A 60948-nucleotide genomic window follows, 5' to 3' on the forward strand; every position below is an offset into this window, starting at 1 on the left:
GTCCATTTATACTCCGTATTGAAGACAAAAACAGTAGCATAGCAGTACCAACGTGCTCTAACTTTGAGATATGCTTCGCAACATTATACGGTTCGCACCTGAGTAAAGTCACTATCACATATACCTCCAGAAGTTGGTGAAAAACTATTCCTATATGATAAAACAAAACTATTATACATTCTTACTACTATTTATATACTATTTCTACAAAACCAGCCTACAAATCACAAATATTTACATATCAATATATAGTGCAATTTGTAAATCGTTTAAAAGCTGATGTTGCCAAGTCATCAAAATTGTAACTAAAAACACAAATAATCTCAGAAAAAGCTCATGTAGTCTATCTAATTACACTTTCATAATAAAATAGCCACCTAGCAAAAACTGATTATGCGAACAAAATCATCAGCACTGACTTCAGAAAAGACACAATCATCCTATATTGTCTTAGACTTAGAATAATGTTGTTTTATCGGTTACCTGAAGCATGTTCATAAAGGCGCAAATGCCATTTCTAACTGTTATGCAACATTTGCCGTAAAATTATCACCAAATCCAAAACATAACATTATCATAAAACATTTAATAAACAAGAAATTACAAGGAAATTTAACACAACATGTAATCACATGACACATTTAACTTTACATGTTTAACCAGAATAGCCTACCGGTAGTTATTTCAGTGGTAGCAAATCCAAAATAGCTGGGTTTATTTGTCCGGAGGCAACCTCAGTTTGCGAGTTGAACGTGCTTCGATATAGCAGAGGATGCCTCAAGACATGCACGTTTGGATAAATTTTCATATTCAGATTTCAATCAGTCTCGTGTGTTTGTGATAGACCAAGCAATTGGAATTTCTATTTTCCTAAACTTCAAGTTACAGCATATTTTTGTTGGCGTTTATACTGCATGCTATCTGGAAAGGTCAAGCATTCTTATTCTACAGTAGTTATAATATAGAGCTTGCAAGGAATCATCAATTAGCATTTATTTTTAACACTCAATTAATTATCCAATGTTCTACATTTTCCAGTACAAAAAGTGATTTTTCACAAGGCAACATGTCGAAAATTGAACATACTGAAGTATTTGGATTATTTTGTAATAACCTTGAAGGTTGTAACATAATTAGATTGTTTTAATGAATTCAGGGCAATAGAGGAAAAGTAATTCCAATAAATATTTTTATTGGGAAATTTGTATGGTTCGCTGAACGAACTTATGTTGCGCAACAGTGCTTAAACTTTCGAAAATAAGCCCTAGTTGTATATATTTTTTTAAAGTTAATTCGGTATTTGCGTAGTCGGAAAAATGTAGATATATTTTTTATTATTACAAGGAATTTTTAAATTAATTATTTCTGTTAAACTGGGAGCTATTTTATAACATAAACAAATGCAAACATGATAAACCACAAAGACGCAATATAAACAACAAACAGTTTCTTACTCGTACTTGTAACGTAGACATGTATATATTAATGCATCAATATGCGTATAAAAAGAGTCAAATTATTTTTGATGTAAGAAAATAATTTCCAAGATACAGCAAAAATAAACTGAACGAACATTTTCTACAGTAAGTAAGTTGTAGAAATTTTATCCAACATGAGAAAAACGCATGAAACCATAATGAAGGTTTTTAAACTTTTCATTTAAGACAGTTGTCCATTAAAATGTTTCTGAAACATCCTAATATTTTTTGGTTTCTAAAAAGTGACAAGTCAAAAAATTTATAAAAATTGCAGTGTTTAGTAATGCATTTCTTTTTCTATTTTGATTTAGAAATGTAACATCGCTTTAAATTATGTATAGTTCCATATTTCCTTCTTGCTTTCCAAAAATTGTAATCAACATATTTTTCACAGATACCAGCTAAAGTGAACCTTAATATTTATAAAGCAAAGAAATTTCTGGTAATATACAAGTAAAAGTAAACTTTAGTCGTAATTTATTCTTTCTCTATTTCCACAGAATGGTCATTATCGGGGACGGAAGATGTAAGAGAATGCTACGCATAAGATGAACATAACCCCGATCCAGATTATTCCCATAGTTATCTTCAAGAGAACATTTTTTTCATTTCCAATCTTTCCAGTTGTTGTTTTGCTGTCCCCTGTAACATACAGTAAAGCTGCTTCTAAATGCCACAGACTTGCGTATTTTGCAAAACTATATTAGGGAAAAGGTCTTTAACCTAATTTTATATACTTTTTGACATTTTTGTGGAAATAAACTGTTCTTTTTTATATAAATAACAATATTTTAAAAAGCTTAAATACTGGTTACACCTAACCTTACATGCAGCAATGGTAAAATCAGTTGTTGTCGTAACATCAGTTGTGCACCAGATCAAATAACTAATGCTTTTAATAAACAAAACTTCACAAAAATTCATTTTGAAACAACAATTGCTGTAAATAAGAAACGTGTTGCTGCTGATCGGAAAACTTCACCTTTACCTTTACATTTATGCCCTCCTGTTCACAATTATCCTATTAAATGTGGCAGCAAAATGACTGAACCCTACAACTCAGCTTACAAGTAGAATGACACGCGAAATATACAGATGGTCAATTTATAGGTTTAGTCTTACGAGCGGCGTTTTATGCCTGGGGTAAGAATTGTGCCAAAAATGCAAGCAACAACGTGTACAGTTCGTACAAGCACAAATTGGAGTAAATTCTTGAAGATTGAAAACTTTGAACCCAGTGACTGTTGGGAATGTTTGTGTGATAAACACTAACAAAAGTAGGCTATACAGTATCTTTAACGGAGACGTATAAGCTTGCATAAATTAGTAAGCTACATATGCAAAAGCATCAATGACACAAATTACAATATTGGTGTGAAGTAGTGCTTCTCAATCTTTTTAATTCGCGGCTCACTGTTACAGAAAATACGCCTTTTGAGGCCCTTTATTCTGGATGACAACTTTTTACTGACAATATTTATAATAAGGTGATACGAATGAATCGAATCAAAACTAACCTTTTCAAAAAAGGTGCTCACAATAACTTCTGGATTCACAGAAGCCAAACTTCCTATTCACTTTTTGCAGGTTGTAATATTTTTTCATTTTTTGCGGCCGGCCTGAAATATTTTCACCGACCTACAGTGGACGCAGCTGATCCGTAAGATACCAGCTGATCGCTGGTAGAACGACACTCGCCGAGGGATTCCGTGACAAAATTGTTTCTTTATACACAAACTTTATTCTGAAATTGGGATTGCCATTTGCTTGTGAGCGTAATAGTTCCTTGTAAAGTAGTTAACTTTCTTTTGAAAAGCAATCTTTTAACATGGTTAATTGTGTTTCAAAAGGTTAATACCGCGAACCTTTTGAATTTATAAAAAAGTTGAAGCTGCAAGGTAGTTGTGCTATTGCTGTGAGGACAATGGCTATAGAGGGAAACTGGTGTGTCACTGGGAAATTGGCATGGTTGGCTAACCGATCTTATGTTTCACAACATCTGCACGGTTTAGAAAATAAACACCGGTTGTCATCTTAATTGTGTATTTGGGCAATTGGAAAAATATTGCTCTACTGATTCTTCTTTTTGTAGTGTTATAATGTATTTCTTAAATATTTCTATTAAAATTGAACTGTTCAATAATCCGACCAAATGCAAAAGATGCATGATAAACAACAAATATATTACATGTAACGCAAACATGTATAGAAATGCATCAACACATACATAAAAAGACCAGTTATTATTGATGTAAGAATAATAATTTCCACGATGAGGAAAAAACAAACTGGAAATAAACAAACATTTCAAAATCAAAACAAGTTGTATTGATAAATCTATAAGATCGCAGTATTTAGTATAACATTTTTTAACTATCTTGGGATACAAATTTAAAATGTTTTTATATACTGTATAGTTCTATTTTTCTTGTTGATTTTCCAACGGTGTATTCAACTTGTTTTTAACAGACACCAGCTACAGTAAGCCTTTATCTTCAAAAAGAAAGCAATCCAAATTTATCGGCAGTATATACAAAAAAAGTAGAGTTCATTCCTACAAGTTAATTCGTTGTTTCTCTACGTCTGCAAAATGGCCTGCAGCGGGGGCAGAAAACGATAGAAAATATCAACGACACCACGACTGCAGCCACAACCCAGACTACAATAGCAAACATCTTCCGGTTAAAGGTTGTTTCATTTCCATTGTATGTGGTTGTTTCGTCGTAACCTGTAATATATAGTTTAAAGCTGCTTCTAAATGTTTCTTACTTTCGTACTTGACAAAAGTTTGTTTCGTGAAAGGTCAAAAGGGATTCTCTACGTTTGATAATGTCTTAAGAGTTAAACCTTACCTGCAGCAGTTACTGTAGCATCAGTTGTTGCTGTAACATCAATTGTGCACCAGATCAAATAACTTATGCTTTTAATGAGCAGAACTTTACAAAAATCCATTTTGAAACAACAATTGCTGTAGATAAGAAACGATATATTTACTACAAAGCACTATTGTAACTAATTCATGGTGTTAGGCTAATCCAAGTCACAGTGAAAGTGTAAGTGGTAAATTTTCACAGAACTTTTACTAGTAGTTCCTTTCAAATTAAGCGGGTTGACGTGAGAGCATATTACTACAATAGAAGCAATTGCAGCTCCACATGCTTTATCGGTATGACAATTTGTCATACTGTGTAAATTCGACAACAAGTTTTTGTTGCCTGGCGGCACGATTATCGTCCATGGTACCATGAAAACATGCAAAGTATTTATGGCAAACCGGTAATGTACAAAAAATTCAATCCTATATTTCCATTAAATCTTCACACATTCAGTTGCAATGCAAGTTTTCCTTATCACAAATTTATTACTTTTGTCAACGCTTCAAATTGAGAAAGTTTAACTGTAGCTTGCTGTCTGGATTGTTCCAGTATATAAAACCGTTTTCAGTTTGAACTAAATTAACATGATTTTTCCAAACAAACTATCTTTCTTTCTTTCTTTCTTTCTTTTTATTTATCAGTCTTAGAAATCATTTATGCTGCCCACCTGTTCACAATCAGCTTACAATACGTTACAGCAAAATAACTAAACCTTGCAGCTCCGATCAATAGTAGAATGACATGTGAAAACTGAAAGCGGGCCAATATATAGGTTTAATCCTGCGAGCGGCATTTTATGCCTGGGGTAGGAATTGTGCCAAAAATGCAAGCAACAACGTGTACGGTTCGCACAAGGACAAATTGGAGTAAATTCTTGAAGATTGCAAACTTTGAACCCAGTAACAGTTGGGAATGTTTGTGTGATGAACGACAACAAAAGTAGGCTATACAGTATCTTTAACGGAGACGTATAAACTTGCATTAATTAGTAAGCTGCATACTGTATACAAAAAAACACTAATGGCACAAATTGCAATGTTGGTGTGAAGTAGTGCTTCTTTACCTTTTTTAACTTTCGATTCAATGTTTGAAAATACAGTTTTTGAGACCCCTTAATTTTGATTAGAAATTTTTACTGACAATATCTATAGTAAAATAATACGAATGAAACGAATCAAAACCAATTGTTTTGAAAATATGTGTTTACAATGACTTCTAGATTGTTGTTTTAGACTGTTTTTTCAAGTTGACCTTTTTCCGTTCCAGAAGTTGATTTCTAAAATATGACAAGCGCACCCAACTTTGTGGAGACGCAAATTTCCCCATAAAACATTTTCACTGAGAATCGAAACGGTCGTGTTTCTTCTATGTAATCCTACGTGTTTTGATCCAAACTAAATCAAACGTTGTCAAAATGTAGATATCAATATTATATCCAAATGGGTATAACACTAAAGTTCCTCAAGTCGGGACGATGTGTCCCATCTTAAAAGCGTCGTTACACTGCCATTAAACCGTTTGTGAATGAAAAACCATTACGTCAGCCAATTTTAAATGTATGGCGAATTAACCTGTGTCTTTTGAGTGTTAGCAACTTAAAACAAAAAGGAAATCCACTGCAATTACAAACTAACACCTCTAGCCATAGAGCAGCAAATTTCTGGTATAACTTCGTGAAATTTTCTTTCGATTAAAATAACTCCAAACACAAAGTAAACTAGTCTTTAGCTAATATGTCAAAAGAAAATGGGCATAATGGACTTAAAACCAGTCAATTTAGTGAGGATGGAAAAATTATATAGCCATCTCATTTTGGGCAATGTCTCAATATGGATGACTTTCCCCTATATGTTTGCTCAACGCCTAATGTACTTTTCCTTTTTACGTGTTAAAGATCATTCTTACGGTTTTGCATAGTATCCGTTTTAAACGCTAATGTACACCAGTTCAATGAAATGTAGTAAAAAAGTAAATGTGAATATTTTTCAAGCAATTATCAACAAATAATCTAACTTTTTATTAATTAAGCTAACCGAACAAACTTTACTCAGCATACAACAAACAGGAAGCACATAATAGTAATAAAGTTGTTTTAAAGTTTTTATTAAAAGACCGACGAATGCAATGTTCTTGTATAACTTTCTCATTTTCTTCTTTTTTAACATGTCATAAATCAAACAATTTAACATTGTATAGTATTTAATAAAGAATTATTCTTTTTCCACATTGCTCTCGGAAGATTTCACCTTAAGGTTAGAATTTCTATATTTTCTTGTTTCTTGTGGATTTTCTGAAAAAAAAGTAACCATCATATTTAAAAGAGATGCATGTTAAAATAAGCCTTGGTCGTGATAAAGAAACGCGTGCGAGTTTCCAGAAAAAAGTATAATTAGGCTTTAGCGGTAAAAATTAATCACCTTCTCTTCTTTAACTACATTTCCAGATTCCGGGGCAGAAAACGCAAGTTAAAATCACCAGAATTATTACCACAATCACAGCAAAGGTGGTTGCACGAACTTCCGAAAACAGAGAAAGTTCTGGCTTACTTTCTAAATGACTTGACGTTGTTTCTTTATCATCTGTATGATACGACGATAAAAATTCACAACTCAAACAACAATACAACACAATTCAAAAATTCAAGAAATATGTGTATTTTGCTTAAAAAGTCAGTTACAGTATTGCATACAATCTTCAACAGTGTGTTAGAAATTGTTCAGTTTACATGCCAGCAACTATTTAAAAAAAAACTTGTAGAATGTTTGTGAATTCATGGTATTTGAATTTGAACCCACCTGCAATTGTTGTTGTAACGTAACTGCCGCACCATAAAAAACAGCATAGGCTTTTCATGAACAAAAATTTGCAAAAACGCCTTTTGAAACACATGTTAATGTGGAGAACTATTTCTGCTGCTTATTTAAAAAAAATACGTGCATAAAATTGAACCTGGTGAAGAGAAACTCAATAAAAAGTATAAACATAAACGTATCATTTTAAGCCATTAAGTAAGCTTACCAACAATCAAGAAAGTCTTAATAGAAAACCCTGCTTAAAACTACTTCCAGTTTTCGGTATTCACAACGTCTTGTTCAAAGTGTATGAAGCCATTTCCTGCTCGATATGTTAACTTTAAGCTTATTACAAGATGACGAAGAAGAAGCAAGAAATCAATCTTGTCACTTACTGCTCCCACTGGTTACTTTGTTTTGCTGCTTGACATGGCAACACATAACCGGAAACAGTTCTAATCTAATAGAATAGAAAAGAATCTAATAGAAAGCATTTAACAACAACCGCTTGGAGCATCATCTTGCTGTACGGTTCGTCAATTGTACCACCAAAACACGCACAGAAGTATCAACCAATTATCGTTAGTATTGCGATTACAAAATTACAATGAACATTGTCAAACAGAGTTGCAGAAGCTATTTTGCATCTGTCGTTCTTAACAAACGCACTGCTTCCACAGTAATTCAAATTTAACACTTTTTCTACCTTGCTCTCTCAAGTTGTATTTGACGACATTTTTACCTTGAACCAACTGTGTACGCTTAATCTAAACAACCTTCTTTGTTAAAACTTCACTTTCATTTCACTTTCTGAACCACAGAAATAATGCAACATGTGTTTTTATATCATTTAATGACAGTCAAACCGATAAAGAAAGTACACTTGCACTAATAACTTTTGTTCATATTAACTTAGTCAATCGTATGGAACCGCTTTTACACATTATATGACCCTTCCCTACTAATTTTCACTTTTTATGTTTGTATTCCTGTCGGTTTTGTCATCTCAAATGTAATTAGAACCCACTGAATCCCTTGACTGTAGACTAGAGTTAAATTAACTTTTCTTTAAAAGGGTCACTCTTGTCTAAGGTTAGTTTAAAACAAGGTACATAAAACAAATGTTGCTTACAGTACAATCTTAAAATCAGATGGAATACCAAACGCTTTAACTCGACAATCTATAGCTTTAATTTTGCGAGTGGCGCACCACCAGTGGTAGGTAAGGTGCCAAGGGATAAACACTGTTTTATTGTAATTTTTAAGCTCCCAGTTAAGTTGTCGAGCGCTGGATTCCACTTCGCATGTGTGTTTGTGTGAACTGCACGCATTATTAGACTCATCTTTTGCATCGTTTCCCGGGCTAGGCACACTCTTCCTCGCAGCATCAAACCTTAATAGACGAGTTGCGTCAAGTGCTGAGTGTAATTTATTTTTGAGACTGAGCTTTAAAAAGGGGTAATTTTGTTGTACTATTTTATATGCTAGATTTCAGACAGATCAAAGGTGTCAATGTGTTTTGTTCACGATGTTGAGACAAGTTACATTGTTATTGACATTAAGTCGACCTGTCGTAAATGCTGTAAACATGTTTGATAAATGTTTGTCTGATAATTATTAGAACAACATCAGTATGCACTGTATGTATCGAGTCTTCTAGTTTTTAAGGACTTTCAATTTCTGTCATATAGGAGCTATTTCGTATAGATACGCAACTGAAAAGTATACCTAAGTAAAGAAAACAAAGACGGTTAATTGCGTTTTTAAAGGCTCTATTAATGAAAAGAACTATTTCGCAATTAGTGCCTTATCACGTACCATTCTTTAAACAGCGGGATCACACGCAATATTTCTTTCAATTTTAAACAAGGTGATGACAACTTTGTTTTTATTAGTAAAGAAGTTCTCTGCGAGTTGGACAAAGTGAGTTTATTGTAAACGGTTTTTCTGCAAAAGGCTATATAGACTTCATGTATAAACGTCATAATTATCCTAAATTTATGCATGTCTTTTAAACGGTATTTTCTTTATCTGTTCATGAATAGGGCGGTAACATATCTGTATGCTTAAAATTGTTATTTCAAAATGTATTTTGGTAAAGATTTTTGCGGTTTTATTTTGATGTGGTGTGGAAATCTTGTTACAGTAGGAACTTCAGGTAATATTAATTTTACTGTAGCTTACATAAGTGTGGGTTTTAAATGGCATAGTATGAAACGATAAAGTAGACTATAAAAATGCAAAACAGCTTTACACGCTGACTGTAAATTATACGTCACAGATGACAAAGATATTTCAACGACTGAAACCGGAACTTCTTATAAGAAACCATCAACTAACCGGGTTCACTTTACCACATCTGAAATGATTTGTTTGGCTTTTGGATACCTACTCCTTTTTTCATTTATACTTGTATTAGGCTTCAACTTGCCTAGACGAAACAGAAGGAAGAAGATAATATTTATAGAAAGAAGTGCGGACCATTTACTTTTACAATTAAGCATTCTTTTTGCTTAAATTTGAAATTTAAGTCTTTTGCATGGTTAAGATCCAAATCCGCTTTGTAGCATGATTTTTGATATTTATTTATAAAAACGTTTTTGATATTTATTTCAGGAGGCCAAGACGTAAATGTTGAATTTCGCCTTTCAAATGGACATCTTGTAATCAGGCATTAGAAGATGGAATCTCTTTAAATGTAACAGTCTTTGAATGCCAATTATCATTTTTTTTAAATGAATAAAAATGTAAGGAAGTTAAAATAATGTCATAACAAATCAATTTTAAAATACAAGTTTGGAAAATCTGTTTCATAATCTTTGCTTGTTTGTTTAGCTTTAAATATGTTTCAGTTTGTTTAATAATTGTTTTCTCTGTATATTGTGTTTATTTTGCTGCGTTATCACAACCCGATTGGATTATTAAAATGTTCATCACTTCAATGCTTAAGACAAGGCCATATGCCTGGAAGCCTGAAATAATGAATTTTCAGGGATGTATAGACAAGGCTGTAATACTACGTTCATAAACTTGAACGTGTTAAACTCGCTTTAAGTTAACATGATTTGAAGTTGATTCGGTTAGATGAGAAAAAACTTTAACTTAAAATAAAATTGTAAATCGACATGACAAATGTACCTTGGACAGTTGTACATTTGCAAACACCAAGATTGGAAAATTATATTGCTCTTTCTGTTCATATCCTGCGCTAGTAATTACAAAGGTAAATCACAAACCCCTTACAAATGTCGTCATTCCGTTTTTTTGTGTTATTTGATATTCTGATGGAATCAGACATTTTAGAAAATTGACCCAATATTGACGGTAAGTTTTCAGACCCTGCAGGCCAGAAGCAAGAAGAAAGAAATATAGGGATTACAGTCATTGAAGTAGTTTTTGAAAATTTTCCGGGAGTATAGAAAAGGCAGGAGATTTTAAGTTTCGTAAAATTTCGGAAACAAATTTTTTTTATAACAAACAACATTAAGAATTATTGTGGAAAACATAAAATAGATTTTTTCAAAAATATTTTGATTTTAATGTTAAATAACTTAAAAACACATTCTACACAAGACACAACAAGTTGAAAGCAATACCTTTCTTAAAATAATATTTAAGTGTTCACTTAAGCCTTCACATTAAGTGTTATGTCACTTTACGGTCACTAATTGCTATAACCAGATATACCTTTGAAATATTTAGTGTTGTATAATGTTTTAGTTACTGTAAAATGACTGCAACAAGCAGACACGAAAGCAAGGGGTTTAGGCTTAAACGTTGGCGTGTTTTTGTTTTCTTTTTGTCTATATAAGAAATCTAATTAATATTTGGTCGCATAAATTAATTTTGGAATAATTAATTTGCAATAAACACATTAATATTTGGTCGTTTTTCATTTCTGATCGTGATGAAATGGCTTTTGCGGCCAACCTGCTTTTAAAAGATTGTTTCAAGTAATAACACAAGTATTAACTTATTTAACTGTAAAAGTAAAATTTACTTGACTTTTAATAAATAAAAAATTTACTTTGTGGTTACTTATTATCTTACCTGCACTAAGTGTTCTAACTTTTTTGCACTTTCCTGTGTATCACCGTTGAAATACGTCCTTAACCGTTTTGCGTACCAATCAGTAAACAGGCAGCAAGTAATTGATGGCATCTTCCAGCACCACCGTATAAAAAACATAAAGAATGAAGTTACCAATTTCATTTATAAAAACGAGTTAAGAAAATTAATCATATAAACTACTTTATTCTTTTACTAATTGATTGATCACATACGGAATCTAAAAAAATAAAAAAATAAATTCGTTGTTTTAACATAAACCGCTGACTAATTTTGTGACAGTAAAAGCCTTGTGATGATTGTAAAATAAGTGTAATTGTTTTTAAAGCCCTTAACTTTTTAACTGACTTAAAAATCTGGATGACAATGGAAAGCACACCTTACAACTTATATAATATTGACTTTTTACAAGAAATGTTTATGTCGCATTAGATTATGCGACGCTTCAACATTTTTACAGTAATGCATTTTCGACGCTCTCAAGCCATTATCCAAACATCAACGACGGCGTTCCTGTTTTTCTGCATAACCCTTGTAAAAATTAAAAAATTAATCGAGATACTTAACTTTCGAAATATAATATCATGCGGAAAGCGTTTATAACGAGAAGTGTTGTTAGTTACTTTTCTTGTGTGTAACATGCTCCTGTTACTAAGAAATAAAAACTTATCTATGTCAAAACAATGATTTATTATGGCGACTTATGGTGATGTATGATTATGGTTATGGTAATGATTTATGACCAATGATGGTGTTTTCACCATCGCTTGGCGTCTCTATGGTTTTTATCCGGATCTTGGTGCATTTTGTTGTGTATTTTTCTGTCTGGAACGTGCTTCCATACAAGATGTATTGTCACTACACGTATGGTGTCAAAAAGAAAAATTCGAAGGCTTTGTATCTTTTCATGTTATTCTCCTCGCCGTGTTTGTGTGGAATTTAGGTGTCATTAAGTGCACTTCTTGCACCATTTCTACCCGAGACATAAAACGTCGATTGCAAGGCAGAACCTCGATAAGCAATTCGCACAAAATCCATTCTACTTTTGCTGTGGAGCTGTCATCAGTTGTGATTTGTGGTTTTGTAAGCTGGTTTTAGCCAGATGTCACAAAGGACACATTTTACTTCAATTTTAAAGGCACACTGTTTGAGTTGCATGGTAGGTTTTGCTAAAATGGAAGAGTTTAACCTAGGATAATGATCGAAAACGGTAACTAACTAACATTACGTTAACGATGATGTGTTATTTTGCTGAAGATAAGAAAAACAGTCGCCATAGTTTACAATACATTTTCAAGCTAACCAAAGTTTTGTGCTAGGTTTGAAACAGGAAATTACCAGAAATTACAAACGCTTTATCAGTTAGGTATAAGAATGTGATTTCAGTATACTTTATTCTATACTACAATCAATAGCGTTATATCTGCCGTAAAATGACATACCAAGACTAGAGTTTTTTTTTCTTTTTATCTAACCCTTGATCACATATAATCAGAGATAAGTAACTGCTAAGATACTTCGCCTAGATGCTGCCATGAACCATGCTGCTCAATATATCATAATGGGAGGCTTGGCAATTTTTATAATTTTTTTATGCTTAAGTTATAAATGGTTAAAAAATAAAGTTATGGGGATCTGCAAGCGATGCTGCCGGCCGAGCGAGCAAGAGAAAGATGACGAAAGTGGTATTGGCTTGTTTGTAATTATGCCAGCGTTATGGCTAGATTTAAAACGTATAGTTATGCATATTGTTTTATTATTTTATTATATTGGCATGAATTAATCATAAAAATTTTTAGAGAATACTGATCTTTCTGTAATAAACCAAAAGCCCGAAACAGAGCAAAAGGCAAAATCGTCTTCCTGTTATATACGAAGATCCAGAGGGTGAAGAGGAAGAAAGTCAACTTCATGTTGTTGAACTCAATGACCATGGAATTGAGGAAAGCAGTAATTCTCTTCCTGTTATACATGAGGATCCAGAAGGTAAAGTGGAGGGTGATCAACTTCCTCATGCTCTTCACGTGGATTCCGACTCTACGAAGGGGGTAAATTATCTTCCTGTTATACACGAGGATCCAGAGGGTGAAGAAGAGGGTAGTCAACTTTCTCATGCTCTTAACAAATATCCCGACTCCAAAGAAGGGTTCCATTATCTTTCTGCTATACACGAGGATCCAGAAGGTGAAGAGGAAGGTGATCAATTTCTTGTTGCTCTTCATGAAGATCCTGACTCTACGGAGGAGATCAATTATCTTCCTGTTATACACGAAGATCCCGAAAATGATTAAAAAATCAGCTTTCTATTAAAAACAAAAATCCTACACAACAAAGAGAAAGACAAGGAAATCGTTCATCGTGTGGCGCAATCTTTGATTGCCGGTTGATTACTGATCTATATTTCCTGGAGAATGGGATTGAAACGTAAAAAAGATACAAGAACCTTGTGATGGGCAATTTTTAACGCAATCTTTTAGAATTTTTATCATCATACTGTAGTTTTTGTATGTATAGCTGTTTTATAGTCGTCTGATATTTTTGTAGCATTTGTATTTTGTTAAACGTTTATTGTTACGTTTATTTTACAGCGCTGTCATATAAAACTGGATTGGCTGAAATCTTGTTTTTAATTTTATTGCGCGTTAAAATTTCTGCTTAGAAAGATACAACCCATTGTTGGAAAGAAATTGTCTTTGATATATGTAAAAAGCAGAAATTTTCGCAATAATATCATGCTGCATTCGTCTATGTTTCAGTATTGAATTTAAAATGAATCTTTAGTAACTTAACGTTCATTTACAATTAATTTTGGATGGGGAATTTTCAGTAAAGTTTCAAAATGTGAAATTGAAAATTTGATTTAAGATATCACTGACAGCATAGTACAGTTCTGTTTTTAGATGCTAAATGTTTTTTGGAATAACAGCGTAAAACTCGCATTCTTCTAATAAACAATACAAGTTGTTCTTAACACTTTACAGATTATTTTAAGCAATATCTTATAACATGCAATAGTACAACGCGGAATTTAGTTAACTTTTATTTAATGTCGCATTTCTACTACTCTTTAGTGCATTAAAATCCAAGTATGTGTGTAGAATATTTTTGTGGAAAGATTGAGGATAAATAGCAAGCTTTTGTAGTGTATGGAACGTATAGAATGTTTTAATACACATACAACTATAACCGAAGATTCTTGCCTTCTGGTGCCAGGTTGTTTTCCCACCATCCATCACCATCACACAATCTGTAAAACCCAAAAAAAGCAATTTATTTCATGAAACAGCTCCCACGACCAAAACCAAACCGACCCGCTTAAATCGCAACAAAGGATTTTATAGAATGCAAAATGTGACGTAACGCAAATTGAGACGTTTCATATGACGCAAATGAAAAGTAACGCATTATAACACGGAAAAAACATAAGATACTCTATAAATAACAGGTGACATAGTTTTGTTACACAACAATACGTCAATATGCATGGTCAGCAACTCAATGAACACACAAATTATTGTATTTGAGTCATTTTGTAATACAGCTACTTTTTTGTACATAAACAAAATCTTTTAATTTTAAACGAATGGCCATATATGTTGCAGACGCTTGCAAAGTATGTAAGTTTTTCACGCAAAGCGATTTCCTCAAGACATTATTTCAAAATATCTTGAAACATTCCAACGTTTTGTATATTTCGGTTTAAATATTCAAATTCCAAACTTGAAAAACAACAGGAATGTGTAAAAAATTAAATCTTTAAAGTAAAAATTTAACCGGTTCAAAAGTAAACAAAGCAAAATTATGGAATAATATATTGTATAATATACAATATATTGTATACTCCTGGTGGTTGTCGTCATCATACAAATAAATGGATGAAATGTTTAAATAACTAGAAATTGTCTGGTTAGCGATTGTACTTACACGCTTCTTTTCAAATTATTTATGTACAAATTTTGTTTATACAGACGCTTTTTGAACGTTTGTTCTTTGTAGTCTGTATATCGTATTTTAAAGGTTTCGCACAAACCTTTCCGGTAGCAAACGTTGCAATAATTATTACTTTTCATTTTTAGTCGTAAAAGCAAACGCTTGGGTCATGCCAAAAGTAAAGCTCGGGTTCGTGAGAAAACTTGACGTTCGTGCCGAACTTTCTGGCTTAGGTTCGGGCTCGGCACGTTTTATTACTTTGCAAGCATCTATTACATACACACGACACGTTGCTTTCCTTATTAGAGGTTGGTGTTTGTGTATAAAGATATAATTATGACATAGAACGACGTAAAAAGTGTCGCTTACACCAGCATTAATTTGTGCCATTAGTACATTTGTGTATGTGTTGTATGTATATACATCACCTGCAAGATGTTTGTTGTCATTTAAATTATCACTCAAACATTCCACACTGTTAAAAGTTGCGGGGTCAAAAGTTTGCAATCTTCAAGAATTTACTCCAATTTGTGCTTGTGTGAACTGTACACGTTGTTGCTCGCATTTTTGACACCAATCTAACCCCAGGCATAAAACGCTGATTGCAAGATTAAACCTATATATTGGCCAGCTGTATCTTGTGCGTGGCATTCTACTTTTAGCGGAACTGTGGTGTGTAGTTAGTTTGCTGCAACATTAAGCTAATTATGAACAGGTAGTTACCAGAAATGGGTTTTCAGAAATGATATGATAAAATAAATTAAAATGAAAAGAAAAGGTATTTGGTTTGTTTGGAGAAAACATATTCATTTAGTTCAGGATGGAAACGGCATTTTATATAGGAAAAATGCAGAAAGGAAACTAGAAGCTTCTCAATTTGAAATATTGACGAAAGTAGTAAGTTGGTGATAAATACTGTAGCAGGTGCAAGACTTATTATGCAACACAATGCGAAAGTATTTAATGTACATAGAAGATTTTTTTACTGTAAGTTACATGATCAGTTTACTACAAGTAAATATGATTTATTTGCCTATTTGGATGTTACAATGGACGATAATCATGCCGCCAGGTGGTAGCAACAAAAAATTGTTGTCAAATTTACTGCAGTGATAAATTGCCATACCGACAGAGCATGTAGTGCTATAGTTGGTTCTATTGTAGGTAATGTGCTATCGCGTCAAGCGACTTAATTTGCAAGGAACTGGTAGAAGAGCAATGAAAAATGTACCACTTCCACTTACGTGGACTACCAGATCATGAGTTTAGTTACAGGGGTGCTTTGTATTAAACATTGCATTTTGTACAATGTTGATTAAGAGCTTAAATTATTTCCATGTATGCTTATGCTTATGCTTAGAATACCACATTTTGTACATGGAAACATGCAAGTCGTTACAATAGTGCTTCGTTGTAGTGAACATTTCTTGAAATTTGACAAGTAGTTAAAAAATATTTGCATTTTTATCTTTAATTTCGTTTCTTCTTTCTGGGCCCTGATTCATTTTCATGTAAATTTTTTAAATCAGCGGCAAAGTTTATTTATCTACAGCAGCAATCTTAATTTCAAAATGAGTTTTTTTAACGTTTTGTTCATAAAAAGCTTAAGTTATTTGCTCTGGTGCACAACTGATGTTATTGCAACAACTGATTTTACAACAACTGCTGCAGGTGAAGATAACCGTAACTAATATTAAACCTTTTTAAAAGTTTGCAATTTAGTATATTTATCGAGTTCTTTTAATGACCTTTTCCAAACGTTTTGTAAAATACGCCATCTGTCACATTTAGCAACAGCTTCAAACTATGTTACAGGTTACAACGAAACAACACCTGGACATGATGTAACTAATGCAAGGTTTTCCTGGAAGATTGTCATTATAGCACTTTGTAGTTTTGCGACTATGATAATAATATTTGTGTTGCTTTCTGTTACGTTCTGCCCTAGACACCGTCGAAGAAGAGGATTACTTCAATAACATTTTCGATTAAAATTGACTTCTACATGTTTTTTGCCAGAATTTGATTGCTTTGCTCTGTGAAGATTAAGGTTCACTTTAGCTGACCTAAACAAATTGATTACTCTTTCAGAAAATGAAAAACAAAACATGATATAGATCTACTATATGTCATTTGGTGATTCATTTCTAACATGAAATAGGAAAATTACTTTTTTAATACTGCAATCTAATATTTTTCCATTTGTCACTCTTGAAAACAGAAACGAAATAAGATGCTCAGGAGCATTGTAATAGACAATTGTCTTAAGAACATTTTAAATATTTCATTATTATGTCATCTGTAGAGTAGGATTTCTGTTACTTTAAATTGGAAAATGTTGCTTTATTTCTTGTTTATTTTGCTGCATGCTGGTTATTTGAATTGCTTAAACTTATCTTTGTGCATTTCTTGGTTAAATGTTACTTTAAACGACCAAATGCACATTGATAAATACCCTTTAATCTTTTAAACGGTATACTGTAAATACAAAATATTTGACTTCTGCTGTTTTGTGCAAAATACAAAGACACTTTGTAAATGTTTCCCGAATTGTTACTTCAATATCTGTCTGTTCGTATGGTCATGATAGTTTTACAGGTATAGCTGCTTGCAAAACGTAAAGAGTGTTTACTTTAAATACGTACATTAACTTGGTTCAAGGTTAGACTTTAACAACCTTATGTAGATGTCTTGTAATGTGGTAAACTTGAACAGTAGAACATTTAGAGTCAAAAACAGTGGCGAAGTAGAATTTATAAATCATCATAAGACTGCACAGAGCAGTTTTGACAAATATTTTCTGTTAATGATCAATGGCTGGGGTTCTTTTGGGGATTTTAATGATATCAACGAACCAACGTAATCGTGTCCCAAGCTGGTACAAAATTGTAAGTCGGTCGGGTTTGGGCTTAAGTTTCTAAAAACGTTCGGGCAAGATTCGAGCCCGAATTTATACACACATTCTGCTTCATTTGCATTGTAATTAACTTGCTTTTTTTGCTTAGGTGTAGGAAAGGATGATGAAGATGTCAAGGAATGTCAAAGAATGGCATCAAAAATGGCTTCGATTCATTCAGTAAATTTAAGTTTCGGATCTAATTGGGGTTTGAAATAAATTTTCGGTTTCGGGCCGGATTCGAGTAAAAAATATAAGTTTACAACTCTGACGTGCTAACAACAAAAGAAAATTTAAGTCATTAGAGACACGGAAGGTGACTGTTCATGTCCTGCCAAGTCAAGCGTCATCCAAAGTGGAGTCATCCAGTGTTATTTCTCCAGACATAATATGAAGCAAATAACAAGCAAAAAATAGGCTTAGTCGTAGTTTCTCTATCATTATATCATGTAAGAATAGACTGCAAATCAAGTTTGAGCGGACGTAAACTGTCTGATTGAGTGAGTTATAGTATCTGCTGCTGGCATGGTTATACATATAGTTTGTAACTGTCGCAAAAATGAATAAAAACTCATGTTAATTTTAAAACAATAAATAATCGAAAATTTTTATATAAAATTTTATAAAAATAGTCTCTTGTCAAAAGATCCTTGCTTTCTTTGATTATCCAGTCATTGATGAATAGTCATTTACTATTACGTCAAAGTTAAGTCAAATCTGGAAGTTAGGTACGTGTCATTTCATACATTACGTTTTGTTTTAATGCATGGGATAACTGTTGCTTCTTTACTTGATTGTTACTTGTTGTATAAATTTGAATTCTTCTAATAATATCAATTGCAGCAATAATCATTGCAAAGTATTTCTGTGCCTGTGCTGTGTAATCCGACCACAAATTCAGCTTTCCGTCCTTAGGCGTGGAACGTTGCTCGCAAGATTAAGCCTTGCTTGGCGAATTACACCAGGTCAGATTTATTCTGTTTTGGGGTGGAGCTGTTAGTTGTTTTCCGTTAAGTTGTCATTACAGATGCAAAACGTAGTTAGATGATGCTTTCTGCCATGACAAGTATTCTGCAAAATAATTGCTAAAGAATCAGTGAGAAGGTTAGTTCTTTGATATGATCGTCTTGTTTCTCTACTGACAGCTATAACAATAAGCTTTCAATTTTCACCGGAAAATATCGTATGTTGGAAACTGTTTTTCATAGACTCTTGTTATTTTAGCTTAAATGTTATAACACAGGAACTTAACCCTAACCTAAATCTTCTGATTCTAAATCAAATTTTTCCAAAATCCAAAAAAATTCTTGTAAAATCCCCTCTTTTGTTTCCTTCTAAACTCGCCTAATGTCTTTAGCAACTGGTTGTACGACCATTATGGTGAAATAGTCTCTATTAAAACACACATGCTTTGATTACAAAAGCACAATAAGCTTAATACAGATCCTTTTAGTTTCAATGGTTTTGTATACGATATAGCCTACAGGGCTTTTATACGATTTTATTTGTTGGCAGCCCTTTCAAATGCTCAAATAATATTTGAATATTATTATTATTATTATTATTCAGACATAATATGAAGCAAATAAAAAGCAAAAAATAGGCTTAGTCGTAGTTTCTATATCATTATATCATGGAAGAATATACTGCAAATCAAGTTTGAGCGGACGTAAACTGTCTGATTGAGTGAGTTATAGTATCTGCTGCTTGCATGGTTATACATATAGTTTATAACTGTCGCAAAAATGAATAAAAACTCATGGTAATTTTAAAACAATAAATAATCGAAAATAATCTCTTGTCAAAAGATCCTTGCTTTCTTTGATTATCCAGTCATTGATGAACAGTCATTTACTATTACGTCAAAGTTAAGTCAAAGCTTGAAGCTAGCTACGTGTCATTTCATACATTACGTTTTTTTTTAAATGCATAGGATAACTGTTGCTTCTTTACTTGATTGTTATTTGTTGTACAAATTTGAATTCTTCTAATAATAATCATTGCAAAGTATTTCTGTGCCTGTGCTGTGTAATCCGACCACAAATTCAGCTTTCCGTCCTTAGGCGTGGAACGTTGCTCGCAAGATTAAGCCTTGCTTGGCGAATTACACCAGGTCAGATTTATTCTGTTTTGGGGTGGAGCTGTTAGTTGTTTTCCGTTAAGTTGTCATTACAGATGCAAAACGTAGTTAGATGATGCTTTCTGCCATGACAAGTATTCTGCAAAATAATTGCTAAAGAATCAGTGAGAAGGTTAGTTCTTTGATATGATCGTCTGGTTTCTCTACTGACAGCTATAAAAATAAGCTTTCATTTTTTCACCGGAAAATATCGTATGTTGGAAACTGTTTTTCATAGACTCTTGTTAACTTAGCTTAAATTTTATAACACAGGAACTTAACCCTAAGCTAAATCTTCTGATTCTAAATCAAATTTTTCCAAAATCCAAAAAAATTCTTGTAAAATCACCTCTTTTGTTTCCTTCTAAACTCGCCTAATGTCTTTAGCAACTGGTTGTACGACCATTATGGTGAAATAGTCTCTATTAAAACACACATGCTTTGATTATACTGGTCAACACACATTTTGGTGCCAAGAAAGTTTCAACGGTTTTAGGGTATTTTTATGTCGCTGAATCCAAAAATGGCATTAGTTTTTCCGAATTGGCTCTAGTTTTTGAGATATTCCATGTTTTTGTTTCAAAAAGTGCTAAAAATACGCAAATTTTGACATAGGTAAAATTCTTTTTATACTACAACTTCGATGAGTCTACATCTGTCTTTTCAATCATGTCCATACAGTATTCATCTATTTCTGATGCGATATTGTTAAAGACGCAATCGTTAACACAGAGAGCCTTCTTTACGCGAATCATGTTTCATGTGAAAATCAAGCAAAAATTATAAAACTTAGGCGATGTTAGCAGTAAACAACAGATTTTTGTAACGCAAAAACAGGCGACGTCAAAGCACAAACACTACTTTTAGTAACGCTCAATGTACATTTAGTAAGCTGTCAAAGCACGCTAATCAATCATATATCGGTACTGTAATACAAAAAAATTAGTCGATGCTTGTAAATTTTCTTTTGTACGACTTTCTGGAATGTGATGCAGCCAAGCAGTCACGTTGGAGACTCCAACAGTAGTCGGCCATCATATGGGCATCCCACCTGCCCTGATACCTCTCTTCTATGACCTTAATGTCCTGGTGGAACCTTTCTCCCTGCTCTTCACTTAGATCACCAAGGTTTGCAGGAAAACGATCTAAGTGGCTGAAGAGATAGTGAACCTTGATACTCATCTTCACACCCAAATCTTTCAACTTGGAAAGCATATCTTCCACCAATTCTTGGTAATTTTCAGCTTTTCGGTTACCAAGAAAGTTCTGTGTGACTAAAACAAACGATTGCCAAGCAGCAGACTCTGTGTCTGTCATGGACTGCACAAAACACACATCCTTTATGAGTTTGCGGATCTGAGGGCCATCAAAAATGCCTGCTTTAAGCTTTTCGATGGTCAAAGCAGGAAATGTTCTGCAAATATAGTTGAAGCAATCCCCAGTTGCAGGCAAGGCTTTCACAAATTGCTTCATCAAACCAAGTTTTATGTGCAGCGGTGGAATGATGATCTTCTCTCTAGCAACTAAAGCTTCATTTATGATGTTACCTTCACCTACTCTCATGGAATCTCTAAGTGGCCACCCTTTCTTCACCCAGTGATCAGTGCGCGCTCGGCTATCCCACAAGCAGATAAAACATGGGTATTTTGTATATCCGCTTTGCTGGCCAAGCAAAAAATTTACCATCTTCAAGTCTACACAGATTAACCATTGGTGAGAGTCATAATCCAGTTTCTGTAATACCGTTTTAATGTTGTTGTACTCTTCTTTTAGTTTTGTTGAGTGGCCAATTGGGAGAGATGCATATCTGTTACCATTATGTAGCAATACACATTTCAAACTCCTTTTCGAACTGTCTATGAATAAGCGCCACTCTTGAGGTCTATATTGTGGCACTCCCATTTTCAGCAGAAGCCCTTCGATGTCTTTGCAGTAAACAAGGTCATCTTGTTGGCTAAAATACGGAAGTAATTCTTTCTCTCTTGTACGGTAGAATGTTATTGAAGCTCCGGTTCCAAGGCAGTTTTTGTCTTTGAGTCAGGATGCCAAAATTTCTGCTGCTTCTTTGGATAAGTTGAGATCCCTGATAAGATCGCTCAGCTCCTCCTGCTTGAATGGCTCTGGAATGAATGGACTGCTTTCGAACACACTTCCACTGCTCTCACTTGCAGAGCATATATATATACTGAACGACAATGTGACAGGTTGTCAATTCAGTCACAGGAAAATGCATCCTCCCAGTGACAAGGCCTAAGCATATTGTCAAACTTCCACTAATGAACTCAATTCTCACTTGAATTACAAAAAACCTCCACGTTTTCCAAACTTACTTATGTGAGCAATAGCTTGAACTTGACTCGTGGTATTCCTTTCTCTGGCTACAGAACTATTAAATTCTGATTACAACATCTTTAGTCTACAACAATATAGCTATAAAATGAGATATTGATATGATGTGATAACTGAAGGGAGTACTCTACACTGTACATGTGGTGAACAATACAAAGAAACTGTAGCTTATCAGAATGATGCCGAAAATGGAGTGTTTTCAATGCCTTGTTTCTGAAGTAATGGGATGCTACAATAACAAATAGACATAGTGGAGTATCTGGTCCAAAATAAGTAATGCATACTGCCTAAGAGACATTTCCAATATGCATTTTACTGATGCTTGTGTTCACAATTGGCAGATACTAAAGTTAACGATTTTTCTCTGGTCAAAAATAAAAAACATCGATATCTCAAAAACTAGAGCCGATTCAAAGAAACGAATGTTATTTTCGGACTCAGCAGCCCAAAATTACCCAGAAACCATCAAAATATCTTTGGCACTCAAAAAAAATGTTTTTTTTGTTGGCCAGTGTTATATAAGCACAATAAGCTTAATACAGATCCTTTTAGTTTCAATGGTTTTGTATACAACATAGCCTACAGGGCTTTTATACGATTTTATTTGTTGGCAGCGCTTTCAAATGCTCAAATAATATTTGACCATATTTATTAGCATTAAGAAATTGAGCATTTTGCTATAGACTTAATGGTACAAAAAATTGAATCATGATACTGTAGTTTTTGTATGAATAGCTGTTTCATGGTCGTTGGATATTTTTGTAGCATGTGTATATTCTTAAAGGTTTATTGTTACGTTTATTTTACAGCACTTAAATATCTGGATTTGTTAAAGTTTTTACTTCACTTTATTGCGCGTTAAAATTGCTGCATAGAAAGATACAGCCCACTATTGGAAGGAATTTGTCTTTGATATATGTACAAAGCAGAAATTTGTCACGAATATCATCATGCTTTGTTTATGTTTAAGTGTAGAATTTAAAATGTATCTACAGTAACTAACCGTTTTATTGAAAATGACTTTGTTGTTTTTATGTACAATTTTATCACGTCGTTTAAAGAAAGCAATATAAGTTTTTTGAAAAATTAACTAAACTCAAATAACTAGAAATTGTCTGGTTAGCGATTGTATTTACAAGAATATTTTCTTTTCAAATTTTTATTGTACAAATTTTGTTTATACAGACGATTTTCCAACATTGGTTCCTTATAATATGTATATCGTATTATAAAGGTTTTGCATACACCAATCCGGTAGCAAACGTTGCAATAATTATTACTTTTCATTTTTAGTCGTAAAAGCAATCGTTTGGGTCATACCAAAAGTAAAGCTCGGGTTCGTGAGAAAACTTGAAAACGGGGACGTTCGTGCCGAGCTTTCTGACTTAAGTTTAGGCTCGGCGCGTTTTATTACTTTGCAAGCATCTATTACATACACACAGCACATTGCTTTCCTTATTAGAAGATATTGTTTGTGTATAAAGATATAATTATGACATAGAACGACTTAATGAGAGTCGCTTTCACCAACATTAATTTGTGCCATTAGTGCATTTGTGTATGTGTTGTATATATATACATCACCTGCAAGATGTTTGTTGTCGTTTAAATTATCACTCAACTATCATTTGAACTATCAATCACTCGACACACTTAAAATTTGTTGGGTCAAATGTTGCAATCTTCAAGATTTTACTCTAATTTGTGTTTGTGTGAACTGTACACGCTGTTGCTCGCATTTTTGGCACCAATCTTACCCAAGGCATAAAACGCCGATTGCAAGATTAAACCTATATATTGGCCAGCTGTATCTTTTGCGTGGCGCTTTACTTTTAGCTTCTTGAATTATTTCTTAAATTAATTTTTGCTTAATTATTAGCTTAAACTTTTGCTTATGTCTATACAAGTAGCTACAATAGTACTTCGTTCTAGTAAACATTTCTTGATATTTTACAGGTTGTTAAAACATTTGCATTGTTATATTTAATTTCGTTTCTTCTTTCTTGGCCCTGACTCAATTTCATGTAAATCTTTTAAATCAGCAGCAAAGTTTATTTATCCACAGCTATTTTTTTTTCAAAATGAATCTTTTTAACGTTTTGTTCATAAAAAGGATAATTTCTTTGATCTGGTGCACAACTGAAGTTATTGCAACAACTGATTTGACAACAACGGCTGCAGGTGACGTTGGCATTTAAGTAATATTAAAGCTTTTTAAAAAGTTAGATTTTTATAAACGAAGCAGTTTAATCTATTTATGGAGTTTGCCTAATGACCTTTTCCAAAAGGTTTGGAAAATATGCAAGTCTTTAACATTTAGTGTAACAGCTTCAAACTATGTTGCAGGTTACAACGAAACAACACCTGGACATAATGTAACTAAAACAAGTGATACCTTTAAGATTGTCATGATAACAGTTTGCGTTCTTGCGCTTATGACAGTAATAAGTGTGAAGCTTTATGCTACGTTCTGTCCTATACACCGTCGACGAAGACTCAGTAACATTATCAATAACATGTTTGTTGAATTTAACTTCCACAACTATTTTTTTTTTTCCAGAATTTGATTGCTTTGCCCTGTCAAGATTAAGGTTCACTTTAGCTTACCTAAACAAATTGATTACTCTTTCAGAAAATGAAAAACAAAACATGATATAGATCTACTATATGTCATTTGGTGATTCATTTCTAACATGAAATAGGAAAATTAATTTTTTAATACTGCAATCTAATATTTATCCATTTGTCACTCTTGAAAACAGAAACGAAACAGGATGCTCAGGAGCATTGTAAAAGACAATTGTCCACCAAACATTTTAAAATTTCATTACGGTGTCATCTGTGGATTTAGAGTAGGATTTCTGTTACTTTTAATTGGAAAAGTTTGCTTTATTTCTTGTTTATTTTGCTGCATCCTGGTTATTTGAATTGCTTAACTTGCCTTTGCGCTTCATTTCTTGGTTAAATGTTACTTTAAACGACCAAATGCACATTGTTAAATAAACTTTCATCTTTTAAACGGTATACTGTAAATACAAAATATTTGACTTCTGCTGTTTTGTGCAAAATACAAAGAAACTATGTAATGTTTCCCGAAATTTTACTTCAATATCTGTTTGTCTGTATGGTCATGACAGTTTTACAGGTTCAACTGCTTGCAAGACGAAAAGATTGTTTATTTTAAATACCTACATAAACTTGGTTCACGATTAGACTTTAACAACGTTATGTAGATCTCTTGTAATGTGGTAAACTTGAACAGTAGAACATTTTGAGTCAAAAACAGTGGCGAAGTAGAATTTATAAATCATCATAAGACTGCACAGAGCAGTTTTGACAAATATTTTCTGTTAATGATCAATGGGTGGGGTTCTTTTGGGGATTTTAATGATATCAACGAATCAACGTAATCGTGTCCCAAGATGGTACAAAGTTGTAAGTCGGTCGGGTTTGGGATTAAGTTTCTAAAAACGTTCGGGCAAGATTCGAGCCCGAATTTATACACACATACTGCTTCATTTGCATTGTAATTAATTTGCTTTTTTTGCTTAGGTGTAGGAAAGGATGATGAAGATGTCAAGGAATGTCAAAGAATGGCATCAAAAATGGCTTCGATTCATTCAGTAAATTTAACTTTCGGATCTAATTGGGGTTGGAAATAAATTTTCGGTTTCGGGCCGGATTCGAGTAAAAAATATAAGTTTACAACTCTGACGTGCTAACAGCAACAGAAAATTTAAGTCATTAGAGACACGGAAGGTGACTGTTCATGTCCTGCCAAGTCAAGCGTCCTCCAAAGTGGAGTCATCCAGTGTTATTTCTCCAGACATAATATGAAGCAAATAACAAGCAAAAATAGGCTTAGTCGTAGTTTCTATATTATTATATCATGTAAGAATTTACTGCAAATCAAGTTTGAGCGGAAGTTAACTGTCTGATTGAGTGAGTTACAGTATCTGCTACTTGCATGGGTATACATATAATTTATAACTGTCGCAAAAATGAACAAAAACTCATGGTAATTTTAAAACAATAAATAATCGAAAATTTTTATATAAAATTTTATAAAAAATAATCTCTTGTCAAAAGATCCTTGCTTTCTTTGATTATCCAGTCATTGATGAACAGTTATTTACTATTACGTCAAAGTTAAGTCAAAGCTTGAAGTTGGGTACGTGTCATTTCATACATTACGTTTTTTTTAAATGCATGGGATGACTGTTGCTTCTTTACTTGATTGCTACTTGTTGTACAAATTTGAATTCTTCTAATAATATCAATTGCAGTAATAATTAATCATTGCAAAGTATTTCTGTGCCTGTGCTGTGCAATCCGACCACAAATTCACCTTTCCGTCCTTGGGCGTGGAACGTTGTTCGCAAGATTAAGCCTTGCTTGGCGAATTACACCAGGTCAGATTTATTCTGTTTTGTGGTGGAGCTGTTAGTTGTTTTCCGTTAAGTTGTCATTGCAGTTACAAAACGTAGTTAGATGATGCTTTCTGCCATGACAAGTATTCTGCAAAGTAACTGCTAAAGATACAGCGAAAAGGTTAGTTCTTTGATATGATCGTCTGGTTTCTCTACTGACAGCTATAAAAATAAGCTTTCAATTTTCACCCGGAAAATATCGTGTGTTGGAAACTGTTTTTAATAGTGTCTTGTTAACTTAGTCTAAATGTTATAACACAGGAACTTAACCCTAACCTAAATCTTCTGATTCTAAATCAAATTTTTCCAAAATCCAAAATAATTCTTGTAAAATCATCTGTTTGTATTCTTCTAAACTCGCCTAATGTCTTTAGCAACTGGTTGTATGAACATTATGGTGAAATTGTATCTATTGAAACACACATGGTTTGATTATATAAGCACAATAAGCTTAATACAGATCCTTTTAGTTTCAATGGTTTTGTATACAACATAGCCTACGGGGCTTTTATACGATTTTATTTGTTGGCAGCCCTTACATATAATATTTGACTATATTTATTAGCATTAAGAGATTGAGCATTTTGCTATAGACCTAAAGGTACAAAAAATTGAATCATGATACTGTAGTTTTTGTATGAATAGCCGTTTCATAGTCGTCGGATATTTTTGTAGCATGTGTATATTCTTAAACGTTTATTGTTACGTTTATTTTACAGCGCTTAAATTACTGGATTTGTTAAAGTTTTTGTTAAACTTTATTGCTCGTTAAAATTGCTGCATAGAAAGACACAGCCCACTGTTTGAAAGAAATTGTCTTTGATATATGTACAAAGCAGAAATTTGTCACGAATATCATCATGCTTTGTTTATGTTTAAGTGTAGAATTTAAAATGTATCCATAGTAACTAACCGTTTTATTGAAAATGACTTTGTTGTTTGTATGTACATTTTATCACGTCGTTTAAAGAAAGCAAGATAAGTTTTTTGGAAAATTAACTAAACAATTTTGTCATGGGTGTACCGTTTTGACCATAAAGCTGTGTTGCAATGTTAATGTTTGTTCATATTCTCACATCAACTGTTAATTCTTTTCATGATACTTTTAAGCGTTTTTGGTTCGGACGTTTAGACAGGGAAGTTTTAAAAAGTCAAATTAAAAACTTTACTTAAGATATGACTGATATCATATATCTTGGTAAAATATTTAAAAGTCTTAAAAACGACGTACAACACGCATTGTCTTAATAAGTTTTTTGATTATATTTTACAGGTTAGATTCATTATAAGCAGATTAGACTGAAAGTTGTAAAACTGTTCCGGAGGGTCTTTGGATTGAGGTCGTCATCACACACTAGAATGACGAGTTATGTTTGCGCAATGAAATTATTTTGGAAGGCAATGGATGTTATATATACAGCATACATTTGCAGTTTTATAGAACCAGTTGGATATGTCAAATATCGGAATGGAAGTGTTTCGTTTACTCTTCAGTGCATTAAAATTCAAGTGTGTTTGTAGAACAGTTTTGTGTAAGGATTTACAGTAAACAACAAACCTATTTTTTATGCAACTTAAAAAACATATACAGCAATACATCAATATACACGGTCAACGACAATAAAAACACACAAAATATTGATGTAGTTTAGTCATTCCGTGACATAATTACTTTCTTATACATAAACAATTTCGTTTAATTTTAAAAGGATGGTCATGTACTACAGATTCTTGCAAAGTTTGTAAGTTTTTCACGCAAAGCGATTTCCTCAAGATCATTTTTCGAAATATCTCGAAACATTCCTATATTTCGTATATGGCAGTTTAAATATTCAGATTCCAACCTTGAAAAATAACAGAAATGTGTAAAAAATTAAGTCTTTTAAGTAAAAATTTAACCGGTTCAAAAGTAAATAAAGCAAAATTATGGAATAATATTGCATACGCCCGCTGGTTGTCGTCATCATACAAATAAATGGATGAAATACTTAAATAACTACAAATTGTCTGGTTAGCGATTGTATTTACACGAATAGTTTCTTTTCAATTATTTTTTTGTACAGAATTTGTTTATACAGACGATTTTCCAACATTGGTTCCATGTAATATGTATATCGTATTATAAAGGTTTTGCATAAACCAATCCGGTAGCAAACGTTGCAATAATTATTACTTTTCATTTTTAGTCGTAAAAGCAATCGTTTGGGTCATACCAAAAGTAAAGCTCGGGTTCGTGAGAAAACTTGAAAACGGGGACGTTCGTGCCGAGCTTTCTGACTTAAATTTAGGCTCGGCACGTTTTATTACTTTGCAAGCATCTATTACATACACACAGCACATTTCTTTCCTTATTAGAAGATATTGTTTGTGTATAAATATATAATTATGATATAGAACGACTTAATGAGAGTCGCTTACACCAACATTAATTTGTGCCATTAGTGCACTGGTGTATGTGTTGTATGTATATACATCACCTGATAGATGTTTTTTGTCGTTTAAACTATCACTCAATTATCATTTAAAGTATCACTCCACACAATTAAAATTTGTTGGGTCAAATGTTGCAATCTTCAAGATTTTACTCCAATTTGTGTTTGTGCGAACTGTACACGTTGTTGCTCGCATTTTTGGCACCAATCTTACCCCAGGCATAAAACGCCGATTGCAAGATTAAACCTATATATTGGCCAGCTGTATCTTGTGCGTGGCACTTTACGTTTTGCTTCTTCAATTATTTCTTCAATTATTATTACTTAATTATTAGCTTAAACTTTTGCTTATGTCTATACAAGTAGCTACAATAGTACTTCGTTGTAATAAACATTTCCTGATATTTGACAGGTTGTTAAAACATTTGCATTGTTATATTTAATTTCGTTTCTACTTTCTTAGCCCTGACTCAATTTGATGTAAATCTTTTAAATCAGCGGCAAAGTTTATTTATCCACAGTTAGTTTTTTTTTCAAAATGAATCTTTTTAACGTTTTGTTCATAAAAAGTATAATTTGTTTGATCTGGTGCACAACTGAAGTTATTGCAACAACTGATTTCACAACAACGGCTGCAGGTGACGTTGGCCTTTAAGTAATATTAAAGCTTTTTAAAAAGTTAGATTTTTATAAACGAAGCAGTTTAATATATTTATGGAGTTCGCCTAATGACCTTTACCAATAGGTTTGGAATATATGCAAGTCTGTAACATTTAGTGTAACAGCTTCAAACTATGTTGCAGGTTACAACAAAACAACACCTGGACATAATGAAACTAAAGCAAGTGATTCCTGGAAGATTGTCATTATAACAGTTTGCATTCTTGTGGCTATGATAGTAATATTTGTGATGCTTTATGTTACGTTCTGCACTAGACACCGTCGACGAAGAGTCAATAACATTTTCAATAACATTTTTGTTGAAAATTAACTTATACATGTTTTTTGCTTTGATTACTCTTTCAGAAAATGAAAAACATGATATAGATCTACTATATAAAGATCATTTGGTGATTCATTTCTAAAATAAAAAAGGAAAATTACTTTTTTAATACTGCAATGTAATATTTTTCGATTTGTCACTTTTGAAAACAGAAACGAAACAGGATGCTCAGGAGCATTGTAATAGACAATTGTCTTCCAAAAATTTTAAAATTTCATTATGGTGTCATCTGTTCATTTAGAGTAGAATTTCTGTTACTTTTAATTGGAAAATGTTGCTTTATTTCTTGTTTATTTTGCTGCATCCTGGTTATTTGAATTGCCTAAATTGCTTTTGCGCTTCATTTCTTGGTTAAATGTTACTTCAAACGACCAAATGCACCTTGTTAAATAACCTTTCATCTTTTAAACGGTATACTGTAAATACAAAATATTTGACTTCTGCTGTTTTGTGCAAAATACAAAGTAAATGTTTGTAAATTTGTAAACTGTGTTATGTTTCCCGAAATTTTACTTCAATATCTGTCTGTTTGTATGGTCATGACAGTTTTACAGGTTCAACTGCTTGCAAGACGAAAATATTGTTTACTTTAAATACCTACATAAACTTGGTTCACGATTAGACTTTAACAACCTTATGTAGCTGTCTTGCAAAGTGGTACACTTAAACGGTAAACTATTCAGAGTCAAAAACAGTGGCAAAGTAGAATACATAAATCATGATAAGACTGCACATTTTGCCAAGATGTATTTTCTGTTAACAATAAATGGGTGGGGTTCTTTTAGAGATTTTAACGATATCTACGATCCACCATAATCGTGTCGCAAGATGGTAAAAAATTGTAAGTCGCATGGGGCATTTTAGTTCGGGTTTGGGCTTAAGTTTCTAAACACGTTCAGGCAAAATTGGAACCCGAATTTATACCCAAACACTGCCTCATTTGCATTGTAATTATTTTGCCTTTTTTTGCTTAAATGTAGGAAAGGATGATGAAGATGTTAAGGAATATCAAAACATGGCTTTGATTTATTCAGTAAATTTAACTTTTGGATCTAATTGGGGTTTCAAATAAATTTTCGGTTTCGGGCCGGATTCGAGTAAAAAATATAAGTTTACTACTCCGACGTGCTAACAGCAACAGAAAATTTAAGTCATTGGAAACACGGAAGGTGACTGTTCATGTCCTGCCAAGTCAAGCGTCCTCCAAAGTGGAGTCATCCAGTGTTATTTCTTCAGACATAATATGAAGCAATAACAAGCAAAAAATAAGCTTGTAAATTCTATATCATTATATCATGTAAGAATATACTGCAAATCAAGTTTGAGCGGACGTAAACTGTCTGATTGAGTGAGTTATAGTATCTGTTGCTTGCATGGGTATACACATAGTTTATAACTGTCCTAAAAATGAATAACAACTTATGATAATTTTAAAACAATAAATAATCGAACATTGTTACTTTTTGTTAAACAATTAGTACCATATTCTCTGTTAAACACTTTTTTTGTTAAAATAATCTCTTGTTAAAAGATCCTTGCTTTCTTCGGTTATATCCAGCAGATAAACGGTCATTTACTATATTCAGATTCATGTAAACCCTAAAGTTAAGTCAAAGCTTAAAGTTAGCTACAGGGTATTTCTTACATTAGGTTTTTTTAAAAGGCTGGGATATCTGTTGCTTCTTTACTTGATTGTTACTTTTTGTACAAATTGGAATTCTTCTCATCAAAATCGCTAAATGTATTATCTCCACGTAAAATATGCAACGTTGTCTTTTCAACATGTAATAATTACTATAGTTCTTTTTAATTACAGAAATAATCATTGCAAAGTATTTCCGTGCCTGTGCTGTGTAAACCGCCCGCAAATTAAGATTTCCGTCCTCAGGCGTGCAACGTTACTCGCAAGATTGAGCCTTGCTTGGCGAGTTACAGCACGTCTGATTTATTCTGTTTTGTGGTTGAGGTGTGAGTTGTTTTCCGATCAGTTGTCATTACGGTTACAAAAAATAGTTAAATAATGCTTACTGGTTTGAAAAGTATTCTGCAAAGTAACTGCTAAAGATACAGCGAAAAGGTTAATTCTTTCATAAGATCGTCTGGTTTCTCTATTGATAGCTATAAAAATAAGCTTTCATTTTTGTTGTGTTGTCATTGTTTCATCGGAAACTATAAGACGTTCTAAACTATTTTTCATAGTCTCTTGTTAACTTAGCTTAAATGTTGTAACACAGGAACCTAAACCTAACCTAAATCTTTTTATTCTAAATCAAATTTTTCCAAAATCCATTAAAATTCTTGTAAAATCACCTCTTCTGTTTCCTTCTAAACTCGCCTGCGGTCATTTGCAACTGATCGTATGGCCATTATTGTGAAATAGTCTCTATTAAAATACATATGGTTTGATTATAATGGCTTAAATAACTTAATACAGAAACTTGCAATTTCCACAGTTTTCTGTATGGTATAGTCTGCAGAATTTTTATACGCTTTTATTTGTTGGCAGTTCTTTGAATTGTTGAAAATATTTGACCATATATATAAGCAGTAACAACTTTAATATTTTGTTATAGACTTATTTGTACAAAACATTGCTTTAAGGAGATTGTTAAACAGTAAAGTGGTACCATTATCGTTTAGAATAGGTTTGAAAATGTATCTTTGTGAAGTGCTGTGCTTAAAAAATTTGTTTTTCTTGATGTGGTACGGAAGCTATGTTACAGCAACAAATGCAGGTCAACTAAGCTATAACTTACTAAAGTTGAAGTTACAAATAAGCACTTACAAACATAAAATCAAAGCAATTTATGAAACTACGCTAAAAATTGCAAATAGTAAACTTTAAATGATGTCTTTCTCCAAAGCAAATAAACCGAATTAGTTAACATTCAGCAGTTTTATATGTTACAGATTCCGAGGATTCTACACCGGCACATGATTCAAGTAAATCAGTCTCACATATTGCGCTGGAATCTATCTTGTTTGGAATGATAGCATTGGGGATGACCGTCATTGTGCTTTTCGTCTTTTACCGTATCAACAAACAAACAGACAGGCAATTGAGAGAACCAGGTAACCTTTTCAAATATAACCTATACCAAAATGGAATACTTTACCATACCAACGTACATGCTCATTCTATCATATACAGTATATGAATAACATGTTTGAACTTTTTCAGAAAATCAACAAGGAAATTCAGCATTTAGGTTTGTTAAGGGAAATGTCGTCAACAGACGACAATAGAATATAATATCAGATGCATCAAGCTATGGAAAACATGGACAAATTTTTTTTGGAATTAGATATTAGTATTTGATTCACAGTTTAAGTATGTTGCAAAAAGTTTATTCATGCTTTCTTTGTATCTGCATCAAAGCAATTGTTTGGATTAATCAAGTATACGTCTATATACAGTACTTCATTACTTGGTGATGGTTCAACAGAAATATTTTTCCTCTCTGTTAGGATGTTTGGCTTTGATATAAAAACATAACATTTTCACAAATATTTAATCTGTCATTTTCATGCCTTAACAACTGTTTTCACAAACCCTGAAATATAAATAAAGTTATTGGTTCGTTGATGTTGGTTTTCATTATCATTTCGTCTTCTGAATCACAGCAAACATTAATGGTATCAGCGTTAACAGAACACTTCCTAGATTTAATCTGTCTACTTGATATTAATATTGAATATAATCTACTGTATTTGTTGAATATTAAATAGTAATGAATGCTTATTTTATGTTATTATATAGCAATAAAGATTAAGTAAGTGAAGCTAAGACGAAGGTAAAATCTAAATCATGTTTAACCAATGCAGCAATTAATACTCCTTTATAAAGAGGTACACTCTAAGTAATATACGTTTAGTAAACGTTTCATAAAGAAAAACCCGAGCATGATAAATATTCCTTGATGAGAGAAGAGTTGATCAAGTTATCATCCAGCTAATTAAGGATTTTCTTTGAACAACATGCTGTACTTGTCGGATGAAGCCAAAAAATTAATCAGACAATGCAAAAGATCTTATTTCGTCTTGGTTTAAATCACGTTTGTCAAATATTTAAGGAACTGAGGCGGCTGAGTGACTCAAAACCACTCAAATGTTTTTACTGGGAAGGTTTGGCTCGTCTCTATTTTTAAAAACTAAACGTGTTAACAATTGGTAAATCTCCACCATTGTGAAGAAGGTTCCGCGATCGCTGCCATTGATCAATAGGAGCAATGCACAATGTTAATAGTGATGTTTTAACCAGGTCATCATATGATTGGCGCACTAAATCATCAACTATATTGTCGTAGACAAGATCAATAACGATAAACTATACTGTGTCAGACGGAAGTCGGGCAAACCAGAGTTATATCTGGCCGTTATAATATTAACCCGAACCCGAAAATACAAGCCAGAATTCGTTCCGAAAGCGACATTTTTTATTGAAGTCCGAAATTGGACCGAGATTTAAGCTTAATGAATGAATCAAACTCCACTTTTGACGCCATCTTTAGACCCTCATCCTGACATGAAAGAGTAATTATGAGTATAAATTCGGGTCCTAATCTGGCCCGATTGTTATTTTTCAAATTTAAGCCCGAATATGCTGTTGTGCAAAACCATTAAGTGTCTGTTCATTTAAATGCAGGCTTGATCGTCTGTATGTAAGTCACAGGTATAGAAAATGAACCAATCATGTGTTGCTACCTACCAGTAAAAAACTGACTATTACCAACACGTCACAATGGACGACGCCTGTACTATAATTGTGCAAATTTGATTTTCTTAACCAGACATTTTGTGTATAAAAGTATGCACTACATACATGTTACTAGGCACTGCCGTTGCTAACTTCAGTGTTTTGCAGCTTTTATTTAGTGCCGCTTTTCATTTTGTTTGTGTTTATGAAAACCAGCACACCGTTACCGTGTGCACTTTTCACACCTTTTCTGCTCCAGGCGTGTTTCGCCGCTTGCACGATTAAACCTTGGTTGTCAATTTACATTATTTGAGATTCATTTTATTTTCGAGACTGAGCTTTAAAGAACAATAATTTTGCGTTGTATTTTACAAGGTACAACAATTTAAGTCCAGAGGTTTAAGGTGTTTTGTCCGAGTATTTGAGATGAAATTTACATTATTATTGTAAAATCTGAAGCAGTACAAACTTGATTTAAAGGAGTTTGCGTGACAATTCTTTGAACACTGTTGACCTATCTGTGTGACGTTGCTTGTGAGCGCAGTTTGAATTTTTGACATACCAGGACACTTTGTAATAAATTTGCCCAACGGTAACTAGGAATGTGAGAGTAAGTGCGATGCATAAGAATATGGTTAAATTTGAAGCATTTTATACTTGCTATTTTTAGTGTTGGGAATCTCTGGTTCGATGTAGCAGCGGCAATTAAAATTCAATGTATTATTAGTTGATAAGTTTCTGTTAAATCGTTTTGAAATAACAACTAATGGTTCTAAAACGCATTTGCAACAGCTCAGCTGAACATCTTAGCATTAGTGACAGACTTTATTCCACAATATTACAGTTTCGTGCAACAAAATATTTCAATTACGAAAACAACAGCTGTATTAAACAACTTATTAGCTGGAGTATTATTAGCTGCATTGGTTAAATATGATTTAGATTTTACCTTCGTCTTAGCTTCACGTACTTGTTCTTTATTGCTATATAATAACTTAGAAAAAAGCATTCATTACTATTTAATATTCAACAATAACAGTAGATTATATTCAATATTAATATCAAGTAGACAGATTAAATCTAGGAAGTGTTCTGTTAACGCTAATACCTTAAATGTTTGCTGTGATTCCGAAGACGAAATGATAATGAAAACCAACATCAACGAACCAATAACTTTATTTATATTTCAGGGTTTGTGAAAACAGTTGCTAAGGCATAAAAATGACAGATTAATATTTGTGAAAATGTTATGTGTTTATATCAAAGCCAAACATCCTAACAGAGAGGAAAAATCTTTCTGTTGAACCATCACCAAGTAATGAAGTATTGTATATAGACGTATACTTGACTAATTCAAACAATTGCGTTGACGCAGATACAAAGAAAGCATGAATAAACTTTTTGCAACATACTTAAGCTGTGAAAAATCAAATACTAATATCCAATTCCAAAAAAAAATTGTCCATGTTTTCCATAGCTTGTTGCATCTGATATTACATTCTATTGTCGTCTGTTGACGACATTTCCCTTAACAAACCTAAATGCCAAATTTCCTTGTTGATTTTCTGAAAAAGTTCAAACATGTTATTCATATACTGTGTATGATAGAATGAGCATGTACGTTGGTATGGTAAATCATTCCATTTTGGTATAGGTTATATTCGAAAAGTTTACCTGGTTCTCTCAATTGCCTGTCTGTTTGTTTGTTGATACGGTAAAAGACGAAAAGCACTATGACTGTCATCCCCAATGCTATCATCCCAAACAGGACAGATTCCAGCGAAATATGTGAGACTAATTTACTTGAATCATGTGCCGGTGTAGAATCTTCGTAATCTGTAACATGTAAAACTGCTGAAAGTTAACCGTTTCAGTTTATTTGCTTTGGAGAAGGACATCATTTAAAGCTTACAATTGGAAATTATTAGAGTAGTCTTATAATTTATTTCGACTTCATATTTGTAATTGCTTATTTGTAACTTCAATATTAACTAAGTTATAGCTTAGTTGACCCGCATTTGTTGCTGTAACATAGCTTCCCCACCACATAAAGAAAAACAAGTTTTTTAAGCACAGAACTTCACAAAGATACATTTTCAAACTTATTGTAAACAATAATGGTACCACTTTACTGTTTAACAATCTCCTTAAAGCAATGTTTTGTACAATTAAGTCTCCAGCAAAATATTAAAGTTGTAAGTGCTAATATATTTGGTTAAATATTTTTTGAGCATTTGAAAGGGCTGCCAACAAATAAAATCGTTAACAAGTCCTGCAGGTTTGCACAAATCTCAAATATGATAGCCTAATTTTATTGTTGGATAAAATGTTTAGTAAAATATTTTTACAAGTTTATACCAATTTCTATCAAGACCGCTAAATCTTTTAGTGTTGTTAAATAAACTTATTATGGCTAAATCTTCAATAGCGAAGAAGAGAAAATGGATGGCAATTCAAAAAAAGCAAAGCGTTTCAAAAAACAATTCAATTTATCAATATATCACCAGATTCGTCTGCTTTCCGCCCATTGAAATGGATGGAAATGCAGTAATATTTTCCCATTCGAATGGCAGGAAGTATGCCTTTCTTACCCTAAAGTAAGAAATATGTATTTGCAATGGGAGATGTTTACTTCGGCAGAATTATGGTTTGTGGGAAACCCCATTGCTGAAAGCAGGTCCATTGTAATGGGCGGAAAAATAGACGAATGGGGTTCACAAACCATACTTGTGCGGAAGTAAAATTCTCCCCATTCCAAAGGCATAAATCTTACTCTAGGGTAAGAAAGGCAAACTTTCAATCATTGGAATGGGAAAAAATTCCCGTACTCTGGACCATTTTAATGGGCGGAAAATAGACGAATGGGGTGAATATATATATGAAAAATTCCATCAGAATTTTTTTGGGGGTACGAAGAATGCTCTGACCTGACAAAGGAGTACGAGCAGCAAAAAAGGTTGAGAACCACTGCTCTATAGTATAGCCTGCAGCATTTCCTATACTATATACCAGGGCTTCTCAAACTTTTTTGTTCTGCGACCCCATTTTGAAAAAGATATTTCTATGCGACCCCATTATGGGGACATTCACGTTAATGACATTAAAACGGGGTTAGTTCTTTTGTCTATTAAGACTAGGGTTAATTAGGATATCAATAATTTTTACTATCTGGATAACGGATATTTCCATTTAGTTAACCGGTTAACCAGCTAATTACCGCTAAACAAAACAGACCCAATTTGTTTCGGTTATTTTTGGCTTTATAATTCAATTACCGAAGTAGCAAAACAATATCGAAAGGAACATGAAAACAACAACAATGAAACATGAAATAAAGCAACGAATGAAAACAAGAAATAACAAACGAATAATCCGACCCTAATTAAGACTATAACAAAACAATACAAATGCACCCAATTCACGAATCACAAAAAAATTCGCTAACATGATGAAAAGTGAGCAAAAACAAATCATTTAATGGGATGGATGCGCTTGATGTTTCTTAAACTAAACTCTTTTAAAACTTTCAACTAAACTTAAACTAAACTTTCTTAAACTCTTTCAGAAACTAGTTACTAGGCTACTCTGAAATCGTAATGCGAGCGGTAAGGTTACTTTTGGTCAGCACGTTACAGCAATGATAGCGTAACAATGCATCAATTGTTACGATTGGTTATATTTTATTGTTCGACATTTCACACCAACGGTTGCGGTCAATCATTAAAAAACACATTTCTTGGAAATGGATAGCCTATTAACATGACAATAAAAATATTTAATAGCCTTTTTCCATGTGCACAGGCCGGGCTGGTTGTAAAGTCATCAAGGACCGCTTACATAACGGCCCTAAAATGCAGTCATTTCCATGTGATTTTTTGAAAAACTTGGCCACTTCAGATTGACATCATGGCAAGACTACAACCTACCGGCACTAGACTAAATTAAACTATTTCATTACGACCCCAAAATTTCATTACGCGACCCCATTTGTGGTCGCGACCCATAGTTTGAGAAGCCCTGCTATATACTATATTACACCGTTTTATTTGTCGGCAGCCCTTTCAAATGCTCAAACAGTATTTGACCAAATATATTAGCATTAATAACTTTAATATTTTGCTATAGACTTAATTTTACAAAAAATTTCTTTAAGGAGATCGTTAGACAGTAAAGTGGTACCATTATCGTATACAATAAGTTTGAAAATGTATCTTTGTGAAGTTCTGTGCTTAAATAACTTGTTTTTCTTGATGTGGTGCGGAAGCTATGTTACAGCAACAAATGCAGGTCAACTAAGTTATAACTTAGTTATTATTGAAGTTACAAATAAGAAATTACAAACATAAAAAAGGAGCAATCTATAGACTACGCTAATGATTGCAAATAGTAAACTTTAAATGATGGCCTTCTCCAAAGAAAATAAACTGAAATGGTTAACATTCACAAGCTTTTTATGTTACAGATTTTATTTTTTTACAGATTACAATGATCCAACATCTGTATATTAGCCAGGAGAATTATCTTCACAGACTTTGCTGGAAACTTTCCTGGCTGGGATGATATAGGCTTGGGTATTGTACTCATAATAATGCTTTTGTGCATTTACCGTATCAGCAAACAAACAGTCAGGCAACTGAGAGAACGAGGTAATGTTTTCGAATACAACCTATACCTAAATGGAAGAGTTGGCCATACCAACGAACATGTCCATTTTCTCATGTATATCATTAACGTGTTTGAACTTTTTCAGAAAATCAACAAGGAAATTTGGCATTTAGGTTTATTAATGGAAATGTTGTCAACAGACGACAATAGAAAACATAATATCAGATGAAACAAGCCTACGAAAACATGGAAAACTTCTTGTTTAAATTTGGATTTTAGTATTTAATTTTTTCACAGCTTAAATATGTTGGAAAAAGTGTATTTATGTTTTGCTTGTTTGTATGTGCATCAACTCATTTGTGTAAGTTAGCCAAGTATAGGTCTACATACAATACTTCATTACTTGGTGATGGATCAATTGAAAAACATTTCCTCTCTGTTAAGATGGTTTGGTTTTGATACAAACACATAACATTTTCACAAATATTAATTTATCATATTTTGTCTTAACAACTGTTTTTCACAAACTCTGAAATATAATTAAAAGTTTTTGATTTTTTGATGTTGATTTTCATTATCATTTTGTCTTCTGCAACACAACAAACATTAATTGTTTTAATGTTAACAGAACGCTTCGTAGATCTATTCTTTGTACTCAATATTGATATTGAAGGTAATCTACTGTATATGTTAAATATTCAATAGTAATGAATGCTTTTATTCCATCTCATTATATAGCAATAAAGAACAAGTAAGTGAAGGTAAGACGAAGGTAAAAACTAAATCATATTTAACAAATGCAGCAATTACTACACTTTTATAAAGAAGTACCCTCTTAAAAAGTATACGCTTCGTAAACATTTCAAAAGGAAAAACCAGAGCATGATAAATATTTCTTGATGAGAGAAGAGTTGATCAAGATATCATCCTGCCAATCAAGGATATTCTTTGGATATCATATTTAACAAATGCAGCAATTACTACACTTTTATAAAGGAGTACACTCTAAGGAGTAAACGTTTAGTAAACATTTCATAAAGAACAATCCGAGCATGATAAATATACCTTGATAAGAAAAGAGTTGATCAAGATATCATCCAGCCAATCAAGGATATTCTTTGTACAACATATTGGTCGGATGAAACCAAAAATTAATAAGACAATGCAAAAGATCTTGTTTGATCTTGGTTTAAGTCTCGTTGGACAATTGTCATAAATGAAGGAACTGAAGGGACCGAGTGACTCAAGAGCATCCAAATGTTTTTATTAGGAAGGCTTGACCCTCTCCATTTTTAAAAACTAAACGTGTTAACAATTGATAAATTTCCAGAAAAACTCGAGTTTCGAACTTTGAATTATAAGTTAGATCTTAATTTTCTTAATCTTAAATTTCTAAACACGTTCAAGCAAAATTGGAGCCAGAAGTTATACCCACACTCAGCCTCATTTGCATTGTAATTATTTTGCTTTTTTTGCTTAGGTAGTAGGAAAAGATGATAAAGATGTCAAGGAATATCAAAGAATGGCATCAAAAAATGTCTTTAATTCATTCAGTAAATTTAACTTTCGGATCTAATTGGGGTTTCAAATGAATTTTTGGTTTCGGGACGGATTCGAGTAAAAACTATAAAGCTCGTTTACAACTATGACGCATTAACAACAACAACAGAAAATTTAAGTCATTGGAAACACGGAAGGTGACTGTTCATGTCCTATCAAGTCAAGCGTCCTCCAAAGTGGAGTCATCCAATGTTATTTCTTCAGACACAATATGAAGCAATAACAAGCAAAAAATAGACTTAGTAGTAGCTTCTATATTATTATATCATGTAAGAATAGACTGCAAATCAAGTTTGAGCGGACGTAAACTGTCGGATTGAGTGAGTTACAGTATCTGCTGCTTGCATGGTTATACACATAGTTTATAACTGTCGTAAAAATGAATAAAAACTCATGATAATTCAAAAACAATAAATAATCGAAAATTGTTACTTTTTGTTAAACCAATAGCACCATATTTTCTGTTAAACACTTTTTTTGTTAAAGTAATCTCTTGTTAAAAGATCCTTGCTTTCTTCGATTATATCCAGCAGATAAACGGTCATTTACTATATTGGGACTCATGTAAACCCTAAAGTTAAGTCAAATCTTAAAGTTAGCTACGTGTCATTTTTTACATTACGTTTTTTTAAATGCATTAGTATCTGTTGCTTCTTTACTTGATTGTTACTTTTTGTACAAATTTGAATTCTTCTCATCAAAATCGCTAAATGTATTATCTCCACGTGAAATATGTAACGTTGTCTTTTCAATATGTAATAATTATTATAGTTTTTTTTAATTACAGAATTAATCATTGCAAAGTATTTCCGTGCCTGTGCTGTGTAAACCGCCCGCAAATTCAGCTTTTTGTCCTCAGGCGTGGAACGTTGTTCGCAAGATTAAGCCTTGCTTGGCGAGTTACACCACGTCAGATTTATTCTGTTTTGTGGTTGAGGTGTGAGTTGTTCTCCGATCAGTTGTCATTACAGATACAAAAAATAGTTAAATAATGCTTACTGCTTTGAAAAGTATTCTGCAAAGTAACTGCTAAAGATACAGCGAAAAGGTTAATTCTTTGATATGATCGTCTGGTTTCTGTATTGATAGCTATAATATAGTTATATATTATATAATATTATATAATATTATATATTATATTGATAATATAATATAGCTATAGCATAGTCTCTTGTTAACTTAGCTTAAATGTTGTAACACAGGAACCTAACCCTAACCTAAATCTTCTTATTCTAAATCAAATTTTTCCAAAATCCATTAAATTTCTTGTAAAAACACCTCTTTTGTTTCCTTCTAAACTCGCCTGCTGTCATTAGCAACTGGTTGTATGAACATTAAGGTGAAATAGTCTCTATTAAAACACATATGGTTTGATTATAAAGGCTAAAATAACTTAAATACAGAAACTTGCAATTTCCACGGTTTTCTGTATGGTATAGTCTACAGAATTTTTATACGCTTTTATTTGTTGGCAGCTCTTTCAAATGCTCAAAAAATATTTGACCATATATATTAATATTAACAACTTTAATATTTTGCTATAGACTTAATTGTACAAAAAATTGCTTTAAGGAGATCGTTAAACAGTAAAGTGGTACCATTATCGTTTACAATCGGTTTGAAAATGTATCTTTGTGAAGTTCTGTGCTTAAAAAACTTGTTTTTCTTGATGTGGTGCGGAAGCTATGTTACAGCAACAAATGCAGGTCAACTAAGTTATAACTTAGTTAATATTGAAGTTACAAATAAGCAATTACAAACATAAAATCGAAGCAATTTATGAAACTACGCTAAAAATTGCAAATAGTAAACTTTAAATGATGTCTTTCTCCAAAGCAAATAAACTGAATTAGTTAACATTCAGCAGTTTTATATGTTACAGATTCCGAGGATTCTACACCGGCACATGATTCAGGAAAATTAGTCTCACACATTTCGCTGGAATCTATCCTGTTTGGGATGATAGCCTTGGGGATGACGGTCATAGTACTTTTCTTCTTTTACCGTATCAACAAACAAACAGATAGGCAATTGAGAGAACCAGGTAACCTTTTCGAATACAACCTATATCAAAATGGAATACTTTACCATAACAACGTACATACTCATTCTATCATATACAGTATATGAATAACATGTTTGAACTTTTTCAGAAAATCAACAAGGAAATTCAGCATTTAGGTTTTTAAAGGGAAATGTTGTCAACAGACGACAATAGAATATAATATCAGGTGCAACAAGCCTAGGAAAACATGGAAAACTTCTTTTTGAAATTGGATATTAGTATTTGATTTTTCACGGCTTAAGTAGCCTATGTTGGAAAAAGTATATTCATGCTTTCTTTGTATCTGCATCAACGAAATTGTGTGAATTAGTCAAGTATACGTCTATATACAATACTTCATTTCTTGGTGATGGTTCAACATAAAGATTTTTCCTCTCTGTTAGGATGTTTGGCTTTGATATAAACACATAACATTTTCACAAATATTAATCTGTCATTTTGATGCCTTAACAACTGTTTTCACAAAACCTGAAGTATAAATAAAAGTTATTGGTTTATTGGTGTTGATGTTCATTATCATTTCGTCCACTGCAGCACAGCAAACATTAATTGTTTAAGCGTTAACAGAACACTTCCTAGATTTATTCTGCCTATTTAACATTAATATTGAAGATAATCTACTGTATATGTTAAATATTCAATAGTAATGAATGCTTTTTTTCCATCTCATTATATAGCAATAAAGAACAAGTAAGTGAAGGTAAGACGAAGGTAAAAACTAAATCATACTTAACAAATGCAGCAATTACTACACTTTTATAAAGAAGTACGCTCTTAAAGAGTATACGTTTAGTAAACATTTCAAAAGGAAAAACGCGAGCATGATAAATATTTCTTGATGAGAAAAGAGTTGATCAAAATGTCATCCAGCCAATCAAGGATTTTCTTTGAACAACATATTGGTCGGATGAAACCAAAATTAATCAGACAATACAAGAGATCTTGTTTCGTCTTGGTTTAAATCACGTTGGTCAAAAACCAAGAAACTGAGGGGGCCGAGTGACTCAAAAGCACCCAAATGTTTTTATTAGGAAGGTTTGGCTCTCTCCACTTTTAAAAACTAAACGTGCTAACAATTGATAAATCTCCTTAAAAACTCGAGTCTCGAACTTTGAATTATAACTTAGACCTTAATTGGGTCCTCCCATTGTGAAGAAGGTTCCGAGATCGCTATCATTGATCAATGGGAGCCTTGCAACATGTTAATTGTGACGTTTTAACCAGGTCATCATGTGATAGGCGCGCTAAATCATCAACTATATTGTCGGACAACTATAGTCGTAGAACAGGTCAATAACGATAAACTATACTGTATACACGGAAGTCGGGCAAACCAGAGTTGTAAATGACCCTTATATTATTAACCGGAACCCGAAAATACAAGCCCGAATCCGACCCGAAAGCGACATTTTTATTGAAGTCCGAAACTGGACCAAGATTTAAGCTTGCTGAATGATCAGTCCACTTTTGATAATATCTTTAGACCCTCATCCTGACATGGAAAATTATGAGTATAAATTCGGGTCCTAATCTCGCTCGATTATTATTTTTTAAATTTAAGCCCGAATATGCAGTTGTGCAAAACCATTAAGTGTTTGTTCATTTAAATGCAGGCTTGATCGCCTGTATGTAAGTCACAGGTATAGAAAATGAAACAATCATGTGTTGCTACCTACCAGTAAAAAACTGCCTATTACCAACACGTCACAATGGACGACGCCTGTACTATAATTGTGCTAATTTGATCACTCGCATTTCTTAACCAGACTTTTTGTATATAAAAGTATGCACTATATACATTTTACTAGGCACAGGCGTTGCTAACTTCGGTGTTTTGAAGTTTTTATTTAGTGCTGCTTTTCATTTTGTTTGTGTTTGTGAAAACCAGCACACCGTTACCGTGTGCACTTTTTACACCTTTTCTGCTCCAGGCGTGTTTCACCGCTTGCACGATTAAACCTTGGTTGTCAATTTACATTATTTGAGATTCATTTTATTTTCTAGACTGAGCTTTAAAGAACAATAATTTTGCGTTGTATTTTACAAGGTACAACAATTTAAGTCCAGAAGTTTAAGGTGTTTTGTCCAAGTATTTGAGATGAAATTTACATTATTATTGTAAAATCTGAAGCAGTACAAACTTGATTTGAAGTTGTTTGCGTGCAAATTCTTTGAACACTGTTGACCTACCTGTGTGACGTTGCTTGTGAGCGCAGTTTGAACTTTTGACATACCAGGACACTTTGTAATAAATTTGCCCAACAGTAACTAAGAAGTTGAGAGTGAGTGCGACTCACGAGAATATGGTTAAATTTGTAGCATTATGTTATACTTGCTATTTTAAATGTTGGGAAACTCTGGTTCTATGTAACACTGGTAGTTAAAATTCAATGTATTATTAGTTGATAAGTTTCTATTTAATCGGTTTGAAATAACAACTAATGTTTCTAAAACGCATTTACAACAGCTCAGCTGAACATCTTCGCATTAGTGACCGACTTTATTCCACAATCTTAGAGTTTCGTGCAACAAAATATTTCAATTACGAAAACACCTGCTGTATTAAACAACTTGCTGTATGACCATTACTCATGGTGAAAGAATCTCTACTAAAACATTTATGGTTTGATAATATAAGCACAATTAAATTAATATAGAAACGTGTATAGTTTCAATGGTATTCTGCATGGTACAGCTTACAGGATTTATATACTATATAGTATATACTATATTATACCGTTGTTTTTGTTGGCAGCCCTTTTAAATGCTCAAAAAATATTTGACCATATATATTAGCAGTAATAACTTTAATATTTTGCTAGAGACTTAATTGTACAAAAAAATTCTTTAAGGAGATCGTTAAACAGTAAATTGGTACCATTATTGTTTACAATAGGTTTGAAAATGTATCTTTGTGAAGTTCTGTGCTTAAATAACTTGTTTTTCTTTATGTGGTGCGGAAGCTATGTTACAGCAACAAATTCAGGTCAACTAAGCTATAACTTAGTTAATATTGAAGTTACAAATAAGTAATTACAAACATAAAATCGAAGCTATCTATAAGACTACGCTAATAATCGCAAATAGTAAACTTTAAATGATGGCCTTGTCCAAAGCAAATAAACTAAAATGGCCAACATTAACAAGCTTTTTATGTTACAGATTTTATTTTTTTACAGATTACAATGATCCAACATCTGCAAATGAGCCAGGAGAATTATCTTCACAGACTTTGCTGGAAACTTTCCTGGCTGGGATGTTAGGCTTGGGTATTGTACTCATAATAATGCTTTTGTGCATTTACCGTATCAGCAAACAAACAGTCAGGCAATTGAGAGAACGAGGTACCTTTTTCGAATACAACCTATACCTAAATGGAAGACTTGGCCATACCAACGAATATGTCCATTTTTTCATGTATATCATTAACGTGTTTGAACTTTTTCAGAAAATCAACAAGGAAATTTGGCATTTAGGTTTGTTAACGGAAATGTTGTCAACAGGCAAAAATAAAAATGTATACGAGATGCAACAAGCCTAGGAAAACATGGAAAAATTCTTGTTTAAATTTGGATTTTAGAATTTAATTTTTTCACAGCTTAAATATGTTGGAAAATGTTTATTTATGTTTCGCTTGTTTTTATTTGCATCAACACATTTGTGTAAGTTAGCCAAGTATACGTCAATATACAATACTTCATTACTTGGTGATGGTTCAATTGAAAAACAGTTCCTCTCCGTTAAGATGGTTTGGTTTTGATATAAACACATGACATTTTCACAAATAATAATCTGTCATTTTTTTTCTTAAGAACTGTTTTTCACAAACCCTGAAATATAATTAAAAGTTTTTGATTTTTTGATGTTGATTTTCATTATCATTTTGTCTTCTGCAACACAACAAACATTAATTGTTTTAGTGTTAACAGAACGCTTCGTAGATCTATTCTGTGTGCTCAATATTAATATTGTAGATAATCTACTGTATATGTTAAATTTTCTATAGTATTGAATGCTTTATTCCATCTCATTATATAGCAATAAAGAGCAAGTAAGTGAAGGTAAGACGAAGGTAAAAACTAAATCATATTTAACAAATGCAGCAATTACTACACTTTTATAAAGAAGTACCCTCTTAAAGAGTATACGCTTAGTAAACATTTCAAAAGGAAAAACCAGAGTATGATAAATATCTCTTGATGAGAGAAGAGTTGATCAAGATATCATCCAGCCAATCAAGGATTTTCTTTGTACAACATATTGGTCGGATGAAACCAAAAATTAATAAGACAATTCAAAAGTTTTTGTTTGATCTTGGTTTAAGTCTCGTTGGACAATTGTCAAAAATGAAGGAACTGAGGGGGCCGAGTGACTCAAGAGCACCCAAATGTTTTTACTGGGAATGCTTGACCCTCTCCACTTCTAAAAACTAAACGTGTTAACAATGGATAAATCTCCAAAAAAACTCGAGTCTCGAACTTTGAATTATAAGTTAGATCTTAATTTTCTTAATCTTAAATTTCTAAACACGTTCAGGCAAAATTGGAGCCAGAAGTTATACCCACGTACACTCAGCCTCATTTGCTTTGTAATTATTTTGCTTTTTTTGCTTATGTAGTAGGAAAGGATGATAAAGATGTTAAGTAATATCAAAGAATGGCATCAAAAAATGTCTTTAATTCATTCAGTAAATTTAACTTTCGCATCTAATTGGGGTTTCAAATAAATTTTTGGTTTCGGGACGGATTCGAGTAAAAACTATAAAGCTCGTTTACAACTATGACGCATTAACAACAACAACAGAAAATTTAAGTCATTGGAAACACGGAAGTTGACTGTTCATGTCCTATCAAGGCAAGCGTCCTCCAAAGTGGAGTCATCCAATGTTATTTCTTCAGACACAATATGAAGCAATAACAAGCAAAAAATAGACTTAGTAGTAGTTTCTATATTATTATATCATGTAAGAATAGACTGCAAATCAAGTTTGAGCGGACGTAAACTGTCTGATTGAGTGAGTTATAGCATCTGCTGCTTGCATGGTTATACATATAGTTTATAACTGTCCCAAAAATGAATAAAAACTCATGGTAATTTTAAAACAATAAATAATCGAAAATTGTTACTTTTTGTTAAACCAATAGTACCATATTTTCTGTTAAACACTTTTCTTGTTAAAATAATCTCTTGTTAAAAGATCCTTGCTTTCTTCGATTATATATCCAGCAGATAAACGGTCAGTTACTATATTGGAACTCATGTAAACCCTAAAGTTAAGTCAAATCTTAAAGTTAGCTACGTGTCATTTTTTACATTACGTTTTTTTAAATGCATTAGTATCTGTTGCTCTTTACTTGATTATTACTTTTTGTACAAATTGGAATTCTTCTCATCAAATTCGTTAAATGTATTATCTCCACGTGAAATATGCTACGTTGTCTTTTCAAAATGTAATAATTACTATAGTGTTTTTTAATTACAGAATTAATCATTGCAAAGTATTTCTGTGCCTGTGCTGTGTAATCCGACCACAAATTCAGCTTTCCGTCCTCAGGCGTGCAACGTTACTTGCAAGATTGAGCCTTGCTTGGCGAGTTACACCACGTCAGATTTATTCTGTTTTGTGGTTGAGGTGTGAGTTGTTTTCCGATCAGTTGTCATTACGGATACAAAAAATAGTTAAATAATGCTTACTACCTTGAAAAGTATTCTGCAAAAAAATTGCTTAAGATACAGTGAGAAGGTTAGTTCTTTGACATGATCGTTTGGTTTCTTTGCCGACAGCTATAAAAATGGGCTTCCATTATTTCACCGGAAAATATCGTATGTTTGAAACTATTTTTCATAGTCTCTTGTTAACTTAGCTTAAATGTTATAAGTTATAACACAGGAACCTAAACCTAAACTAAATCTTCTGATTCTAAATCAAATTTTTCCAAAATCCAATAACTTTCTGGTAAAATCACCTGTTTGTATCCTTTTAAACTCGCCTGCTGTCTTTAGCAACTGGTTGTATGACCATTTTATGGTGAAATAGTCGCTATTAAAACATATATGGTTTGATTATAAAAGCTTAAAATAACTTAATACAGAAACTTGCAGTTTCAACGGTTTTCTGTATGGCATAACCTGCAGGATTTTTTAACGATTTTATTTGTTGGCAGCCCTTTCAAATGCTGAAAAAATATTTGACCATATATATTAGCACTAACAACTTTAATATTTTGCTATAGACTTAATTGTACAAAACATTGCTTTAAGGAGATTGTTAAACAGTAAAGTGGTACCATTATTGTTTACAATAAATTTGAAAATGTATCTTTGTGAATTTCTGTGCTTAAATAACTTGTTTTTCTTGATGTGGTGCGGAAGCTATGTTACAGCAACAAATGCAAGTCAACTAAGTTATAACTTAGTTAATATTGAAGTTACAAATAAGCAATTACAAATATGAAGTCAAAGCAATTTATAAGACTACGTTAATGATTATATTTAGTAAACTTTAAATGATGTCCTTGCCCAAAGCAAAAAAACTGAAATGGTTAACATTCAGCAGTTTTACATGTTACAGATTACGAGGATTCTACACCGGCACATGATTCAAGTAAATTAGTCTCACATATTTCGCTGGAATCAATCCTGTTTGGGATGATAGCATTGGGGATGACGGTCATAGTGCTTTTCGTCTTTTACCGTATCAACAAACAAACAGACAGGCAATTGAGGGAACCAGGTAACCTTTTTGAATATAACCTATACCGAAATGGAATGATTTACCATACCAACGTACATGCTCATTCTATCATATACAGTTAATGATTAACATGTTTGAACTTTTTCAGAAAATCAACAAGGAAATTTGGCATTTAGGTTTGTTAAGGGAAATGTCGTCAACAGACGACAATAGAATATAATATCAGATGCATCAAGCTATGGAAAACATGAACAAATTATTTTTGGAATTGGATATTAGTATTTGATTCACAGTTTAAGTATGTTGCAAAAAGTTTATTCATGCTTTCTTTGTATCTGCATCAAAGCAATTGTTTGGATTAATCAAGTATACGTCTATATACAGTACTTCATTACTTGGTGATGGTTCAACAGAAATATTTTTCCTCTCTGTTAGGATGTTTGGCTTTGATATAAAAACATAACATTTTCACAAATATTTAATCTGTCATTTTCATGCCTTAACAACTGTTTTCACAAACCCTGAAATATAAATAAAGTTATTGGTTCGTTGATGTTGGTTTTCATTATCATTTCGTCTTCTGAATCACAGCAAACATTAATGGTATCAGCGTTAACAGAACACTTCCTAGATTTAATCTGTCTACTTGATATTACTATTGAATATAATCTACTGTATTTGTTGAATATTAAATAGTAATGGATGCTTTTTTTTATGTTATTATATAGCAATAAAGATTTAGTAAGTGAAGCTAAGACGAAGGTAAAATCTAAATCATGTTTAACCAATGCAGCAATTAATACTCCTTTATAAAGAGGTACACTCTAAGTAATATACGTTTAGTAAACGTTTCATAAAGAAAAACCCGAGCGTGATAAATATTCCTTGATGAGAGAAGAGTTGATCAAGTTATCATCCAGCTAATTAAGGATTTTCTTTGAATAACATGCTGTACTTGTCGGATGAAGCCAAAAAATTAATCAGACAATGCAAAAGATCTTATTTCGTCTTGGTTTAAATCACGTTTGTCAAAAATTTAAGGAACTGAGGCGGCTGAGTGACTTAAAACCACTCAAATGTTTTTACTGGGAAGGTTTGGCTTTCTCTATTTTTAAAAACTAAACGTGTTAACAATTGGTAAATCTCCACCATTGTGAAGAAGGTTCCGCGATCGCTGCCATTGATCAATAGGAGCAATGCACAATGTTAATAGTGATGTTTTAACCAGGTCATCATATGATTGGCGCGCTAAATCATCAACTATATTGTCGTAGACAAGATCAATAACGATAAACTATACTGTGTCAGACGGAAGTCGGGCAAACCAGAGTTATATCTGGCCGTTATAATATTAACCCGAACCCGAAAATACAAGCCAGAATTCGTTCCGAAAGCGACATTTTTTATTGAAGTCCGAAATTGGACCGAGATTTAAGCTTAATGAATGAATCAAAGTCCACTTTTGACGCCATCTTTAGACCCTCATCCTGACATGAAAGAGTAATTATGAGTATAAATTCGGGTCCTAATCTGGCCTGATTATTATTTTTCAAATTTAAGCCCGAATATACAGTTGTGCAAAACCATTAAGTGTTTGTTCATTTAAATGCAGGCTTGATCGCCTGTATGTAAGTCACAGGTATAGAAAATGAACCAATCATGTGTTGCTACCTACCAGTAAAAAACTGACTATTACCAACACGTCACAATGGACGACGCTTGTACTATAATTGTGCAAATTTGATTTTCTTAACCAGACATTTTGTATATAAAAGTATGCACTACATACATGTTACTAGGCACTGCCGTTGCTAACTTCGGTGTTTTGCAGCTTTTATTTAGTGCCGCTTTTCATTTTGTTTGTGTTTATGAAAACCAGCACACCGTTACCGTGTGCACTTTTCACACCTTTTCTGCTCCAGGCGTGTTTCGCCGCTTGCATGATTAAACCTTGGTTGTCAATTTACATTATTTGAGATTCATTTTATTTTCGAGACTGAGCTTTAAAGAACGGTAATTTTGCGTTGTATTTTACAAGGTACAACAATTTAAGTCCAGAGGTTTAAGGTGTTTTGTCCGAGTATTTGAGATGAAATTTACATTATTATTGTAAAATCTGAAGCAGTATAAACTTGATTTGTAGCATTTTGCGTGACAATTCTTTGAACACTGTTGACCTACCTGTGTGACGTTGCTTGTGAGCGCAGTTTGAACTTTTGACATACCAGGACACTTTGTCATGAATTCGTCCAACAGTAACTAGGAAGGTGAGAGTAAGTGCGACTCATGAGAATATGGTTAAATTTTAAGCATTCTTTTATACTTGCTATTTTAAGTGTTGGGAAACTCTGGTTCTATGTAGCACTGGTAGTTAAAATTCAATGTATTATTAGTTGTTAAGTTTCCGTTTAATCGGTTTGAAATAGCAACTAATGGTTCTAAAACGCATTTACAACAGCTCAGCTGAACATTTTCGCCGACCGACTTCATTCCCCAATATTACAACTTTCTTTAAAACAATATTTTAATTACGAAAACACCGGCTGTATTTAACCACTTGCTGTATGACCATTACTGAAGGTGAAATAGTCTCTACTAAAACACAAATGGTTTGATTATATAAGCACAATTAGATTAATACAGAAACGTGTTGGATAGTTTCAATGGTTTTCTGTATGGTATAGCTCACAGGATTTTCTATACTTAATACGATTTTATACGCTTTAATTTGTTTGCAGCTCTTTCAAATGCTCAAAATATATTTGACCATATTATTAGCATTGACAACTTTAATATTTTGTTATAGACTTAATTGTACAAAAAATCGCTTTAAGGAGATCGTTAAACAGTAAAGTGGTACCATTATTTTTAACAATAGGTTTGAAAATGTATCTTTGTGAAGTTCTGTGCTTAAACAACTTGTTTTTCTTGATGTGGTGCGGAAGCTATGTTACAGCAACAAATGCAGGTCAACTAAGTTATAACTTAGTTAATATTGAAGTTACAAATAAGCAATTACAAACATGAAGTCGAAGCAATTTATAAGATTACGCTAATAATTGCAAATAGTAAACTTTAAATGATGGCCTTTTCCAAAGCAAATAAATTGAAATGGTTAACATTCAACAGTTTTATATGTTACAGATTACAATGATCCAACATCTGCATACGAGCCAGGAGAATTATCCTCTCAGACTTTGCTGGAAACTTTCCTGGCTGGGATGATAGGCTTGTGTATTGTGCTCATAATAGTGCTTTTGTGTGTTTACCGTATCAGCAAACAAACTGTGAGACAATTGAGAGAACGAGGTAATCTTTTCGAATACAACCTATACCTAAATGGAATACTTGGCCATACCAACGTACATGCCCATTCTATCATGTATATCATTAACGTGTTTGATCTTTTTCAGAAAATCGACAAGGATATTTGGCATTTAGGTTTGTTAACGGAAATGTTGTCAACAGACGACAATAGAAATATATATCAGGAGCAACAAGCCTAGGAAAACATGGAAAATTTTTTTTTAAAATTGGATTTTAGTATTTGACTTTTCACCGCTTAAATATGTTAGAAAAAGTATATTTATGTTTTCTTTGTATCTGCATCAACGCAATGTTTAAATTAGTCAAGTATACGTCTATATACAATACTTCATTACTTGGTGTTGGTTCAATAGAAAGACGTTTCTTTTCTGTTCAAATTTTTTTGCTTTGATATAAACACATGACATTTTCACAAATATTAATCTGTCATTTTTATGTGTCAACAAACTCACAAACTCTGAAATATAATTAAAAGTTTTTGGTTTGTTGATGTTGATTTTCATTATCACTTTGTCTACTGCAGCACAGCAAACATTAATTGTTTAAGCTTTAACAGAACGCTTCCTAGAATTATTCTGCGTACTCAATATTAACATTGAAGGTATTCTACTATTTATGTTAAATATTCTATAGTATTGAATGCTTTTATTCCATGTCATTATATAGCAATAAAAAGTAAGTAAGTGAAGGTAAGTCGAAGGTAAACACTAAATCATACTTAACCAATGCAGGAATAAATACACCTTTGTAAAAGATTACACTCTAAGGAGTAAACGTTTGATAAAGAAAAATTCGATTATGATGAATATTCCTTGATGAGAGAAGAGTTGATCAAGATATCATCCAGCTAATCAAGGATTTTCTTTGGACAACATATTGGTCAGATGAAGCCAAAAAATTAATCATACAATGCAAAAGATCTTGTTTGACCTTGTTTTAAGTCTCGTTGCTCATAAGTCATAAATGAAGGCACTGAGGGGCGGAGTGACTCAAGAGCACCCAAATGTTTTTACTAGGAAGGCTTGACCCTCTCCACTTTTAAAAACTAAACGTGTTACAAATTGTTAGATCTCCAGAAAAACTCGAGTCTCGAACTTTGAATTATAAGTTAGATCTTAATGTGTCTTCTCACTGTGAAGAAGGTTCCGCGATCGCTATCATTGATCAATGGGAACCTTGCACAAAGTTAATTGTGACATTTTAACCAGATCATCATGTTATCGGTGCCCTGCCTCATCAACTATATTGTCGAACAACTGTAAGCTTAGTCGTACACAAGGTCAATAACGATAAACTACTGGTACTGTGTATGAAGAAGTCGATCAAACCAGAGTTGTAACTTGTAAGTGAATCTTTCATTGTTAACCCGATCCTGAACATACAAGCCCGAATCCGTCCCGAAAACGACATTTTAATTGAAGTCCGAATTTGGCCCGAGATTTAAAATTACTGAATGAATCAAAATCATCTTTTGGTGCCATTCTTTGAATGTCATTCTGATGTGGGATATTATGAGTATAAATTCTGGTCCTAATCTGGCCCGATTATTTTTCAAATTTAAGCCCGAATATGCAGTTGTGCAAAACCATTAAGATTTGTTCATTTAAATACAAGCTTGATCGCTTAGATATAGGACAAGGAATTAAACAATCACGTGTTGATACCGACCATTAAGAAAGTGGCTATTGTTAACGCGTCACGATCGACAACGCCTGTACTGCAAATGTGCAATTTTGATCACTCATAATTCTTACCCATGCAGATTGTTCAAATATACAGGTATGCTCCAATATTGAACACAATGACTGGCCGTCATATTTACAGAGTTGAACTGTAGAGTTAAATGTCATGAGTATAAATGGTGTAAGTAGTGCTGTTATTCATTTTATTTGTGTTTGTGAAAAGACGCCCACCGTTTCCGTGTGCACTTTTTACACTTTCTCTGCTCCAGGCGAAATAAAAATGATTCCTTTTCCTATTTGGATGTTACAATGGACGATAATCGTGCCGCCAGGTGGCAGCAATAAAAAATTGTTATCAAATTTACTACAGTGATGAATTGCCATACCGACAGAGCATGTAGTGCTATAATTGGTTCTATTGTAGGTAATGTGCTATCGCGTCAAGCGACTTAATTTGCAAAGAACCGGTTGAAGCGTAGACTCAATTTCATGTAAATTTTTTAAATCAGCAGAAAAGTTTTTTTTATCTACAGCAATCTTTTTTCCAAAATTATTTTTTTAACGTTTTGTTCATAAAAAGCATAAGTTATTTGATCTGGTGCACAACTGAAATTATTGCAACAACTGATCTCACAACAACTGGTGCAGGTGACGTTAACCTAGACTAATATTAAAGATTTTTACAAAGTTGTGTTTTTATAAACGAAACAGTTTATTATATTTATAGAGTTCGCTTAATCACCTTTTCCAAAGGTTTTGCAAAATACGCAAGTCTGTGACATTTAGCAACAGCTTCAAACTATGTTACAGGTTACAACGAAACAACACCTGGACATGATGTAACTAATGCAAGTCTTTCCTGGAAGATTGTCATTATAGCACTTTGTAGTTTTGCGACTATGATAATAATATTTGTGATGCTTTCCATTAATTATTTTCTGCCCTAAACAGCGGCGACAGTAAGTTTAACTTTTGGATCTAATTGGGGTTTCAAATAAATTTTCGTTTCGGGCCGGATTCGAGTAAAAAATATAAAGCTCGATTACAACTCTGACGTGCTAACAGCCAGAGAAAATTTAAGATATTCTCAGAGACACGGAAGGTGACTGTTCATGTCCTATCTACACTGTCTACAGCAACTTTCTAATCTAAAGTTGCATTTAAAAATGACAAAATGCTTTTCTAGTGTTGACTTTTTTTCGTTTCTGCGTATTAAGATTGACAACTTGCAGTTTCAAATGCAATGCCGTCACATCGTGACGTCACCAAACGCGCTGAAAAGCCTTCCCTCTTTTTGTGGTTTTGGTTCTAAGTAAAATTTGCGGCACTGGAATTGTTTGCGGTACAAGAAAAGAGAAAAATAGAAGAATAATATTACAAAATGGTTACAAAATTACAAGTTTAATAGATTTTGACCTAAAAAAAGACCTAAAGAAACAATTTGACCGTATTTTGACCTAACGTAACATTTTGACTTTATGTGACCTAATAACTTCTATACCACACGTCGTACAAAGCTGAAATTTGTTTTGTGCTTGTTTCATAGCATTCTGAGCAGGTAAAAAAAAATTGACCATATTCACTTTTGGTTGCCCTATATATCATGTAAGACTATACTGCAAATCCAGCTTGAGCGGACGTAAACTGTCGGATTGAGTAGGTTATGGTATCTGCTACTTACTTGCATAGCTTTACATATAGTTTATAACTGTTGCAAAAATGAATAAAAACTCATGATAATTTTAAAACAATAAATAATCGAAAATTGTTTTTATTTTGTTAAACAATTAGTACCATATTCTCAGTTAAACACATTTTTTGTCAGAATAATCTCTTGTTAAAGGATCTTTGCTTTCTTTGATTATCCAGCAAATGAACGGACATTTACTATTGCGGATTCATGCAAACCCTGAAGATAAGTCAAAGCTTAAAATTAGCTACGTGTCATTTCTTACATGACGTTTTTTTTAAATGGGTGGGATATCTGTTGCTTCTTTACTTGTTTGTTGCTTTTTGTACAAATTGGAATTCTTCTCATCAAAATCGCTAAATGTATTATCTCCACGTGAAATATGCAACGTTGTCTTTTCAACATGTAATAATTACTATAGTTCTTTATAATTACAGAATTAATCATTGCAAAGTATTTCTGTACCTGTGCTGTGTAAACCGACAACAACTTCAGATTTCCGTCCTCAGGCTTGGAACGTTGCTCGCAAGATTGAGCCTTACTTGGCGAGTTACACAACGTCAGATTTATTCTGTTTTGGAATGGAGCTGTTAATTGTTTTTCGTTAAGTTGTCATTACAGATACAAAAGCAGTTGAATATTTGACCATTTATATCAGCAATAACATTTTTTATATTTTGCTGGAGACTTAATTGTACAAAATATTGCTTTAAGGAGATTGTTAAACAGAAAAGTGGTACCATTATCGTTTACAATAGGTTTGAAAATGTATTTTTATGAAGTTCTGTGCTTACAAAACTTGTTCTTCTTGATGTGGTGCGGAAGCTATGTTACAGCAACAAATGCAGGTCAACTAAACTATAACTTAGTTAATATTGAAGTTACCAATAAGCAATTACAAACATAAAAACTAATGGTTCTAAAACGCATTTACAACAGCTCAGCTGAACATCTTCGCCGACCGACTTCATTCCCCAATATTACAACTTTCTTTAAAACAATATTTTAATTACGAAAACACCTGCTGTATTTAACCACTTGCTGTATGACCATTACTGAAGGTGAAATAGTCTCTACTAAAACACAAATGGTTTGATTATTATATAAGCACAATTAAATTAATACAGAAACGTGTTGGATAGTTTCAATGGTTTTCTGTATGGTATAGCTCACAGGATTTTCTATACTTAATACGATTTTATACGCTTTAATTTGTTTGCAGCTCTTTCAAATGCTCAAAATATATTTGACCATATTATTAGCATTGACAACTTTAATATTTTGTTATAGACTTAATTGTACAAAAAATCGCTTTAAGGAGATCGTTAAACAGTAAAGTGGTACCATTATTTTTAACAATAGGTTTGAAAATGTATCTTTGTGAAGTTCTGTGCTTAAACAACTTGTTTTTCTTGATGTGGTGCGGAAGCTATGTTACAGCAACAAATGCAGGTCAACTAAGTTATAACTTAGTTAATATTGAAGTTACAAATAAGCAATTACAAACATGAAGTCGAAGCAATTTATAAGACTACGCTAATGATTGCATTTATAAAAAAATTTAAATGATGGCCTTTTCCAAAGCAAATAAACTGAAATGGTTAACATTCAGCAATTTATTATGTTACAGAATACGATTTAGGTGAATTTGATCATGAATATGAATTTGATTCAGGTGAATTATCGGAACAGACATCTCAGGAATATTTCCTGGTTGCGATGATAGGCTTGGGTATTGTACTCATAATAGTGTTTTTTAGCATTTATCTTATCAACAAGCAAACAGTCAGGCAATTGACAGAACAAGGTAACCTTTTTTAATACAACTTATACCTAAATGGAATACTTGGCCATACCAACGAACATGTCCATTTCATCATGTAAATCATTAACGTGTTTGATCTTTTTCAGAAAATCGACAAGGATATTTGGCATTTAGGTTTGTTAACAGAAATGTCGTCCTAAGGCGACAATAGAAATATATATCAGGTGCAACAAGCTTCGGAAAACAAGAAAAACCCTTTTTCAAAGTGGACTTTATTTTTTGATTTTTCACAGCTTAGATATGTTGGAAAAAATTTATTTATTTTTTCTTTGTATCTGCATCAACCCAACCTTTTAAATTAGTCAAGTATACGTCTATATACAATACTTCATTACTTGGTGATGGTTCAACAAAAAGACTTTTCCTTCCTGTTAAAATTATATAGCTTTGATATAAAAACATAATATTTTCACAGATAATAATCTGTAGTTTTTATGCCTTAACAACTGTTTTTCACAAACTCAGAAATATAATTAAAAGTTTTGATTTTGTGATGTTGATTTTCATTATCATTTCGTCTTTTGTAGCACAGCAAACATTAATTGTTTAAGCTTTAACGGAACGCTTTCTAGATTTAGTCTTCGTACTCAATATTAATATTGAAGATAGTGTACTGTATATGTTAAATATTCAATTGTAATGAATGCTTTTAATCCATTTTATATTATAAAGCAATAAAGAACAAGTAAGTGATGGTAAGACGAAGTAAAAACTAAATCATACTTAACCAATGCAGCAATTAATACTTCTTCATAAAGAAGTACACTCTAAGAAGTAAACATTTAGTAAACGTTTTATAAAGAAAAACCCGATGATGATAAATATCTCTTGATGAGAGAAGAGTTGATCAAGATATCATCCAGCCAATCAAGAAATTTCTTTGTACAACATATTGGTCGGATGAAACCAAAAAATTAATAAGAAAATGCAAAAGATCTTGTTTGATCTTGGTTTAAGTCTCGTTGGACATTGGTCAAAAATGAAGGAACTGAGGGGGCCGAGTGACTGAAAATCACCCAAATGTTTTTACTGGGAAGGCTTGACCTTCTCCACGTCTAAAAACTAAACGTGTTAACAGTTGATAAATCTCCAGAAAAACTCGAGTCTCGAACTTTGAATTACAAGTTAGACCTTAATGGGCCCTCTCACTGTGAAGAAGGTTCCGCGATCGCTGTCATTAATCAATGGGAACCTTGTACCATGTTAATTATGACATTTTAACCAGCTCATCATGCGATCGGCGCGCTACCTCATCAAATATGTTGTCGAACAACTATAGTCGTACACAAGGTCAATAACGATAAAGTACTGCTATTGTTGTCACGAAAGTCGGGCAAACTAGAGTTGTAAGTGAACCTTACATTGTTAACCCGAATCCGAACATACAAGCCCGAATCAGCCTCGAAAGCCACATTTTGTTTGAAGTCCGAATTTGGCCCGAGATTTAAACTTACTGAATGAATCAAAGTCATCTTTTGGTGCCTTCTATGACTCTCATCCTAATGTGGGAGATTATGATTATAAATTCGGATACGGATCTGGCCCGAATATGCAGTTGTGCAAAACCATTAAGTGTTTGTTCAATTAAATGCAGGCTTGATGGCCTAGGCCCTAGATGTAGGTCACTGGTATATATAAAATGAAAAAATCAAGTGTTGCCACCTACCACTAAGAAACTGATCATTGTCAACACGTCACAATCGACGACGCCTGTACTGTAATTGTGTAATTTTGATCACTCGCAATTCTTACCCTAATTGTTCGCATATACTTTTATGCACCAATATTAAACACAATGACTCGCCGTCATAGTTGTAGAGTTGGACTGTAGAGTTAAATGTTATGAGTAGAAATTCATCAGCTAGTCTAAATATAGCTAATAGCTTGTAACATAACTGCATTATGCTAGGAAGTTGCAATATTTCATTTATAATGTATAATTCTTATTGCTATTGGTGACGTCACATGTCACATGTAATCGTCACATGAAAAATCATGAAACGTCAAAAGTTTACATATTTGAAGTTAGAACGTTCGCAAGGTTTTTCTAAACAAAATAAGCTTTGTTGCTTGGACAAGTACAGAAAGCAATACTGACTCTAAATACTAACAAAGTTTACCATCCCTTCAGAATGGGCTTACACGTCTCATCTCTAAAAAGGTATGTCAAAGCTTTCTATATCAATTTTTGAAACATTTTTGCGTAAAGAACTCTGCAAGTACTATGAACAAGTGCAAAAAGAATAGTTGATGGTTAATACAAGCAAGTTTCGTTGTTACTGCACATCTGCCGTTGCTTACTTCGGTGTTTTGCAGTTTTTATTTAGTGTTGTTTTTCATTTTGTTTCTGTTTGTGAAAATCAGCACACCGTTACTGTGTGCACTTTTTACACCTTGTCTGCTCCAGGCACGATTCGCCGCGTGCACGATT

The 60948-nt window shown here is 32.8% G+C and overlaps 7 protein-coding genes and 6 long non-coding RNA genes across 19 annotated transcripts; 12 read left to right on the plus strand and 1 right to left on the minus strand.

Annotated features, from left to right (window-relative positions):
• Nucleotides 1–6469: 6469 nt before the first annotated feature.
• LOC143460879 (uncharacterized) lies at nucleotides 6470–7299 on the minus strand. The gene is made up of 3 exons (XR_013117970.1): nucleotides 7150–7299; nucleotides 6772–6933; nucleotides 6470–6644 (listed from the first exon to the last, which is right to left on the minus strand). It is a non-coding gene; the product is annotated as an uncharacterized LOC143460879 (long non-coding RNA).
• Nucleotides 7300–9189: 1890 nt separating this feature from the next.
• On the plus strand, nucleotides 9190–10082 carry LOC143460562 (uncharacterized). The gene is made up of 3 exons (XR_013117901.1): nucleotides 9190–9304; nucleotides 9428–9619; nucleotides 9763–10082. It is a non-coding gene; the product is annotated as an uncharacterized LOC143460562 (long non-coding RNA).
• A 2632-nt stretch (nucleotides 10083–12714) lies between these two features.
• Nucleotides 12715–14230, plus strand: LOC143460257 (uncharacterized). Of its 2 annotated transcripts, none has more exons than XR_013117851.1 (2): nucleotides 12715–12899; nucleotides 13014–13209. XR_013117851.1 is itself a non-coding variant. In XM_076957699.1 (2 exons), the coding sequence occupies exons 1-2, from the start codon at nucleotides 12749–12751 to the stop codon at nucleotides 13503–13505; spliced, it is 564 nt and encodes a 187-aa protein (XP_076813814.1). In that variant the 5' UTR covers nucleotides 12715–12748; the 3' UTR covers nucleotides 13506–14230. The 2 variants fall into 2 exon arrangements, 1 of the variants encoding a protein (XP_076813814.1); XM_076957699.1 differs by having other exon boundaries at nucleotides 13093–14230.
• Nucleotides 14231–16657: 2427 nt separating this feature from the next.
• Nucleotides 16658–17688, plus strand: LOC143460105 (uncharacterized). Its single transcript, XR_013117828.1, has 2 exons — nucleotides 16658–16815; nucleotides 16960–17688. It is a non-coding gene; the product is annotated as an uncharacterized LOC143460105 (long non-coding RNA).
• A 6138-nt stretch (nucleotides 17689–23826) lies between these two features.
• LOC143460228 (uncharacterized) lies at nucleotides 23827–25597 on the plus strand. Its single transcript, XM_076957656.1, has 2 exons — nucleotides 23827–24689; nucleotides 24855–25597. The coding sequence occupies exons 1-2, from the start codon at nucleotides 24590–24592 to the stop codon at nucleotides 25073–25075; spliced, it is 321 nt and encodes a 106-aa protein (XP_076813771.1). The 5' UTR covers nucleotides 23827–24589; the 3' UTR covers nucleotides 25076–25597.
• Nucleotides 25598–29889: 4292 nt separating this feature from the next.
• Nucleotides 29890–30846, plus strand: LOC143460459 (uncharacterized). Its single transcript, XR_013117888.1, has 2 exons — nucleotides 29890–30008; nucleotides 30174–30846. It is a non-coding gene; the product is annotated as an uncharacterized LOC143460459 (long non-coding RNA).
• A 2104-nt stretch (nucleotides 30847–32950) lies between these two features.
• LOC143460359 (uncharacterized) lies at nucleotides 32951–34083 on the plus strand. The gene is made up of 3 exons (XM_076957835.1): nucleotides 32951–33108; nucleotides 33284–33445; nucleotides 33555–34083. Exons 1-3 carry the CDS (start codon nucleotides 33027–33029, stop codon nucleotides 33617–33619), a joined length of 309 nt encoding a protein of 102 aa, XP_076813950.1. The 5' UTR covers nucleotides 32951–33026; the 3' UTR covers nucleotides 33620–34083.
• Nucleotides 34084–36724: 2641 nt separating this feature from the next.
• On the plus strand, nucleotides 36725–40236 carry LOC143460255 (uncharacterized). Its single transcript, XR_013117850.1, has 3 exons — nucleotides 36725–36857; nucleotides 39549–39715; nucleotides 39820–40236. It is a non-coding gene; the product is annotated as an uncharacterized LOC143460255 (long non-coding RNA).
• A 2541-nt stretch (nucleotides 40237–42777) lies between these two features.
• On the plus strand, nucleotides 42778–43796 carry LOC143461163 (uncharacterized). The gene is made up of 3 exons (XM_076958974.1): nucleotides 42778–42940; nucleotides 43117–43278; nucleotides 43388–43796. Exons 1-3 carry the CDS (start codon nucleotides 42859–42861, stop codon nucleotides 43450–43452), a joined length of 309 nt encoding a protein of 102 aa, XP_076815089.1. The 5' UTR covers nucleotides 42778–42858; the 3' UTR covers nucleotides 43453–43796.
• A 2334-nt stretch (nucleotides 43797–46130) lies between these two features.
• On the plus strand, nucleotides 46131–47142 carry LOC143461162 (uncharacterized). Its single transcript, XM_076958973.1, has 3 exons — nucleotides 46131–46285; nucleotides 46479–46643; nucleotides 46748–47142. The coding sequence occupies exons 1-3, from the start codon at nucleotides 46204–46206 to the stop codon at nucleotides 46810–46812; spliced, it is 312 nt and encodes a 103-aa protein (XP_076815088.1). The 5' UTR covers nucleotides 46131–46203; the 3' UTR covers nucleotides 46813–47142.
• A 1788-nt stretch (nucleotides 47143–48930) lies between these two features.
• LOC143461165 (uncharacterized) lies at nucleotides 48931–50662 on the plus strand. 2 transcript variants are annotated; one of them, XR_013118008.1, is made up of 3 exons: nucleotides 48931–49042; nucleotides 49871–50032; nucleotides 50142–50661. It is a non-coding gene; the product is annotated as an uncharacterized LOC143461165 (long non-coding RNA). The 2 variants fall into 2 exon arrangements; XR_013118007.1 differs by having other exon boundaries at nucleotides 49036–49122; nucleotides 50142–50662.
• A 1383-nt stretch (nucleotides 50663–52045) lies between these two features.
• On the plus strand, nucleotides 52046–53931 carry LOC143460417 (uncharacterized). Of its 2 annotated transcripts, XM_076957912.1 has the most exons (4): nucleotides 52046–52260; nucleotides 52872–52961; nucleotides 53138–53302; nucleotides 53407–53931. In XM_076957912.1, exons 2-4 carry the CDS (start codon nucleotides 52880–52882, stop codon nucleotides 53469–53471), a joined length of 312 nt encoding a protein of 103 aa, XP_076814027.1. In that variant the 5' UTR covers nucleotides 52046–52260; nucleotides 52872–52879; the 3' UTR covers nucleotides 53472–53931. The 2 variants fall into 2 exon arrangements, with proteins under 2 accessions (XP_076814027.1, XP_076814026.1); XM_076957911.1 differs by lacking the exon at nucleotides 52046–52260 and having other exon boundaries at nucleotides 52804–52961; nucleotides 53407–53930.
• A 3480-nt stretch (nucleotides 53932–57411) lies between these two features.
• On the plus strand, nucleotides 57412–59096 carry LOC143461167 (uncharacterized). Of its 4 annotated transcripts, none has more exons than XM_076958979.1 (3): nucleotides 57412–57540; nucleotides 58323–58499; nucleotides 58604–59096. In XM_076958979.1, exons 1-3 carry the CDS (start codon nucleotides 57459–57461, stop codon nucleotides 58666–58668), a joined length of 324 nt encoding a protein of 107 aa, XP_076815094.1. In that variant the 5' UTR covers nucleotides 57412–57458; the 3' UTR covers nucleotides 58669–59096. The 4 variants fall into 4 exon arrangements, with proteins under 4 accessions (XP_076815094.1, XP_076815096.1, XP_076815093.1 ...); XM_076958981.1 differs by having other exon boundaries at nucleotides 58368–58499; XM_076958978.1 differs by lacking the exon at nucleotides 57412–57540 and adding an exon at nucleotides 57990–58144.
• Nucleotides 59097–60948: the final 1852 nt, after the last annotated feature.

This window comes from Clavelina lepadiformis, chromosome 5 (genome assembly GCF_947623445.1).
Source record: "Clavelina lepadiformis chromosome 5, kaClaLepa1.1, whole genome shotgun sequence".
Lineage (NCBI taxonomy): Eukaryota > Metazoa > Chordata > Ascidiacea > Aplousobranchia > Clavelinidae > Clavelina > Clavelina lepadiformis.

Bases quoted from the DNA above. Each gene is read 5' to 3' on its own strand.
- LOC143460257 (XM_076957699.1), top strand. From the start codon at position 12,749: ATGAACCATGCTGCTCAATATATCATAATGGGAGGCTTGGCAATTTTT. The intron at 12,900-13,092 runs GTATTGGCTTGT...TTATATACGAAG, and splicing joins AGAGAAAGATGACGAAAGTG to ATCCAGAGGGTGAAGAGGAA.
- LOC143460228 (XM_076957656.1), top strand. From the start codon at position 24,590: ATGAATCTTTTTAACGTTTTGTTCATAAAAAGGATAATTTCTTTGATC. The intron at 24,690-24,854 runs GTGACGTTGGCA...ACTATGTTGCAG, and splicing joins TTTGACAACAACGGCTGCAG to GTTACAACGAAACAACACCT.
- LOC143460359 (XM_076957835.1), top strand. From the start codon at position 33,027: ATGTATCTTTGTGAAGTGCTGTGCTTAAAAAATTTGTTTTTCTTGATG. The intron at 33,109-33,283 runs GTCAACTAAGCT...TATATGTTACAG, and splicing joins TGTTACAGCAACAAATGCAG to ATTCCGAGGATTCTACACCG. The intron at 33,446-33,554 runs GTAACCTTTTCA...GAACTTTTTCAG, and splicing joins CAGGCAATTGAGAGAACCAG to AAAATCAACAAGGAAATTCA.
- LOC143461163 (XM_076958974.1), top strand. From the start codon at position 42,859: ATGTATCTTTGTGAAGTTCTGTGCTTAAAAAACTTGTTTTTCTTGATG. The intron at 42,941-43,116 runs GTCAACTAAGTT...TATATGTTACAG, and splicing joins TGTTACAGCAACAAATGCAG to ATTCCGAGGATTCTACACCG. The intron at 43,279-43,387 runs GTAACCTTTTCG...GAACTTTTTCAG, and splicing joins TAGGCAATTGAGAGAACCAG to AAAATCAACAAGGAAATTCA.
- LOC143461162 (XM_076958973.1), top strand. From the start codon at position 46,204: ATGTATCTTTGTGAAGTTCTGTGCTTAAATAACTTGTTTTTCTTTATG. The intron at 46,286-46,478 runs GTCAACTAAGCT...ATTTTTTTACAG, and splicing joins TGTTACAGCAACAAATTCAG to ATTACAATGATCCAACATCT. The intron at 46,644-46,747 runs GTACCTTTTTCG...GAACTTTTTCAG, and splicing joins CAGGCAATTGAGAGAACGAG to AAAATCAACAAGGAAATTTG.
- LOC143460417 (XM_076957912.1), top strand. From the start codon at position 52,880: ATGTATCTTTGTGAAGTTCTGTGCTTAAACAACTTGTTTTTCTTGATG. The intron at 52,962-53,137 runs GTCAACTAAGTT...TATATGTTACAG, and splicing joins TGTTACAGCAACAAATGCAG to ATTACAATGATCCAACATCT. The intron at 53,303-53,406 runs GTAATCTTTTCG...GATCTTTTTCAG, and splicing joins GAGACAATTGAGAGAACGAG to AAAATCGACAAGGATATTTG.
- LOC143461167 (XM_076958979.1), top strand. From the start codon at position 57,459: ATGTATTTTTATGAAGTTCTGTGCTTACAAAACTTGTTCTTCTTGATG. The intron at 57,541-58,322 runs GTCAACTAAACT...ATTATGTTACAG, and splicing joins TGTTACAGCAACAAATGCAG to AATACGATTTAGGTGAATTT. The intron at 58,500-58,603 runs GTAACCTTTTTT...GATCTTTTTCAG, and splicing joins CAGGCAATTGACAGAACAAG to AAAATCGACAAGGATATTTG.